General features: G+C 48.3%; 5 protein-coding genes across 7 annotated transcripts; 3 read left to right on the forward strand and 2 right to left on the reverse strand.

Moving 5' to 3' along the window:
- Nucleotides 1-3,697: 3,697 nt before the first annotated feature.
- On the reverse strand, nucleotides 3,698-5,879 carry LOC123084912 (uncharacterized). The gene is made up of 5 exons (XM_044506446.1): nucleotides 5,626-5,879; nucleotides 5,241-5,341; nucleotides 4,396-4,506; nucleotides 4,217-4,318; nucleotides 3,698-4,075 (listed from the first exon to the last, which is right to left on the reverse strand). The coding sequence occupies exons 1-5, from the start codon at nucleotides 5,837-5,839 to the stop codon at nucleotides 3,905-3,907; spliced, it is 699 nt and encodes a 232-aa protein (XP_044362381.1). The 5' UTR covers nucleotides 5,840-5,879; the 3' UTR covers nucleotides 3,698-3,904.
- A 2,426-nt stretch (nucleotides 5,880-8,305) lies between these two features.
- Nucleotides 8,306-12,495, forward strand: LOC123084911 (putative ribosomal large subunit pseudouridine synthase SVR1, chloroplastic). Of its 3 annotated transcripts, XM_044506445.1 has the most exons (10): nucleotides 8,306-8,896; nucleotides 9,001-9,080; nucleotides 9,311-9,411; nucleotides 9,562-9,628; nucleotides 9,749-9,842; nucleotides 9,927-9,975; nucleotides 10,292-10,442; nucleotides 10,755-10,811; nucleotides 11,437-11,492; nucleotides 11,933-12,495. In XM_044506445.1, exons 1-10 carry the CDS (start codon nucleotides 8,386-8,388, stop codon nucleotides 11,991-11,993), a joined length of 1,227 nt encoding a protein of 408 aa, XP_044362380.1. In that variant the 5' UTR covers nucleotides 8,306-8,385; the 3' UTR covers nucleotides 11,994-12,495. The 3 variants fall into 3 exon arrangements, with proteins under 3 accessions (XP_044362380.1, XP_044362378.1, XP_044362379.1); XM_044506443.1 differs by having other exon boundaries at nucleotides 9,749-9,975; XM_044506444.1 differs by lacking the exon at nucleotides 11,933-12,495 and having other exon boundaries at nucleotides 9,749-9,975; nucleotides 11,437-11,496.
- Nucleotides 12,496-14,862: 2,367 nt separating this feature from the next.
- On the forward strand, nucleotides 14,863-20,256 carry LOC123084913 (uncharacterized). Its single transcript, XM_044506447.1, has 10 exons — nucleotides 14,863-15,346; nucleotides 15,469-15,546; nucleotides 15,620-16,185; nucleotides 17,102-17,698; nucleotides 17,784-17,938; nucleotides 18,364-18,569; nucleotides 18,655-18,788; nucleotides 18,864-19,165; nucleotides 19,259-19,362; nucleotides 19,737-20,256. Exons 1-10 carry the CDS (start codon nucleotides 15,073-15,075, stop codon nucleotides 19,805-19,807), a joined length of 2,487 nt encoding a protein of 828 aa, XP_044362382.1. The 5' UTR covers nucleotides 14,863-15,072; the 3' UTR covers nucleotides 19,808-20,256.
- Nucleotides 20,257-21,832: 1,576 nt separating this feature from the next.
- On the forward strand, nucleotides 21,833-22,538 carry LOC123081661 (uncharacterized protein At5g01610-like). Its single transcript, XM_044504211.1, has one exon. It carries the CDS (start codon nucleotides 21,940-21,942, stop codon nucleotides 22,396-22,398), a length of 459 nt encoding a protein of 152 aa, XP_044360146.1. The 5' UTR covers nucleotides 21,833-21,939; the 3' UTR covers nucleotides 22,399-22,538.
- A 796-nt stretch (nucleotides 22,539-23,334) lies between these two features.
- Nucleotides 23,335-25,120, reverse strand: LOC123083710 (flavin-containing monooxygenase FMO GS-OX-like 9). Its single transcript, XM_044505664.1, has 4 exons — nucleotides 24,658-25,120; nucleotides 24,357-24,592; nucleotides 23,861-24,262; nucleotides 23,335-23,766 (listed from the first exon to the last, which is right to left on the reverse strand). The coding sequence occupies exons 1-4, from the start codon at nucleotides 25,118-25,120 to the stop codon at nucleotides 23,335-23,337; spliced, it is 1,533 nt and encodes a 510-aa protein (XP_044361599.1).
- Nucleotides 25,121-69,844: the final 44,724 nt, after the last annotated feature.

Here is a 69,844-nt window from a genome sequence, read left to right on the forward strand (position 1 = left end):
CGGGGAAGAGGGGGTTGGTGGGTCGTTCGCCGCCCCTGTCGGCCGGCCGGGGCTTCGCTCGGTAGCTTCCTCCAGCATTGACGGAGGGGAGGACATGGTGGAGATGACCCAAGAGCGCGGTTGAGGATCTCCTCCCGGAGCCGCCCTAGCAGGGGGCGACGCGGGGGACGCGAGTGAGATCAGCATAGCCACCCTTGCATTGTCGGTATGCCTAGGGAACAGCGCAGCTTCCTTCATTGCCCTTTCGGCATGGACAATCTGAAAAGCACCGCAATGCGTGTGTTTTTGAGAACACCCATCCATCTCACTCTAGCATCTCTGATCAGATCAAGGAAGACGCGTGCCTGGACCAAGGCGGGCGTCAAAGGGCTAGGCATGATTATACTACATCCTAACCTCATGTAAGTATGTAACTAAGGGTTGAGCAACCCATCTCTCTGATCATAGCCGTGCATTCTCCCTGGGTACACAGTTTAAGAATTGCACCTTTATACTTTCTAACCCATTATTAATGAAACGATACGCAACATGCGTATTCGTGAAGAAAATAAAATAAGCTTCTAATTTTTTGGAATGATGTAACTACTACTATTTTAAATTATAATAAAACTAACTATGATGGATTTTCTCAAAATGACTAAAGTTACAAAAAAAATGTAGGAAAATCTTTCAATCTATTCATCAAACATCATAGCGGTATAAAGAATACGAGAAGTGACAAAAACTACATCCATGTGCGTAGACCACCTAGCGAAATTAAAAGTACATAGATGAACAATTACTTGTAGGAAAAAATCTGGAGGCTAAAATATGTGTATTTTAGGAACGAGAACCATTTGGTATTTGCATATTAGCATGCGGGCTCTATATCTATCACTATCACTCACTATCGCTAAAAACATGTGAGAGTTTGTAGCCAAATAATAACAACAACAACGACGACGACGACGACGACAACAACAACATGTGGCGTTCAATCAGTACGATTTTTTTAGTAGGATCATGTGGATCCATGCACGTGGCTGGCCTGGGGGCGCGTCGATCGCTGGCGTGTCGCTGCGTCGACGGGCAAAAGGCAACATGCAATAGGATGTGTACGTACCTAGCTGAATGCAACCGCTTTGTCCTGGTTTTCCGACGGCGAGGAACGCATGGGGAAGTCGTCTGATGATCGATATTCGAGAGAGACGAATCGTCTATCTGTCTGTCCACGGAGACGTGTGGCGGTTACGCGGGGACGACGATCACATCCTCTCCTCGTGTGGAACTCTGGATCACGTCAGAGACGCCTACGCTTTGACTTTGAGCGCACACACCGCCCTCCGCGCTCCGCTCCGTTCACAACCTCCCACGTTGGCTGACTTTTTGTGTCTATAATCCCCCCCGCTCAGCCTAGATCGTGCTTCGTGTTCATGCATCTTGGATCGACCGAATTCTCGATCGGCATCTTCTCTCAGAGATGTTAAGTCAGCTCTAGTCTTTCCCTCAAAATGCTACAAGTCCCTGAAATTTTTGGTATGGAGAGTTTAATACTACTCACTCTGTTATGAATCATAAGATGTTGTTCTAACTTATTCTGAATAGAATGTATGTACAGTTCATATATGGTTTGTATTAAAATATTCAAAGCGCATTATAACAAGTACTCCTCCGTTACTAAGGCGCTTGTTGAAATCTCTAGTGGTATTAAAATGGATACCACTGTCCATTCCTAAGGGATACACCGTCCGAAAATACTTGTTATCAAAATGGATAAAAAAAATATACTACTCCCTCTGTAAACTAATATAAGAGCGTTTAGAATACTAACATAGTGATCTAAATGCTCTTATATTAGTTTACAGAGGAAGTATTTCCAAACAAAGGAAGTGTGTAGGTTGAAAAACTACAACAGGTATGACTCCACCGGTCGACTCTTAAAATGTTTACAACCTCAACACCGACTTTTTTCGACCAGACCACTGATATGATCATTGCTCTGAGAACCACTTCACCACCGTGAGCATGAACGACGAGGAAGCTTCCCTTGGCAGTCTAGGGATGCAAGCGGCGTCCTGTATACCCCGCAAAACCATCAAATTAGTTCACTTCTGGCCGAAAAATTAACACTGAATTAGTTCTACGCTCTAGCCCGCAAACCCGCCCGCTCTGCATCCAACGCTTTACGTACTTATCATCTCGCTGTTAGTATTTGCCATTGCTTCATATGCGTATATGCCTTTTTTATTTATTTTTTGGCACAAGATTGCATATATAGAGTTTTTTTGCGAGAGCATATATATAGTTCTTCTCCTACACGTTGAGTTTTACTGGCACACTTGTCATGGTGTTAATTTTTTTTAGAGGGGTGTCATGGTGTTGAACTGTTGATGAACTTTTTTTCTTGATAGGGGTGAACTGTTCCATCGCAAAAAGAAAAGAAAGGGTGAACTGCTGATGAACTCAATTAAACTCTCCTTGACCGACGATGACACCGCGCTTATCCATGAGTAACGTGCATCGTGGCCGCCGGGCGCTGCTCCACGCCTTCACGTCGTAGCGATCGAGAGAGAGTCGAGTCAAACAAATGATTTTGACGTGCATTGTTTTTAATGAATCCGTGTCTCTAAAATGTCTTCTTCCGCGAAAGTCATATTCTACTCCCGAGCTCAAATGCTATCTTAATTATGAATAGTAAAATAAAAAAATGTAGGAAAAAAATTCTGATTTTTTTGAACTTTGACAAATGTTTTGCATGCATACCAAAATTCAGCACGAAATGACATTCGTGAAAGTCATGGCGAAAAAAAAATCAGCAGTCCAAAATGTTTTCAAAACTAGCATTTTTTGGTTTTTCTACATGACTTCCACAAATGTCATTTCATGTTGAAAGTTTGTAAGCATACAAAACATTTGTCAAATATTACCACAAAAAAATCAGTACTTTTTTACTGTTCATGAGGGAGCAGATACTCCACGTCCCTTCTTTCGAAGTTTCTTTGACAACCGATTAGTTTTTAGAGCTCCTCAAATATCATACATTCAAATTATACACACTCCTAGCACACTCGAGCATCCTTTTTTTTCAAATTTATTGCTCATGGCAGGTGTAGATGAGTTTGGGTGCCAAAACGCCATCCTCTTGCCAGTTTTACTTCCACTTTATGTTTGATTGTCGCAGCCGCCACATCAAACGTTACCACTTCTTCCGTTCCAAATTACTTGCAGTTCTTATTCTATGAAGTTAAATTTCCTTATATTTGAGATTTGACCAAGTTTGTGAAAAAATGTGCTAATGTTCATGCAATCTCAAATATGTGTAAAAACATGTATTTTGATGACTCTAATGGAACTAGGTCAGATGCCCACTAAAAAAATGCCCATTTTAATCATCTGCTTGTCAGGCTGGCAAAAGAACCGCCGAACAGTTTATACAAAGATAAGAATGAGTAGTGCCTAGTTTCCCAATCATGAAAACTTCTACATGATGCCATCTGCACGACATAATACTGCATCTGAGTTGTCACCATAGTCTTCAAGACCAACTGACCAAGCACTTCCACAAGCTATGTGCTCATGGTTACCTCAAATCTCCAGGTCAACAGATATAAAACTCAAAGCACCTACCATTGGGTGCAAGTGCTTTCCTCCAACACAACTCCAGATGCCAATGCATCAGCAATGCTATCGAAAACAGGAATAGATTGAACATGAGCTGTGAATCCGGAACCCTTTTTATTTATTTATATGCACCAGAGGAATCAGGTCTGTACAGGTATACACCAAGTTTGTTGCTGGTTGCGCACAAGGACACGAACACAGTTGCAAGCTGACACAATGCGTGCAGCCAGGCCAGTTAAGGATCATATATACAGTGTGGGTGGGGTGGATTATTTGTCAACCAATGTCTGCAGGCTCTGGGCTCTTAGAACAGGTCCCACTGCCAGTAGATCTTGTCCACGATGCCTCCGCCGCTCCGCACGGCCACATGGAGGGTCTCCGATGCCGGAGGGACACCCCACAGCAACGGAACAGCCACCGACATGGTCAGCTTCTCCTGAAGGCCGTCACTGCTCGCCTTCTCTGCAGTGACAATCTGAGCAAAAATGGCACCCTTTTAAGTTTGAAAGGATGTTCAATTGGAGATAAAGCTTTGATTTTGCAGTTTGAGGAATTCAATGACTGCACTTTGTTAAGATTATAGCGGCACATATAGTTCCAGGGGTAACATAAGTACCTCGCCACCATGCTCCAAGACGGTATCTTCCACCACATCGCTTAGCATTTCAATAGACCGACAAAAGCCAAAGATGCATAATCTTCTACCCATGTCCAGGCCCTGATAGATAATACCGCATGGTATTACTATATGAAAACATAAACATCAAACACACATAAGTGATAAGAAACATTTACATTTGTAGCTGCTATGTTAAACAGTGCTCCAAGGCAAAGACTTTGATTTGGATCCATGTAAGAGCTCTCCTGAAACCGGCGGGGTTTGCCTTTTCCCTTTTGTTGCCTCTTCTGTCCAAATTTAACACACATGAGGATGGCATGCAAAATATTGATGACGCCAGGATAAAGCAACTTCAGCAAATATACATGAATAAACTTGAATCCGCAACAAAACAAAAAAGAAATGGTTGGGTCGATATTCCCAGGATACAAAAAATAATTGTAAGCTTTCAGGCAACTAGCTTTTGGTGAGTACAGTGGTACAAATGAGTATGGTGCTCAAATATACTCCTATACGGTGCTGCTTTTCAAGGTTTTATAGTCTAGATTCCCATTAAATATGTTTTATTATTACATGATAACGTAAGTAAAATGTGAAAAGAGCTGAATCTTTTTAACGTACACAATAAAATTGTTATTGCCCTGAATGCAGTAACCAACAGTGTAAGCATGACTGTTTAATATACATTTCTCGGTGTTATATAATTTCCAGTTACATATATTTCCCGGTGTTATACACATTCCAGCTACCCATTCATGTCTGATCAAACTAAATAAAACCTGGCTTTGTGGTACAGTGAACAAATAGGAATAGCACAAAGTTATTTCCATGGAAACTAGAAGGACGGCATATATCATTAACATCTTCATGCGCACTGAATAACAGTGTTCACAATATGCATAACAACATCTCAGTCCCGAAATGAAGCTCCATTTCAGTTTTATTAACAAGGACCAACATGTTGCTGTTTAGTATGACGCGCGAGGGAGCTTAGTAGTTCCAGCTCAACAAGATTCAGTACCTCGGAGGCGGTGACTCGACGAGGCACCATGTTACCGCCTATCTGAACCAGCCCATCGGAAGTGAAGAGCGTGATTTTATCCTCTTGCACCCACTCGATATCTGCCAGGAGAAGCACACGCAGATCGAACCCGTCAGCGCGCACGGCATGGTACACACACAGATCAGTACAGGGACAGACAACCCCCATACGAAACAAATCGACATTCTGCCCAACGATGAGCACAGCAGCCTACCCCATTACCAACTACCATCTCACGGAGCACGAAACAGCAACCGCGGCATCAATATCACTCATCTCTCAACATTTAATAATAATAAAAAAGGCATCGCTGGTCAAAGCGCTCGGGCAACATCAGGGCAGCGATCCGGGGGCGGGAGTTTACCGAACCCGGTGGAGAGATCCAGGGGCTGCTCCCACGGGTAGGGCCCGTAGAGGTCCTCGGGCTCGCCCTTCCTCGCCCGGGCGCGCAGCCGCGACCCGGGGCGGCAGCGGCGCGAGGACCGGGGCCTCCCGCCGCCGCGGAGCGGGGAGGAGAGGGGCCTCCTGGACGCCAGCGAGCGCGGGAGGGAGGAGGAGAGGGCGGCGGAGTCGGCCATCGCTCGGAATGCGGCAGGGGGGGGGGGGGGGGGGAGCGATCGCGGGCGGAGGGGGGAAGGGAGGATCGGCGGGGGCGAGGTGTGGTGGGCGTGGATTCTCCCGGCGGTGGACTTGGCTCGGCCGTGGTGCCTTTCTTGCGGGCTCTTTTCCGTGGCCACAGGAGGGGGAGGACGGATCGTGGCCGTCGGCTGTGCCGGTTCTGTGGCGATGGACGGTCCGGATTGGCCGGGAGCCGGTGGGCGTGGTTTATCCGCTGCTGATGTGCTACAGACAAAACAAGGTTCGGCTGTCGAGACCAAGATGGGCCGGGGATCTCGAGGGGTGGATATTCAGTGCTGCTCGCAAAATGGATAAGGGATTGCTTGCACAACGAGAGAGAGTGGATTCTGCGCTCGTTTGCACTGCACCCTTTATTTGTTTATTTACTTATTTATTTCCCAAAATAAGCACTTCAAAAGTTTTATGAAAATGTTGACCATTGTCATATAAGTCATGGACGAATTTGGAGAGGACCGAAACCTGAAAGACCAGTTCAAATGAAGTGGCGCCATCTACCTGAACACCGCCTCTCTCTGCGAGAACTGAAAAAAAAAACATACCGAAACTAACTGGAGGCAAGGCACCGGGATTCCCCTCCATGCCACCAACTGTCGGAGCGGCAGACAGAGGGGTAGCAAATCCTTGGGAGGAGCGGTGGAGCTTGGAGGGGAGGATAACTTCACCCTAGCCGCATATGCATGAGCCGACTCAACTAGAAGAAATAACTGGGATAAGTTTCATAAAAACTTTTTTGAAAAATGTGGGTATCTAAAACATGCTAGTTTTTGTTCTTCACAAAAATAACATTTTCTCACTGATTACATAGTTTCTCGAGAAGGCATAATAACGTGAGTTGTTGCATGAACAGAAACAAGTGCAACTGAGCGAGAGGTAGGGCTCCACTCAATTTTTGAAAATTCAATAAAATATGCTCATAGTTTTAAATAGAAAAAAAAAACAAGTCCTATCAATTTGTACGATAAGTGCCTCCGGTCACATAATTTGCCTCCACTCAGAAGAAAATCTGGCTCTACCTTTAGCACCAATTTTTTGCAAAAGACTACATTAATGTAATATTCCTGAAAACACAAACACAATAACACATATTTGTATTTCTTTCAAAAAAATTACATTCAATCGCAAAACCACCCCTTCTGGTTGAAGAGTCACCAAGAAAACATTTGATTTTTATTTTAGATAATAAAATCGGAGGATCACCTCTTTGTGATGTGGTGGCGGGGATGACTTCATCTACATGAGCTCTAAATCATGATAATCATGTTTACACATGAAAAAACTGGACACAAAGTAATTTTCTTACAAGTTCCAAGGCTTATACTACTTTGGTTTTCTTAAAATGCAATAGCGTGATAATAGTTGTCTCGGACATCATCTCCTGATACATTGCCCGCGGGGTTTCCGGACAATTACATAACGCAACACACTGCGGTTGCTAAATTTGTTTTTTAGTTCCCCGAAATGAATGAGTTGTAGCTTGAATATTTGCAGTTTTCCGATACATCATCCTCCAAACATGCAACTGTATTTTGCATGTCCTTAGAATCCACCGTCAAAATATATAGTGTGTCGTGAACTGAGCATAGCTCAAATGATTAGGTTTGTTATGGTGAAACCAGCCCACTGGCGTTGAAGTCCTAGACTTGGCACCAGCGTTCGCATTTTTCTAAATTTATTTCATCATTTCCGAGATGTTCGTTCAGTAGGAGAAGACGTTTTCGTTGACTACAAAATTATCCGTGGTGATTTCGTCAATCTCAAGACATTATGCCAGCTTAGTATCTCGAAGGTGCTTATAAAGATCAGGTCTGCATTATGTGCATATATTTAAGCATTTGCGTTTGTACGCTGTGTAAAAAAACAACATACAGTTTGCCTTTTGACAAAATTTTGAAAATAAGAGCATAATTGGTTTGCTACCAATATTTGTCTTGCCAAATGTTGGCACTGCCAACTATTGGCAATACCGAAACTTGCCAACTATTGGCAACTTTATATGAGAGAGGCAAAACAACCCGTAGCCAATCAAGTACTCCCTCTGGTCCTTTTTACTCTGCATATTAGGTTTGTCCGAAGTCAATCTCATCCAACTTTGACCAAGTTTATATAAAAAATTATAGACATTCACATAACAACACTAATATCATTAGATTCATCTTGAAATATATTTTCATATTATATTTATTAGATATTATAGATACTAATAATTTTTAATATAAATTTGGTCAAACTTAGCAAAGTTTGACTTTCCGCAAAGCCAATGTGCAGAGTAAAAAGGACCGGAGGAAGTAGTTGCCAATATTTAACACAATGCCAAAAATTGGCAATTTTTGGCAGCAGACCAATTATGCTCTAAAAACGCAGCACCGTCTCGCGGCTACACGATAATAAAATGCAGCACCGTCTCGCCGTCCCGCTTTCCCGGCCCAGCAGCGCGAGCGCGGGGGATATCCGATAACCCCTCTCCCCTTCCCCACGCTCGCTCCCCATGGCCCTCGCCACCGCCGCGGCCGCCGCGGCCATCTCCATCCACCCATTCCTCAGCCGCCCGGCCAGCGTGCTCCGGTGCGGCCGCCGCGTCCCGCCGCTCCTCCTCCTCCGCGCTACCTCCTCGGCCTCCTCCGCCTCGGACTTCAACATCACCTTCGCGGAGCCCGCGCCCGCCCCGTCCAAGCGCTCGCCCGGCGGCCCGTCCGCGCAGCCGCTGGTTCCGTGGATCGCGCGCGGGGCCGACGGCAAGCCATCCCTCCACACCTCGCCGCCGCCGGACGTCCTCCAGGCCGTCGCCGCCGCGGAGGCGGAGGCCAAGAGGGCCGCCAAGAGGGGCCAGAGGCAGGGCCCCGCCGCCGACGCCCCCGTCGCCAGCGTCAGGGTCAAGGAGAAGAAGGCCTCCCCGACCGCGCCGCCCAAGTTCTCCAAGGCGGCCAGAAGGTTCTACAACGAGAATATCAAGGAGCACGAGCCGCAGCGCCTCGCCAAGGTCCTCGCCGCCGCAGGAGGTAGTTGTCCTATCCTGCAGGGTTTTAGATAAGCTCGCTTGACTGAATTGAAATCGGAGCAGCATTATATGTCTGTCTTGATGCTGACTCGTGGCTCTTCCTAGTGGCCTCAAGAAGGACCAGCGAGGAGCTCATCTTCCAAGGGAAGGTGACTGTCAATGGTTCTGTCTGCACTGCTCCCCAGGTATGAAATTTCAGCCTGAAGCTCTAAGAGTGAGGAGGAGCAGTTCATGTCGCAAATATTTTAGCTCATGTCCACATTTACGTAATGTCAATCTCACTTCAGTTGTCTAGTTGCGGCGAAAAAATAGCTGGTTTAGTTTAGCTAGATAGATTCCGGCATTGTACCACTATGAAATTTGAAATGTTTTCATTTTGGCTGCATCTTGTTCATAATCAGTTTTTCTTTTGTAGACCAAAGTAGACATCTCAAAGGATTCTATCTACGTTAACGGGAATCGCATTTCCAAGAAGCTGCCTCCAAAGCTCTATTTTGCTGTGAACAAGCCAAAAGGGTCTGTATCTTTTCTTCCATATTGTTGGAGTCTGCACGTCTGTAAAAAGTTTCCTTTTGTATTCTAGCAGTGTATTTTTTAATACAATAGAAAAGCTGCCATTCGTCCAGCTGTGTGATATCCCTAAATGTTATTTCTGATGTCCCATAGGTATATTTGCTCGTCTGGTGAAGAGAAGTCTGTTATCTCCTTATTGGATGACTATTTGAAAGGATGGGTATGTTCTATAATAGGGCTTTTCATAAAATAGACATTACACTGTTCCTAATGAAATTTCATCATATTCTTGGCGTGCTTCACCTTCTGTCTAAATATAACAATCTATCAACATGTGCAGAACAAACTTCAGCCAGGAGTACCAAAACCCCGCTTGTTTACTGTGGGTCGTCTTGATGTTGCCACAACTGGTTTGATAATAGTTACAAATGATGGTAATTTTGTCATACTTGCTAGACAATACTTAGGAATCAGCAGTTTAGCCATCCAAGGCCTAAAGTTAGCTGCTCTCCTTTCAGGTGAATTTGCCCAGAAAGTCTCACACCCTTCTTCAAACATAACAAAGGAGTAAGTTTGGCCTCCTCTGTATCGTTTGTAGACTGTAGTACTGCAATGCAGACTAAATTGTAATCTATACTTGAAATACTGTAGATGCCATTCAAAATTTCCTAGCAGAAAATTAGGATGTTGTTTTGGTACTACCCTCAGGTCGCCATCATTATTCATGTGCAGTAAATGTGGAGAAGTTCCAAATGACACTAGTTTTAAACTAAAAATATTCTTCTCTAGGAAACTGCTCGTATAAATGTGCTCAAACATGGTAAATGGATAATGAAAAATACACGAAAAACAAAATATAATTTGCATTTGTTCAATATTGCAGATATGTAGTAACTATAGATGGAGCAGTGCACAAGAAACACCTTGTAGCTATCAGCGGAGGAACAGTAATTGATGGTGTTAAGGTTGTTCCTGATTTAGTAGAGCCACTGGATGCCCAAGCTGACACAAAAAGGACGCGACTTAAAATAGTGGTAATTGTCCTTTATACATGGTCCATTCTATTGTATTTGATGCCTGTTTTCTAACTTCTGCATATGGTACAAAACTATGTAGTATAATATAGGCATTCTGATTTGTTCAGTACAGCAAAGGATATATCCTAGCAATATTGTTCAGTCCTTGTATGTTTGTGCCAGCTTGATTGTGCAAATCCAGTGCATTCTATCAATTAGCTTGTCACTTGCACATATGCTTGACTAAAGTAATTTTACATAAATTCAAAGGCATCATATTTAGTTAATCTACTCACTGGCATTGATATTGTCAAGTTCTATTTCTGGCAGGTTCATGAAGGAAGAAACCACGAAGTTCGTGAACTTGTGCAGAATGCAGGACTAAAGGTTGTTTTGCGTGATGAATATATCCTTATCAAAGTTTTCTTTGTATTTTGTTGGTACATATCTTAGTATTTCTTGTTCTACAATAAATGCGACCTCCGGGAGAGTAACATCTCTCAGCTTGCGCTAGGATGGCAAGGCCTTGAGGTTGAACAGCTTCAGTGAAGGAGGGCACATACTGTGCCAGGAATAAATCTAGAATAGCTAGTCAAAGGAACGAGTTGTTGTCCACAGCAGGACTTTAGGGTCTAGGAGACTTTTCTTAATTCGTCCTTGCTTCATTCGACTCAAATCCAATAGGCCGTGTTCCCTTTATGGGTATTATGCAAGCATAGAAGTATGGGATCTATCACATAGCAACAAAAGATAACAGACGGCTGTGTTATAGTAGCACAGACGGCTGTGTTATAGTAGCACACACCTTGACAGCCAGATCTTGTTTTATCATTTCTATTTTGATGCACTGCTATAGAAGACAGTTGACCCTGTTTGTAATGGAAAACAGGCCGGAAAACCATACAGAAGTCAGTTAATTAGAGGAAAAGCGTGTAGAAGCCCCGCAGTTATGCTTATTTGTGGTATATAACTGTTGTGAAAGCAGCTGATTTTTTATCCCTGTATTTGACAGGTCTACGCTTTGAAACGTGTTCGGATAGGCAGGTTCCGCCTCCCATCAGACCTGGGGTAATGTTATTTAGCACATCAGTACATGTTCAGCATTACTTCCTTTTTGCAGAGTTTCATAAGGTTTTTTCAAGTCTTCCTTTTTTTTGTACCTTTCAAAACATCTGAAACAGCATGGCAGCTGGTGCAAATGGTAAAATCAAATACTCCAGGAAATACATATTTTAGAAAGATCAACTTGGAAAGGCTCGTGTATCAAAAGGGATCATATGTGTCAAATCTGGCATGCCAGCAGTACATACCACCAAAATCAGTTCAGTGGAGTTAATTGGTTCAACTGATAAATCATCGTCTAGGGGCATCAGTTTTTATTGTGCCCAACAAGTAAAACTAATTTGACAGTCAACTCTTTTTTTGTGTTTGATAAACTCTTCATGTTCACAATGAGGCTGGCGATATAACACCGTATATTAACCCATTGTTGGATGTTACATGTACAGAATTGGGAAGATGGTTGAACTTAAAGAAGCTGACATCAAGGCACTAGATGGCAACAGCTAGTAGAGTGCGCGCCTGAGTTCATGGGCTTCGTTTCCGAAAGCGGTGTGGACGGGTGGATAACATATATGCCGTACCTCCCTCCTGTGGCGTAAGGCACGACTACTCTGCGCCTGAGAGGCCTGCGATTCTGCTATCATAGATGTCAAATAGGAAACTGATGGTCAGGTTCGATAGGCATGCCTTTGTTTTCAAGAACACATGAACTGCTTCGCTGAAGAATCTCCAAGATCCTACGTGCCAGCAGTGTTCGCTGGAGTTTTGGGATATGTTCAGCTAGGCTTGCTAGTACTGTAGTAGAGTTGTTGATAGCGTCTACTCTTATGCAGACCTACTGATTTATTATCTGTGGAAATGTAAATGCTGCCAGTCGAGTCATGAACTTTTCTTTAACTTAGTCGAGTCATGAACTGGCATTACCTCCAACAGTTTTTGCAACTTGTAACTTCTATGCCTGCCCTGCAGAAGAAAAAAGATCTGTATACCTGATTTTGTTGTTGAGAAATTCCTGATAATTCTTTTTTTTCCTAGTTGTAAAAAACACATTGCATTCTCAGAAGGTTAGGTTCCTGGTGATGGAACTTAGCCCATCAGGTTTAAATCCTAGACTTGGCATTTGTGCTCGTATTTTTCTGAATTTATTTCAGACATTTCAACTTTTTATTGACTACGAGGCGCATGTGGTGACTTTGTCAACATCAAGATGTGCAGCTCAGTATTTTAAAGGTGCTCATGGGGGGCAAATTGTGCAGGCTCAATACCTCAAAGGTGCTCATAGAGACAGAGTGTATGTGCGTGCGTTCATAAGAGTGATAGTGTGTGTGTGCGTGCATGTATGTGAGCATTTTGCGTTAGTACTGTGTTAAAAGAATGTACTTCAGGAAAAATGAGCCATTTTTAATTTTATTTTATTTTGAGGGGTAACTTTTTTTTAGGAAAAACCAAGTTTTTATTCATCATAACTCATAAGCCACAACGTATGGGATACAGTTTAGGTCGTGGGAATCACCAAACCTAGCAACAAAGCAAACATGGCTAAACTATGTGCCTCAAAATTGACGCATGATCTTTGAAAGTAAAATTACACCGAAACAACGACGCTCTAACATTAATCTCGCTAGTAATGTCCCCGTAGGTGCCACGGCTAAATCTTTTGTTATCTTCCACCACTTTGTTTCGAATCTGAAACAACAATGAATTGACGAATATGGAGATCCTCCGCCAAAGATATTGCTTCTCTGCATGTGATAGCCACTAATGTGGCAGGGTCGTCAACTCCTTGAATGACTACAGCTAAACTTTAGTGGAAATTGCCATCTCTACATATACACACCGCAGCTGCTGAGCTTCCTCTTCCTTGTCGGACACCAGCATCCACGTGGATCTTTGCAAAGCCATGAGGGGGAGCTCGTGATCGCTGGTTGGCGGTTCCTAGAACCATGGGTCCCCCACCATCCGATGATGGTTGTTTATCTTTGAGTATATTAAGCTCCGCAATAAACCTCGTGATGAAGGAATGAGTTCCTTGAGGGCTCTAGAAGATACCTTCGTGAATCGCCCTGCGTCTAGCCGACCAAATCGCCCAAAGGGTGACTAATAGTTTCACAAACAGTTTATTTGATAATGAATCCCCGAGCGTAAACAGCTAATGCTTTGCGTTCAGTTCAGTGGTCGTTGCCAACGTTTCAACCAACTCGTCGTCTATCAATGCCCACGTACATTTTGAGACCGTGCATTCGCCCGGTGAATGTTTCAAGAGTCCTCCATCCCGCAGAAACCGCATGCACTCGTATCAGTCATGTTTCCGTGTGCTCTAATGTCATTTTTCGGGATTGATTGCCGGGCAAGTCTGCATAGGAACATCCAGATCTTTGCCGGTACTTGTGTCTTCCACATACCCTTCGAGATACCCTCCTCCTTCGCTGAGCTAGAGGAGTCGGCCGAACCTTTGAGCCATGCCTCTCGCCTCTCTCTAATGGTAATGCGCATCTTGTATGCTAACTTCATAGAGAAATTATCATGTCGCTCAAATTTCCAGCTCCAGAAATCATCCATATTTCTTGTACATAACGATATGCCAAGAATGACACGCACGTCCATAGGCATAAAAACCTCTGCCACTTTCTGTCTGTTTCAAGATGCCGAGGTAGCATCAATCAATTCTGACACTGTATCTGATGGGTTTGGTATTATGCAACCATAGGGTCGCATCATCTCCTCTCAGGGGTGCCAATTGTCAGCCCATATATCTTTTGTAGCTCTATTGCATGTACGTCTGATCAGACCCCGCTTCAAAGTGTCTCTTCCCTCCACAATAGCTCTCCGTATCTGGCTAGGGTGGCCTCCTAACTCCGCATTCAAAATAGTTGAATTTGGGTAGCATATTCTCTTGAGAAGCCGAGCACACAGATTCTCTAGATTTTGCAGGAGCCGCCAAGCTTGTCGAGTCAGCATTGACAAGTTAAATAGCTCAAAATCTTTAAAGCCTAAATCACCATACCTTTAGGTTGCGTCATTGCCTTCCATGATATCTCGTGTGGCTTCCATCTACCTTCCTTGTTTCCTCACTAAAACTTTGGAATTAACATGTTCGAATGTTCACACAAGCCTTTAGGAAGTTTGAATAGAGTAACCATTTCTTTTCTTGATCGAGCATAAAAGAATCCGCCGTACGCAGACAGAGGTGGCTGGGCCCGGCCGTTTGGGCCGCGAGTTGGGCTGGGCCCTGTGCTAGTTGGCAACGAGGTGGGGAGCAAGATTAGTTTAAGCCATGGATCATCGTCGTCTCCGGCTCAGTCAGATCTGCCTGCCCCGCTCGACGCCGAGGGACCACCCACCACCACCACCACCACCCACGACTCCACCAGCAGGACACGGCAGCTCTTCCTCTCCCTCCCCTCCCCTCCCCTCCCAGCACCTCCGGCGATCCCACCCCGAGATCCCCCCACCCCGACCCGCGCCGCCGCGCGGGGGCCCGGCGGGCTCGGACCGCCCTCGCTCTGCCGCGCGGAGTCGACCCAGGAGGACGACCGCCAGGGCCATTCCGCGCCCCCCCTGCTCGCGCGGCTGACGGCGAGCGGCCATGAATTTCCTCTACCGGGCCGCGCAGCCCGAGCTGCCGCGGATCCCCGAGCAGCAGGGGGTCCTCAAGACCCTGGAGGGCCTCATCGCCGACGATCCGCTCCGCATCTCCGCCGTGGCGGAAGACGACGAAGCTGCCAGCAACGGAGCCGGGGAGATCGGCGGCGACACCGCTGCTACCTCTCCCTCCGCTTCTTCAGATTCGAAAAGTACAGCTCCGGCCGGGAAGCACAGCGACGTTTCCCAGGACGAAGGGTGGATCACGATTCCCAACAGTTGGTGCCCCTTTCCCCTTGCTTGGCCTTTCTCCTCGTCGCGTCGCAGATTCACCACTGCCACATTTCTCCTTGGAAATGCCGGCCCGGTAGCTTACTGATTCGCAATTTTACTTCCGCAGAGGAGCTTCCTGGGGATTGGAGTGAGGTTTCGGACATGCTGCAGCTGCGGCCTTTGGATCGCCCCTTCCTTTTTCCTGGTAAAGTTACTCGACTGCAACTTGCTGCCTGTACCTGTTTTTGTTTTGGTATCTGAATTAGTTCGGTTATCAGGCGAGCAGGTCCATATACTGGCGTGCCTATCAGCCTCTAAGCAAGATATGACCTGCATATCTCCGTTTAGAATTGCTGCCGTGATGTCTAAGAGCGGAAATTCGCCGCGGCACCCCACAAATAAATCTAGCTCTGTCAGTGAGAATGGGGATGCCAATGGAACAGCCGGAGAAAATAGTCCTCACGGTGTCGAGGATAACATGGAGAGTGTTGAACTCAATGACAAAGTATCTTCTCCTTCAAAACAAGATATCCTGGAGACTGAATCCCTCCTTCGGATGGAAGATCACAAAGAGCAAATAGAAACCGTGCTGCAAAAATTCAAAAGATCTAACTTTTTTGTCCGAATCGCGGAGTCAGATGAACCTCTCTGGTCCAAGAAAAGAGTAGCTGCAACTAAGACGGCAGATGAACAATTATATTCGGATAGCCAGGGAAATAACACAGTTTCAAGGAGTACTGCTTACAATACCATTTCTGATAAAGGAGTTTTTGATGGTAGCACATCCGGAGGAGTCGCTCGGGATACTGTAAGGTGCTATGCTCTGCAGAATGGAGACATCGTGGTATGTTTTGAACGATCCGTCTGTTTACTTGCTGGGTGACATTATACACTAGATTCTTTTTTGCAATGATTAACTTTGGGAAGTTTATGGACTATGCATAAATAGTTGACCAATCATATATGAGATGTGTGTTAAAAAAGTATACCATCGAATTTGTATTTGAAAGGGGTTTCCAATGGTATAATTTTTATAGCATGTCTCTCGCAGATATTATTGATTTTATCGGTAGTCAAAGTAAATCTCGAAATACGTATTAGACCCTATATATCCAGATGGAGGGAGCACTATAATTTTAGTTCCACAGCCATCTACTTGATGCCTGGAGACTGGTCTGAAATCTACTACCTTACTGCATCACTTTTGGCAAATTGACAACTGCCTTGAATACATTGCTTCTCTTGATTTAATGCACCTTTATATCCGTCATGGTGGTAAGTAGGGTCCTGCAAAGTTTAGAGTTATGTCTCACCATCTTCGGTGAAATCAGCTAATACGCTTTAAGCAAATTTATGTAAAAATCCTTTGCACAACTACTGCAGTTGTCTATATACTAATCATGTTTGTTACTCCCTCCGCTCCAAAATAAGTGTCTCAAGCTTAGTACTCCCTCCGTAAACAAAAATAAGAGCGTTTAGAACACTATTTTAGTGTTGTAAACGCTCTTATATTTCTTTACGGAGGGAGTGCAATTTTGTACTAAAATTAATACAAAGTTAAGACACTTATTTTGGGACGGAGGGAGTATTAGTTTATTAGACGCACATGCTTATTTTGTTTTATTTTAAAGAAAGCAACTTCACAAAGAAGTTGATGGTGCTACCATGCAGTTAGGTTTCATTCATGTACTTTTGTGTGATTCTGGGTTGCTTATGTTTGTGCTGATTAATCACTCATATTCTCTGTTGGAAGGATGCAGGTTGTTTTGCAAGTGAATGTTGGTGTTAGCAATATGGTAGATCCAGTGCTTGAAGTTCTTCAATTTGAGAAGTGTACATCAAGCAATTATATGCGTGAGAATCTTGTAAACGGGCTTCCTAATGGTTATGAGGATCCTTGTCAGGAGCTGCTTAGCTGGTTGCTCCCTTTAGATCGCACACTACCTCCTCCTCGTTCTTTATCACCTCCTACTCTCAATCCCAGTATATCACACAAGCAATCTTTTTCTGCTTCTGGGTCTCAAATATTTTCGTTAAGTCATTTCAGAAGCTATTCAATGCCTTCATCCTCCTTTGCCCTTGCCCAGCTTCCCAACATAAGATCACCCCCAATATCTGAAAATCAAGAATTTGTGCCTGAAAAGCCTGCAAAAACACCTGATGTTATAAATGATGGGCAGCTTTCCTTTAGAGGAGTTCCTTTGGAGCCTGAACGGTATTCTGTACGCTGTGGTCTAGAAGGTGTATATCTACCAGGGAAAAGATGGTCAAGAGAAGTTGAAATAATTCAACCAATTGAAGTTCATTCTTTTTCTGCCAAATGTACTGCAGAAAATCTTCTTTGTGTCTTAATAAAGGTTACTATGAACATCCAAATCCTTCATTTTTCTCATAGTTTCTGAAGAAACTTTCAAAACTAATGCTTATATCTTCAATTCTCAGAACATTGCTCCACGGCATGTGCAAGACATAGTTGTATTCATAGATGCAATTACTGTTGTCTTTGAGGAGGCATCCAAAGGAGGTTCTCCTTTATCTCTACCAATTGCCAGTATTGAGGTCGGACATGGTCACAGTTTACCAAATCTGTCACTCAGGTACATGCAAAGTTTCTCATGGATGCTTCCAAAGACCCACAATTGCAGCTTAAAGTTTAAGTATGACGTGGTTTCTGCCATAAATTGATTCCCCTTTGGATTTGCAGACTGCAGTACTTTGACCTTGCCTTTTTCTTAGCAAAGAAATTCTTGCAACATGTTGCAATGTTATCGCTGTTATCCATCTTTCTCTTAGTTTTTAGTTTTGGTTTGAACAAGTTGGTTTTGTATAACATGCAGTACTGTCTGGTCACCTTAATGCTGGATTGGGCCAAACCTTAGTTTCACATGATTCTTTCTAGTTATTTATGCAAGCAATAAACACGGGAAGATGTATCGCATTACATACACTATACCTTGGTTTGAAGTTTCTGCCAAAGACCAACAGTTTCCATATATCTTAAGTATTACTTGTTTCCTTCCAGGCGGGGTGAAGAACACTCGTTTATTTTGAAGCCAGCAATTATGTCCTCCAGGGATCGGAGGATCAACAGTGATGTACCTCTGACTTTGTCACTCCCAAAGATGAGTGGAGCTGCCACAAATACTTCCACGCCTAGGGTTAGCGAGCTCAGCGCTGGTCTTACCGATCAGTATGCTGTACTTATATCATATCGCTGCAATTATACAGGTGAACTGTTGGAAAAATAGAACATGTGCTTGAGAACGAGTGTAGGTTGATAATTCTGACTTCCAGCCCTTTTTATCCTCTGTAGAATCAAAACTTTTCTTCAAGCAAGCCACAAGCTGGCAACCCTGTGCAGCTAGTGATCTTATGATCTCTGTGTCTTCTGAACTGTCATTACGAAATCCTAGCCCGAGTGCTCGAGTTCCTCAACTCCCCGTGCAGGTTATTTCGGTGCTTCTTTAGGTCTTGTTGCATTTTCCATGCCTCGCACTGATAGTGTTAATTGTTGGTTTTCAGGTCTTAACCCTTGAAGCTACTAATATGACTTCAGAAAACCTCACATTAACTGTTCTTGCTCCAGAAGCATCTGGTTCTTCTTCAGTTGTATCATTGAACTCAGCTCCAACCACACCAGATGGTTCTTATTATAATCTTAATGAGCCTATGAGAAGGTCTGGCTTGGGAAAACATGGAACTGGTTTTCGGAGACTGAATTCAGTTGTTGTCGGATCTCCAAAAGAAAGTGACAATGGAGGAAATAGAATGAGCACTTCAGCAGGCTGTACTCATTTGTGGTTGCAGAGTGCAGTTCCCCTAGGGTATGGCTATCCATTCTCACCTTTTTCCATCTGTTGAGAGTTACAGCACGGCATGTCAGTATGCTGAAGAATTACATTTGTTGTGGTTAACAGGTGTGTTCCTGCACGGTCAAGCACCACTGTCAAGCTCGAGCTACTCCCGTTAACAGACGGGATCATTACACTAGATACATTGCAAATAACCATAAAGGAGAAAGGTAAAATTACATGAAAAATGCAAAGTAGAGATCATTAACTTATCAGTTAGATATAGTGCCTACCCAGGGAGCAGAACTTGTTATTGCTACTGTTTACTACTCCCTCCGTTCCGAATTACTTGTCTTAGATTTGTCTAGATATGGATGTGTATCTAGATTCGTTTTACTGTTAGATACATCCGTATCTAGACAAATCTAAGACAAGTAATTTGGGATGGAGGTAATACCTGTCATAGTCTGAATCCACCAGATTCATCAGATTAAAATCTTGCCTATGCAGATTTTTTTTAAGATAGTGTTTCTATGGTGCGACCAAACCTCAAGTGTGCCCTGTCTTTGGCTGCTGATTCACGACATGTATCTTTGCACCACAGGTCTTACGTACATACCGGAGCACTCCTTGGAGATACACGCATCGTCTGCCATCTCAGCAGGAAGGTCATAGTAGGAATTAGCAGAGTATTAATTACTCTATGTCTTCTGTGGTTGAACCCCTCTGCGTGGAGTGCAAGTCCAACTGTGCAGCTGCTCATCTGAATTGGAATGTTGGACATGGCAGCTCATACAACAGGATCCAGGAGCCGAGGCAGCCAGATACTGCTGTTTCTGCTGAAGGCGGTGATCTCCACATCAACTGGATAAGCTGAGACCAGCGAATTGTGTTATCCCTGTTTGCATATATGCATTTATACGTGGAGCTCTGAGTGATTGGGCAGGCTTGGAAAAAACTGTAATGTTGTGTTTCATAGTTTTGATATCATTTTTGTGGTTTTCCATTCTTTTTGGTTACATGTAAACCTGGCGCTTGGCCTTGTCTTAGTTGGCGGGAGTATGTATCATGTGATGTACTGTCGGAAAAATGAGAAATTTACGCATCATCAGTTTCATCTTTTCCTTTTAGTGGTTATCATATATGCTTGTTATACAGTCCTGCTGAACTTCACATCATCCGACTAATATAAGTGTAGACCACATGAACATTGTTGGATACCTTTTGCTGATATTCTACATGGAGTCTTACAAGGTTAAAACAAACTACAGGTAACTCGGTGAAAACAACAAGCATGCAATCCACAACATCCTATGTGCACACAAGAAATATGGCAAAAATTGCCATGACACATGACACATTTATTTTTATCAGCACAAGAACTAAAAAGGGACCTAAACAAATACAAGCATTTCCAATTACTGTTGGTTAATAATATACTTCCTCGGTTCCATAATGTAGTGCATATAGATTTTCTAAAAAGTCGAACTTCATAAACTTTGACCAAGTTTACAGATAAAACTATTTATGTCTCATGAATCTCATTCACTAACCATGACTTGTCACTGTAATGCCTACCTGACAGAAGGTAAGATGTTTTCCAATATTTTGTAGGATTTTCTAGGTATAGCTTTTTTTTTCCCGATTATCGTGTTTATTAGTTTTAGTATGTATAATCGATGCACACTAGAAGTTGGTAATTGTCTTTTAGCATCGTGTTCCTAAGATTCCGCCTCCTAAAGAAATGTGCAAGTCGCCGTACCAAACGCTCCACTTGCAAGAGGTTAATTGTTTTTAATTGTTCAAATGTCGACATGTCATCATGTCACTGATCCACTCAAATCCGGATTAATATATTAATGCCACAGAAAAAAATAAATTTGCCTGCATCATTTGAATGGAATTCATAGCAAACAAGTCAGTAGATTCAGGAGTAGATGAACACATCATATTCAAAGCAACACTTTGTAGGAGTAGCCTTTTTATGCGAAAGACCCCAACTCAGCTCGAGCTCATATGAGGCATGAACAGTAAAATCTAAAAAAAATAAAAAATAAATAAATTCTGGTTTTTGTGTGGCAAAAATTGGCAGATGTTTTGAGTGCTTGCAGAATTTCATCTTGAAATGACATTCGTGGAAAAAAAAATAGCACTCAAAAATGCTTTTAAAAATAGCATTTTTTAGCATAGATTTGTTTTTTTTTGCCATGACTTACACGAATGTCATTCCACGGTAAAAACTTTGCAAACAATCAAAATATTTGTCTATGTTCCCACAAAAGAAATTAATCTTTTTTTTTTGAATTTTACTGATGAGCTCGAGCTGAGATTTTTATGTAGAAGTATCGTGGTACGCCACTTCACTTTCATGTTTGGCCATTCCCTACATGTATATAAGAGTAATAAATAAGCATAATCAAAAAAGAAGGCAGAGATGCGTGCATTTGTAATTGTGCGAAGAAGATACAGCTAAAATATGCACCACGCATTACAACTACTCATACAACTTCTTCAATGATTGGTCAAACATGCTAACCTAACCATTATTGAAACCCTCCCAACGAAAATATGCTTTTCTTGAGATGCTTCATCCGTCCGTGGATCAACATAAACTTAAGAATATCAAATTACTACTACTACATCATTGAAGAATATTCTTATGAAGGTAAAAAAATACAAGCGAGTGAGCATCCATCCAACGGTAAGCTACAAAAGCCAACACCTCCATTTGTCATTTGTCAAGTAAGCAAAGCCGCCAGCTTGGACCCAATCAAACCCAAAGAAAGCGAGAACTTCCCCGGCCGTCCATGGCCACCTACCCCCTACTCCTCCTCCTCCTCCTCGGCGCCGTCGCCGTAGCCGCGTCGTCGGCGTCCGCGGAGGACACCCCAACGGCGTACGAGATGCTGGAGCGGTACGACTTCCCGCGGGGCATCCTGCCGGAGGGGGTGGAGGGGTACGAGCTCGGCCCGGACGGCGGCTTCGAGGTCTACTTCCCGCGGGAGTGCGAGTTCCTGCTGGCGAAGCAGTGGCTGGTCAGGTACGACGCCCGCATCGCCGGCGCCGTCACCGCGGGCAGGCTGGCGGCGCTGGAGGGCGTCCACGTCAAGGTGCTCTTCCTGTGGCTCCCCGTCGCCGAGGTCGACCGCGCCGGCGACCGCCTCAGCTTCTACGTCGGCCCCGTCTCCACGTCCTTCCCGCTGAGCTCCTTCGCCAGCAGCCCGCACTGTCGCGGCTACGACGCCGTCGCCGCGGCCGTCTCGTGAATCATAAGCCGTTGTTTATTATGATTTGAACAAGACTCACATGGGCCATTGTTTCAGTTAACCTTCTGTACCGTCGTGGATATCACAATGAGCTCTATACGATTCCAGTTTAGCATGAGAGCCAATGCTGAATTTTTTCTCAGGAACCAGCGTTTATCTTGAATTTTCTTGAGATGCTATCTGTTTATTGGCCACAGATTAGCTTATGTTAAGCAATAGTTTAAGCACTTCTGCGATAAAAGAACTTGCTTGTCCGGAATGCCTGGCCTACCGTCGGAGTCGCAATCCTTAGGTCATCCGTCGTCGAAGCAACTTGATAGCTACCGACCATAATTATTAAGTGATCATTATTTTTAGAACGGTGGCTCGAGGTCGGCTTTGAATTATCGAAGTCATCCACTAGCTACAGACTAGTCATAATGGGAGTAACTATTTCAACCCTATTCGGCCTTTGTTTGGGCTTTCGGTTAAGGCCTCGAGCAGATAAGCTGAGCCCAAGCCTGGCCCAGATTTTGGGCTTTCGGGCCCAAGTCATCCTGTCGGGCTTTCCATGGGCTTGGAGAGAAACTAATTAAGGAGTACTCCTTCTGGAGCCCCCGCAAGGGTTATTTGGGGTGGGCTTGGAGCGGGTCACTTGGCGTGCTCTTAGCTGCCGCCACGTGTCGCGCTCTAGGTGTTTTCTTCGTATTTTTCTGTACGTGTTTTCGGATTTTAGATGATTATTTTTATGTATTTTGCCTTTTTGGTCTTCCCTTGATTTTTTTGGATTTGGACCCAAAAAAAGTTCAATTTTTTTTGCGTGAAAAAACCTGTTTTCCTTTTTATCCTTCCGTGGGAGGAACATATTTACTTCTTGTGGAATGCACGGATTTGCTTCCGTGAGAGGCACGGAAAGGAAAAAAAATGCCCCGATTCAGGTTTTTCCATCCATTTTTTTCATAAAAAAATCCATCGAAACCTATCAACACGAATCTTGTTTTGGAGATCTCGACGCGAATATCCAACGGTGAAAAATGTTCGATATTTGGACGTACAATTTGAGAGATAAAACGTTTTGAATAAAACACATCTCCGGAAAAAGGAAAAACTCCCTTCGCACATGCAGTGCGACACTTGTCCCATCCTGGATGTAGGAGTGGTCTTTACAAAGAATACTTCCTGAATAGTGATTTTGTAATTATTGTGCTTGTTGATGGAGACCAGTTGGGCAGGGACGGCCGTCTGTGTAGCTGCAGCAACTAGGCGGCGAGCTTTGCACACAAGAGAGATGCCACTCCTCCATAGCCCCGCGGACGACCCCAGCAGCTCGTACTTCCACCCCTCCACGCGAGGGAAGTCGCAGTACTTCTCCCCGAAATCGTCCATGTACTGCATGCACGCCGCCAATCAAAGCAACGATGATCAGCGAATCGATCCAGCACGGGCAGCTTGGTCCATGCACTCGTGGTTACGTGGTACGTACCGTGATCTCCCGCCTGCCGATCTCGTGGGTGTACTTGCGGGGCACGCCGGCGGCCTCCCTGGCGCGGTAGAACTCCTCCACGGACCGGAGCATCTCCTCCTCCGCCGGCAGCGCCCGCCTGCCGGACAGCACCTGCGCCACCCACCGGGCCTGGGCTTCGAAGATCTTCCTCGGCACGCCGACGAAGGAGAGCGACGGCGCCAGCGACGGCGGGAACACGTGCTCGAACAGCGGGCCCACGCGGTTGTCGTCCACGGCGACGGCTCCGCCCGTGTCCAGGAACGGGAACGAGTAGCTGTACCCCGTGCAGTAGATGACGGTGTCGGCGGCGACGCTGGAGCTGGAGCCGGCGCCGCCGCCGTCCGTGAACGCCACCCGCCCGTCCTCGCACAGACGCTCCACCTGCCGGCCGGCCGGGATGAACGGTGCATTATATTAGTTGATTGGCTCCCTTCGTTCTCTTCTATGGGTGGAGAGAGATCGCTTGTGTACGTACCTCAAGTCGGAGATGGAGGTCGGCGCTGTGCTTGGCCAGCACCTTGGACAGGCCTGGGGTGACCGCCTCCGTGGACCCGGCGACGAGGTACACCTCCTTGGCCACGCCGCGGATCTCCATGGCGATGTCTTTGCCGCTCTCCCCGCACCCGACCGCCACCACCACCTCGCCGCGGAACGGCTCCGGCACCCTGTACGAGTGGCTGTGCATCTGCCTCCCCCTCCACGTCTCCATGCCTGCACATCTTCTTCTTCATAAACGACTATGGGAGTACGGGTGGAGCTTGCATTGCTTTGCTTACCTTTGATGCATGGCAATCTTGGCTGCGAGTAGTGGCCGGTGGCGACGACGACGGCGTCGAACACCTCGTCCACGCACGCGTCCAACTCCTTCCCGTCGGGATCATCGCACTCCCCGACGCCGAGGTCCACGGACCTCACCGCCCACCGACGCGCCGGCGTCATGACGGCGCGCAGGACCCTGGTGTTGAGCCTCACGGCGTCCATGAGCCCGAACGCGGCGCAGAAGTCCTTGAGGTACAGGTGCACCTCGCGGTGGCCCGGGAAGCGGCGGTCGTCGCGGCCGCTCTTGGGGCAGAAGGGGAAGTCGGTGAAGCCCGTGGATCGGCAAGAAGTCACGGGGAGGCGTCTGATTTGTCCACGAGTTTTGTGTGACACATTCACATCCTTCTTTAACCATGTTCGAGTCCGGCCGGGGCGAGCAGTGCTCCACCCACCTCCACTGCGATGAATAATTGTATGCATCATTCAGATGGTGGTTGCAGGAGCTTCAGGAGCTGGAGAAAATGGAAGAAGAAAATGACCTGTGTGGGGAGGCCTATACTAGGAAGTTGAATATTCTAGTAGAGCTTAATAACATGTATACTGAGGAAGAGACCCATTGGCACCAGTTTTCGAGTGGGAGATGGCTTCTAAAAGGAGACAACAACACTGGCTTCTTTCACAGGGTAGCCAATGGGCGTCGTAGGAAAAATTTCATGGTTTCATTGGAGTGTGGCTCCGTGGTTATAGAAGGGACCAAAAACCTGCTTTCTCATGCTACCAATTACTACAGAGAGTTGTTTGGACCAGCCCCTGGCAACATTTGCCATATCGACGCCTCATTATGGTCCCAGGATGAAAACATCATGCCTGAGGATAATGAGTACCTAACCCGCCCTTTTTCTCTTGAAGAAATCAAGACGGCACTGTTTGCGATGAAACCTAATCGTGCCCCTGGACCGGATAATATTCCTGCGGAATTCTATCAACATTGCTGGGGCGTTGTGAGTCCAGAGTTGTTCAATCTCTTTGAGTGGTTCTATGAGGGAAAATTAGATGTTCAACGCTTGAACTATGGGGTTATCACGCTGCTCCCTAAATCTGCGGAGGCAAATAGGATACAGCAGTATCGACCTATTTGCTTGCTGCGATGCCCATACAAACTGATCACGAAAGCTATGGATCTTAGGGCTACGAAAGTTGCTAGCAAAATTTTTAGCATCCAGCAGAATGCCTTCATTAAGGGGAGACACATTGTGGATGGCATCCTAGCATCCTATCTTTGCATGAGGTGCTGCACTATACTCATGTGAAAAAAGATGTGGGAGTGATATTTAAGATTGACTTTGAGAAAGCCTATGACAAAGTCAACTGGGAATTCCTTCTAGATTGTCATGTTAAACGAGGCTTTAATTCAAAATGGTGCGGGCGGGTGTCTCAAATCCTTAAGAATGGCACGGTTAGTGTAAAGATCAATGACGAGATAGGGCCCTATATCCAGAGCGCTAAAGGGGTGAGACAAGGTGACCCACACTCTCCTTTTTTTTTAATCTTGCGGCAGAATGCCTGACTAAGATGGTCATTTCAGCCCAAAAAAATAATCTCATTAAGGGGCTTGCTTTTGTGTTGGTAGAAGGAGGGGTAGGCATCCTGCAGTATGCAGACGATACTGTCCTGTGCTTCGAACATGATGTTGACAAAGCTATCAACATCAAGCTGTTGTTGTATCTTTTCGAACTTATGTCTGGCTTAAAAATTAACTATGATAAGAGCGAAGTGTTTGTGGTGGGAGGAGATAATGACACGGACAGCATATATGCTGATCTGTTTGGCTGTCGTGTGGGATCTTTACCTATGAAATATTTAGGAGTTCCAGTTACTTATTCCACTCTTAAGAACATTGAGTTGGATTCCCTGGATGTTAAAATGGTCAAGAAACTGGATGCATGGGTGGCATATGCAGCCTCCTCTGGTGCTAGGCTCACCTTGCTTGATTCTAGTTTGGATGGTATCCCATCTTACTTGATGTCGATGTTCCTTTTCAACAAAACATTGATAGAAAAGATTAACAAACATCACAGACGTTTCTTTTGGAGGAGGAAGAATAAGAAGCGTGCTTATCATATGGTTAAATGGGCTAGAATTTGCCGATCGAGAAATATTGGTGGCTTGGGCATAAAAGACCTTCACAAACAAAATATCAGCCTACTTGTGAAGTGGTGGTGGAAACTGGAAACTGGTGATGGGTTATGGCAACGCATCATCCGGGCAAGATATTTCAGAAACAAAACGGTCGCGAACATTCGCAGCCGCTTCTCTGACTCTCCCTGTTGGAAATCTATCATGAAGGTCAAAGACGTTTATATGGCCGGGAGAAGAGTCAATATTAACAAGGGGGACCTGGCAAGGGTTTGGCATGACCCATGGGTGGAAAATGATATCCCGCGGGATCGTTTCCCTGTTTTGTATGATATCTGTCAAGATCAAGATTGTTCTATCGCCTCTTTTGTAGACAATGAATATAATCTTCCCTTCAGACGTAGACTCTTTGGAGAGCTGGAGGAACAATGGAAGTGGATGGTGTGTGAGGCTAAGAAGTTGCATCTGAATGAGAACCCTGATGCTATTTCCTGGTCTCTGAATAGGGGAGGTAGATTCACCACTAAATCTGTATATAAGTGGCTAGAGAGAGACTTATCTAGCCCTAATTATAAGTGGGTATGGAAAGCGACTATCCCATTGAAAATAAAAAATTTCCTATGGCAATTATTCCAAAATGCTGTTCTCACGCGCGATAACATGTGGCGGAGGAATTGGCCAGGGAACCCGGTGTGCTCTTTTTGTACTAATGTGGAAACTGCTAACCATCTTTTTTTTCACTTGCCCTCTCGCCCGCACAGTTTGGGGGGTGCTGGGGTGGACTGTTGGGGCCTCCTGTGCTCCCAGGTCAATATGGCAAAGTCTGGCTTGGATGTATAATTTGTTCCCTGGAGGCAAAAAATTCTATATGATGGTCATTGCGGCAGTATGCTGGGGAATTTGGTGCCTTCGCAACAAAACTACTTTTGATAAGTATAATGCTCGTTCTCCGCTGGAGGCTGTCTTCACCGCTTGCTCTTTTATGTTATACTGGGCAGGGTTGCTTAAGGAGGATGACAGGAGGAAATTCCAGGATGGCGTGAAGAGACTGGCTCATGTGGCAGCGGCGCTGGCGGACAGACCTTATGCGCGTGGCAGGCTTCTGCTGGGAGATGGTGATGGCATACAGATTGGTTAGATCATGATAGTCTCATCTTAGCTTAGCCTTATATCCACTGGGGTTTGATGCCCGCTGGATCGCTCCTTTTGGTGTTGATTATCCTATCCTCTCAAGGCTAGACTCTAGTCAGGTTAAATCTGTAGCGAGCTTTGGTTGATTGTGTCGTCAGGTTTTCGCCCCACGGCTGATAGTCCGCTTCAGGGCTATCATGCAGTGGGTTTCCTGGCGATGCACCAACCCGCTCTTCCCCTTTCAGTCTCCTTTGCTTGGTAGTTGGTCTTATTCGGCTCGATGCTCATTTTGCGTTGCTCTCCAAACAAACAGTAACAGACCGATGTATTTCCGTTGATTGCAAAATTAATGGAAAGAGGTGTGAGCCCGGTTGGAAAAAAGATGGTGGTTGCAGAAGATTATACATACAGTAGTGCATTATTGACAATTATATACTGTTCCTTTTGCATAAAGGGGCGTCTTTTGCCTACAGAGTGCTCCCTTTCCTGAAATAGAACAGGTCATCCCCCGTCCCACTGTCTAAAACGGGCAAAAGCTGGCCCCGCACAGGCCACCCTCCATCCGTGTCCACCCATTGTGACGCAGAAAAACATCACGCGGAGGGTTTCTCACAAACTAAAGTTGACGAACAAAATTGAATTTAAGTTGAGACACTTATTTTGGAACGAAAAGAGTATTATTAGAATGCACGGTACTCTTATTTTCTAAAGGATTTGTCTCCTCCTCGTGCTTTTCTTTTTTTGGAAACCGAGTCACCTTGCTGTTCTATTGCTTTATGATAAAGCTCAATCATGATTATCGTCCATGCCTACCAAGTGTTTCGCCTATTTATTGAGACAACAAAGAGGGCGTTTGATTTGAAGATTATGAGATCTTCATATATCCTTTGGATACAAGCTCCATCATGCATTTTGTGTCACAAGAAAAAGAAAATGAGGGGTACAAGAAAATGAGTACGACACATGCTCTTTTTATGCACAAATTATATTATTCACGTAAAAGGCATATCATCGTTAGTGCTTTTGCGAGGGTGCTGCTAGATGGTAGAACAATAGCTCATTCCACGTATCAGGCACTCCAGGAAGGCACCAGTGGCTGCAATCCTGGATGCTCGACTCAACTCCTCCCATCTTCTTCCTCTTCCTCCCGTATATAGACACGGATGGCCATCTACCCTAAGCCCAGAGAGAAACACGATGTCCATGATCGTCACGGGGGTCTTCATATGCTTCACCACTTGCTCCAAGATGGCATTTTCCTTGGGCACCGACGGTTGCCGCCTCGCATGAGCGATGCCATCTATGGGTATCGTGCTTTCTCTACAGTTCCCCCTGAATTCCACTCTCCGCCTCTAGAACCAACAACATATTGTGTTAGTTTTGCTCTGACACATGCCACGGTTGATAGATTGTGATCTGAGGTGGCAAGCTCGCTAACCTGTAATGTGTTGGGACCGATGTCCGGAAGAAAACTTGCGTTCGCAGTGGATCGATGTGGTGGCCAATCCACGACGCCCATGTGGTTAGGGCCCTATGATAAGCGGTGTTCGTTTCCAGGTACGGATGGACGACATCTCCTTCTTGGTAATAGTTCACCCTGCAAGCAAAGCAAATGCAATCGTTAATTAGTGGGCAGGGCCAAAGAAAATCTAACTAAAATGTGAGAGTTGGAACATCCGATCATTCCAACACTAAATCCCCCCGCGCAACATCCACACAACATTGTTGCAACACTTGCACATACGATCCGTAGAAAAGCATGCAATGATGTTGCAACATTTTGAACATGTCCATGAAGCAACAAAATCAAGACATGCAAAAGAAAGTCATCCATTGCAGCAACTAGTTAAAATGGGTTGTTGCGTAGTAAGCGAGGTTTAGACAAATCATACACAACAACACGAAAACACATTTGTAATATGAGAAAAGTATCCCCTTCAAATACACACAGGAAGCTAGGATCATCGCAAGATAATATCAATGTGTACACAATTTACGCATTTGCAGCGTGCTAAAACACCCTTCGCGACATGAAAAATAATCGAGTTCTCTAATCTTGGTAGTTATGAAACATATACTTGAAAGCTTAGTTTTTCTATTAAATCTTTTGTGTTCACGTGAACCCCAGGTGCATAAAGTTCATTCCCGCTGGTGTGTGTGTGTGTGAACTTGGCAATATCAAATATCTTATCGAACATTTGTTAAAAACATTATCTCACCCAGCTTTGGTTTTGCAATGAGACCACCAATGACCAGTGTTGAACACAAGCACATCGGCACCTATCCATTTCGTTGAGCTCCGAGCAATTGTATCAATCTGCAACGTCTCTGTGTTGCCTTCGCTCACCAGGAAATGAGCCATATGGTACTCGACACTACAGTTGTAGTCCTACATGCATGAATCAAATAAATTTTATTTTACATTGAAATGAATGACTAATATTGTTTTAAAAGGACTGACTTAAGGAGGCCCACGTAAAAACTAGACTATAATACCCTTTGCAACAAAAGAACATCTTAATCTCAACCACTAATCTGCATGTGAACTCCTAATGACTTTTGTAAAAGGGGATGTACTGAAGCACACCCCTTATAAGGGGATCTCACGAGGCGTACCTCCCCAACCCTCGTCCCTCGCGTCGCTCTCGCGGGCGGCGGCAGGGGAACCCTAGCCCCCACCCCGCGCCCGCACCCGCCTCCTACACCATCCCCTCCCCTCGCCGCCGCCAGAAGGCGCCGCCGGGCAAAGCCCGGTGCGCGTAGGCGGCGGCGGGGCCCTTCTTCTCCTTCTGGCGTGCGTCTGTAACGCGAGATGCGGCGGCGCGGCGGAGTCTTGACTGATGCGGCGAGGGCGCGTCGTGCGGCGCGGTGGCCAGACGGTGGCGCGAGCGGGTGCCAGGCCGTGGCGGCTGCGCGAGGGGTTGGCTTCGGGGCGACGGCGCGGTCACGAATCCATCATGGATCTGGTCCTGCGGGCGCGGTCTCGGCCTCCCCTGCTCGGCCGGCGGGTCTCGGTGGGGGGACTTTTCCTTGCTGAGATCTGGCAGTGGCGGCCTGGATCATCCAGATCCCAGCAAGGATGGCAGCGGCCCGTGCACAAGAGATGGAGGTCTTCGATCAAATCTGGGTGAAAACCTGCTATTGGCTATTGCCAAGGCCGACGATGGCGACGATGTCCGCGTCGTTTCCTTCCTGAAGGCATCGCCGAGGAGAAGTTCAAGGCCACTCTCCGCTACCTCCGGGGGAAACCCTAAATCAGTAGATCGGATGATTGCGGCTCTCTGGTGTCGTTTCCCCCTTGGGGGCGTCATTTTTGGAGGTGCACACGGGCTCGAGGGACCAGAGGACGGCGTCTTTGGCGGAGCGGTGCTTCATCTTACACATCGATGGTGGCGGATCTCGGCGGCGTGGCGCTGTGGAGATTCGGCGTCTGATGCGCGAAGATGGACTCGCGCAGGAGGAGGAAGCTGTCTGGCGTCATGGTAGCGTTGATGGCAGAGAGGCCTGGCAAGGTCGGTGCTTCAGTTCTGCTCTGAGGATGGACTGAGGGATAATGGAGGTGACGGCCCTTGCAGCGTGCGATGCTCACTAGGAGTGTGCCAGATCGGTGTGGGACCCAATCCAGGTAGTGGCTTGGATGGGACACCCGGCTTTAGATGTTAGGCTTTGGTGCGATGTCTGTTTGGTATTAGGCCCTGGAATGTCCAGGCCTGAGAGTAGCTTCCCCGCAGTAGTCAAGGTTACTAATGGGATTTTGACAGAGGCACAGATTGTGCGGCAGTTGAGGGATCTTGTACTAGGCGATTATCAGTGGGACCTTGTCAAGTTGGAGGATCAGACTTACAAGGTGGACTTCCCCACTAAGGAGGATCAATTGCATGTTCTCAAATATGGCTTGTGTAGAGTTTAGAGCATGAATATTGTCATTGCATTTGATGAGTGGACAGAGAAGGAGCCCGAGGGTACACCGTTAGAGAAGGTGTGGGTCCGTTTCTTTAGGGCACCGCGCAAATATATTAATCATTTTCTGGTTTCTTGGAGCTTGGGCTCACTCATTGGTAAGACGAAGCAGGTTGACATGCCGTTTACTCGAGCTCACGGAGCTGCGAGGCTTCTTGTGAGTGTGCTCAGTTTGCAGCACATGCCAGATGTGGTCAAGTGGACACATGGCGGGGCTACATATGTGCTCGAGCTTGACATTGAGGATACGTCGGTACCACAGGAGGGAGATGATCTTCAGGACATGGATACGACTGAGGTAGATGGAGCCTCGGGAATCAGGAATAAGGGTCCTGAGAGTAATCCACAAGAGTCGGCCAAGGGGCCAGAGTCGCAGACAGATAAGGCGGCTACGGCCAAGGGACCGTCTTCCACGACACCAATTAACACGCTTAGGTTTGGTTCTTTTGGTGCTTGGTCTGCACCTAGTCGGTTATGGAGCAACCGGGTGGAGGCAGACGACCCTGAGGAGCTCGAGTTACCACCGGTGTTGCTCCCTTCTGTTGGTTCTTCTAATGTGCTTTTGTCCCAGAGGGTTGATTCCGAGGTTCAGGACTTGCAGGGAACCGATATACCGATAGCGATTGGGGGATGATGGGCAGGAGGCTCGCATCCCCGGCCCAATTTCGACTATACCTGGCCAGTTGGGGGAGGGGCGCGGGTAGGAGGCCCGCCCTGCTCTCTCACCACGGGGCAGTCCTGGACAGCTTGGAGCGGGGTGCAGGCAGGAGACCCGCAACTCGTCGTTGTCGTCTCCGCGCCACGATGCCGGATTGGGGGGAGCGGGACGGTGGAGCAGGTGGCTCCACGGTCGCAGCTCCCACCATTGCGGCTGTGGTTGCTCGCTCGGCCGTGCCTATCCCTTCTTCACCAGCCTTTAGGGATGGGCGTCCGAGTGGGGAGCACTCACCTCCGGAGAGGACTATGGAGGAGCTCGTCACCTTCGGTGGGATCCCGGATCCGGTTACGTCTGGCAGGCGTGTCAGCAACCGGATCCAGGAACAACCTGATGCTGATGACCCGCAGTTAGCGCGCGCCAAGAGGGCGGCCATGCTTCGAGATGTCGAGGCAACTACAGGTATGTCTTTTGATAGAAGTTGTTCAATTATGCATTTTTTCGAACATGAAATTATGGATAAGGCAAACAACTTAGGAATTACTTTGGGTTCAATGAAAAAGAGGTAGCGAAATCTGTTAATGGTCTTTTGGATTTAGAAGCAGAACGGGCCTCTGAAATAATTAGGAACCTTGCATCAGTTAAACCACGAATGAGGATGACATGAATAATCTAGGAATTGTAGCCCTAGAAAACATTTGCAATAATCTTTTGCCAAGTGATGATGCCGAGGATGAGGAGGGGTCAGAGAGTATGGACACGGTAGAGCCTCTAGTTACGGAGGGCACTGTTTTGTGTTATGTTGAACATACGTGTACGGAGGGTGCTGGGGAGAAGCCTAAGCGACCCTGGAACGAAAGATTTATCCTACCTCCGCAGTTCGTAGAAGCGCTAGAGTTAAGCTTAAGAAAAAAATTCCATGATGACATATGAAAGGAATCTTTTGGAATAGCAGAGGTCTAGCTGACTGATGTCTACTACACAACCTTCTTCTTGTAGACGTTATTGGGCCTCCAAGTGCAGAGGTTTGTAGGACAGTAGCAAATTTCCCTCAAGTGGATGACCTAAGGTTTATCAATCCGTAGGAGGTGTAGGATGAAGATGGTCTCTCTCAAGCAACCCTGCAACCAAATAACAAAGAGTCTCTTGTGTCCCTAACACAACCAATACAATGGTAAATTGCATAGGTGCACTAGTTCGGCGAAGAGATGGTGATACAAGTGGTATATGGATGGTAGATAATAGTTTTTGTAATCTGAAATTATAAAAACAGCAAGGTAACTAATGATAAAAGTGAGCGTAAACGGTATTGCAATGTGTGGAAACAAGGCCTAGGGTTCATACTTTCGCTAGTGTAAGTTCCCTCAACAATACTAACATAATTGGATCACATAACTATCCCTCAACATGCAACAAAGAGTCACTCCAAAGTCACTAATAGCGGAGAACGAGCGAAGAGATTATGGTAGGGTACGAAACCACCTCAAAGTTATTCTTTCCAATCAATCCGTTGGGCTATTCCTATAAGTGTCACAAACAGCCCTAGAGTTCGTACTAGAATAACACCTTAAGACACAAATCAATCAAAACCCTAATGTCACCTAGATACTCCAATGTCACCTCAAGTATCCGTGGGTATGATTATACGATATGCGTCACACAATCTCAGATTCATTTATTCAACCAACACAAAGGACCTCAAAGAGTGCCCCAAAGTTCTACCGGAGAATCACGACGAAAACGTGTGCCAACCCCTATGCATAGGTTCATGGGCGGAACCCGCAAGTTGGTCACCAAAACATACATCAAGTGGCACGTGGTATCCCATTGTCACCACAGATATCCACGGCAAGACATACATCAAGTGTTCTCAAATCTTTAAAGACTCAATCCGATAAGATTACTTCAAAGGGGAAACTCAATTCATTACAAGAGAGAAGAGGAGGAGGAGAAACATAAGATCCAACTATAATAGAAAAGCTCGCGATACATCAAGATCGTGCCAAATCCAGAACACGAGAGAGAGAGAGAGATCAAACACATAGCTACTGGTACATACCCTCAGCCCCGAGGGAGAACTACTCCCTCCTCGTCATGGAGAGCGCCGGGATGATGAAGATGGCCATCGGTGAGGGTTCCCCCCTCCAGCAGGGTGCCGGAACAGGGTCCCGATTGACTTTTGGTGGCTACGGAGGCTTCTGGCAGTGGAACTCCCGATCTATGTTGCGTTCTAGAAGTTTTAGGTCACGTGGGTACATATGGGTGCAGGAGGTACGTCAGGGGAGCCACAAGGGTCCCACGAGACAGGGGGCACGCCCTAGGGGGGGCGCTCCCCACCCTCGTGAGCACCTCGTTCCTTCCTTGACGTAGGGTCCAAGTCCATCGGGTGTGTTTCCTTCCAAAAATAACTTCTCCAGTTGATTTCGTTCCGTTTCGACTCCGTCTGATATTCCTTTTCTTCAAAACACTAAAATAGGCATAAAACAACAAATCTGGGCTGGGCCTCTGGTTAATAGGTTAGTCCCGAAAATAATATAAAAGTGGAAAATAAAGCCCAATATTGCCCAAAACAGTAGATAATACATCATGGAGCAATCAAAAATTATAGATACGTTGGAGACGTATCACTGACTTGGCTAAACGAAGGTTCTTGGCAGAAACAACAGTGGAGCAACATTTAGATTTTATTGCACTTTTAGAAACACGACGTGATAATTTTACCTCACAATTCCTTGCAACTTTGGCCGGAGGAATTGATTTTGATAGGCACATCTTACCTCCTAGAGGAAGATCTGGTGGGATCTTACTAGGTGTTCAATGTGAAACTCTTGAGGTCCTTAACGTGGTTCGGGGTGATTTTGCGGTTAAGTTTCGGGTGAGATCAAAATTGGATGGGTTCCGATGGTCTCTCGTAGCGGTGCATGGTGCAGCACAACCTGAACGTAAACCAGATTTCTTAGCCGACTTGGTGCGGATTTGTGGAGATGAGACTCTACCGATCCTTGTCGGTGGTGAATTCAATATAATTCGGAGGAGAGATGAAAAAAACAATGACAATTTTGTTAGTCGGTGGGCTATGATGTTTAATATGATTATCGAGAGTCTGAATTTGATAGAAATTGAACTCACCGGTAGACAGTTTACTTGGGCCAACTCGTTGCCCATTCCAACGTATAGAAAAAAAGAAGTTGGATAGGGTACTTACTAGTGTGGAATGGGAACAAAAATATCCTTTGGTGTTGATTCATGCGATGCAAAGAGCGATCTCAGATCATACACCATTGCTTGTAGACTTGGGTGAGTCCACTCACGTGGCGAATAAGAATGCTTTCTCTTTCGAACTTAGTTGGTTCGAGAAAGAAAACTTCTTGGAGATCATCACACGTGAATGGGCCATTCCGGTTAGTGGAAACACTAGTATTGAGAGATGGCAAAATAAGATACATCATTTGAGACAATTTTTGCGAGGTTGGGCCAGAAACGAAAGTGGGATTTACAAACAAGAAAAAGAGAGACTTACTAGTTTAATTGAAGCTTTAGATTTAAAAGCAGAGAGTACCCTGCTTATGGTGAATGAGCAAAGTTCTAAGTCCGAAGCTGAGCTAAGCCTTCGAGCGCTTCTTAGAGAAGAGGAGCCCAAATTGCACTGCGCACCAAAGTGCTTAAGGTTGTCCAAGGGGATGACAATACACAATTTTTCCATATGATTGCGAATGGCAAACATAGGAAGAAGAAAATTATTCAGCCGGAACAGGACGAGGGGACAATTATAGGGCATGAGAACCTGAAGGCATATATCTCTAATTATTATAAACAACTCTTTGGACATTCGGAAGCAAGTACGGTGTCCCTAGACGAGTCTATAATTGGTGATATTCCGCAGCTACAGGTAGAAGAGAACAATATTTTGGCTGCACCGTTTATTGAGAAAGAGGTTCTAGATGAAATCTCACAAATGAAATCGAATAAAGCACCAGGACCAGATGGGTTTCCAGCTGATTTCTATAAGAAATGTTGGCATATTATTAAGGGTGATCTTATGCCTATGTTTCATGATTTCTTTAGTGGTCAATTAGAGCTGTTTCATCTTAATTTTGGCATGATTACGCTATTGCCAAAGAAATAAGAGGCAGTTCGAATTGAATAATTCAGGCCAATCTGTCTTCTCAATGTGAGTTTCAAAATCTTCACAAAAGTGGGTACTAATAGACCGACACAGATCGCCCATTCAGTGGTACAACCGAGCCAAACAACGTTCATGCCAGAACGACATATACTTGAGGGGATGGTCGTTTTGCATGAAACGCTACATGAAATTCATTCAAAGAAGCTAGATGGGGTTATCTTCAAAGTGGATTTTGAGAAGGCGTATTATAATGTTAAGTGGCCTTTCCTACAACAGGCAATGCGCATGAAAGGTTTTAGTGAGGTCTGTCGGAACCAAGTGGGTTCTCAAGTCCAGAAGGGTAGTGTCAGAATCAAGGTTAATGATGATATCGGTCATTATTTTCAGACACACAAGGGTGTGAGACATGGAGATTCCATGTCTCCTGTCTTGTTTAATATAGTGGCCGATATGTTAGCCATTCTTATTGGCAGGGCCAAGCAGCATGGCCAAGTAGAGGGGTTAGTCCCTCATCTGGTTGATGGAGGAGTATCCATCTTACAATATGCTGACGACACTATCCTATTCATGGAATATGACATCGCTATGGCACGTAATATGAAACTTATTCTATGTCTTTTCGAACAATTGTCTGGTTTAAAGATAAACTTTCACAAAAGTGAGTTGTTCTATTTTGGGAAGGCCAAAGACGAACAAGACACATATATACAATTGTTTGGGTGTGAATTGGGTTCTTTACCATTCACTTATTTGGGTATACCGATTCATCACCGTAAGTTATCCAATAAAGAACGGAAATGCATCGAAGATCGAATAGAAAAAAAAAGCTTAGTTGCTGGAAGGGTGAGCTAATGTCTTATGGAGGTCGGGTAGTGTTGATTAACTCAGTACTGACTAGTATGCCGATGTTCCTACTATCGTTCTTCAAAATTCCGAAAGGGGTACGGAAACGACTTAATTTCTTCAGATCTCGGTTCTTCTGGCAGTCATATGAGGCCAAGAGGAAATACCATCTCGCGCGTTGGGACATTCTTTGTCGACCAAAATACCAGGGCGGTCTCGGTATTGAGAACTTAGAAATCAAGAACAAGTGCCTCATGAGCAAATGGCTCTACAGGTTAGAGACAGTGTCGGAGGGCATGTGGGCATAAATTTTGCGTAATAAATACCCCCAGTCCAAAACACTCGCTCATGTTACCATGAGACCAACAGACTCGCCATTCTGGAAAGGTCTTATGCGGGTAAAGGACCTGTTCTTTCAGAAGGTCAAATTCCTGGTTGGCAATGGGATGTCAACAAGATTTTGGGAGGATACGTGGTTAGGAGAGACGCCCCTGGCCGTACAATATCCTACCCTGTATAACATTGTGCAATGGAAGGAGGATTACGTAGGCACAGTTTGACATACGATCCCCTTAAATATTCAATTCAGACGAGCACTAGTTGGTGAGTGATGGAATGCATGGATGCACCTGGTTCGGAGATTGATGGATGTTCAACTCTCTGATCAACCGGGCTCCATGCAATGGAAGCTAGCTAAGAATGGGATTTTTACGGTAAAAACTTTCTATATGGATTTGATTAATTCTGACCCAGTCCTGATATCATTGCATATTTGAAAGATTAAGGTTCCTTTGCGCATTAAAATCTTTATGTGGTTTGTCCACAAACAAGTCATTCTTACAAAGGACAACTTAATCAAGAGGTGATGAGTAGGTAGTCCACGATGTTGCTTTTGTGATCATGATGAAACAATACAACATTTATTTCTTGAATGCTCATTGGCCAAATTGCTTTGGAGAACGATTCATATAGCCTTCAACATTACTCCTCCAGTTGACATTGCATCGTTGTTTGGAATGTGGTTAACTGGGGTCGAACATACTACGGCGACACGTATTCGGATTGGAATTTGTGCGCTATTGTGGGCTATATGGAATTCCAGGAATGATTTGATTTTTAATAGACAACACAATTTAGCTTTCTTGCATGTTATCTTCAGAGCTACCGCTTGGATCCGTACGTGGTCCTTACTCACTCTGATGGAATCCAGGGAGCCTTTGGTTACTGGGTGCAACCAGTGGGAGATGGTCGCACGGGCTATATTCAACCGGTTCGGATGGCGGTCGCATAACAGGATAGGAGTCTAGGGAGCTTATCCTTCTTATTGCCATTCCGATTGAGATTGTTAGCACAAACTTTGCTTTACTTTTTATTTTTCGCTCCACTTGCGAGCTGTAAGATGACTTTGTGATACTTTGCGACTTCTAAATAATATGGTTGCATGCATCATTATGATGCAGAGGCTGGGGATACGCCTTCATTTCCAAAAAAATTAGGCCCGAACATTCGGCACGCCTTCATCAAGGGGATAGGAGTAGTAACGGTGTTGCCAAGATGGTGGCTTCAGCCTTATTAACGTATCACCTTGTATGGTCTTTGTGAATAGTTAATAATATAACTACATACATCGTCCAGATGCAGAGGCCAGGGTACATCCTCCTTTTCTAAAAAAACACCTCTTATAAGAAATAGAGGGATAGGTGATACGAACCAAAAACCTGAAATTGTAATGTCCTCTTTTCTTGGTAAACCTATGGCCACCTACTTGATGAATCCTCGTTGGATCCGAGACCGCCCCTCTCAGCAAGCGCATGATGGATTCCCACTAGTTCCTTCCAATAGAGTCCCCCTCCAAGTCTCCAATGTCAGGCGCTTCCCACGCAACATCTTCAGTGCTTTTCTATCATCGAACCTGAACAAGACTTTCAAGCCAGAGTTTGTTAATACAACCTTCTCTCTCTACCTCTCTCTCTCTCACACACACATACACACACACTTAAACTAAAGACCAATGGAGACAGATAGAAAACAATGTTTTTGCGCATTGCTCTTCTCCTTTTATTAACCGATGAAAGGGAAATCATGTCGTGGAGCTTGCCCGATGACCGATCGTGCCATCCTATGATCCGAGTGTGCACCACGCGAGGGTGTCTCACGGAGTGGCCCTACCATTGAGATAACCCCCCCCCTCCCCCGAGCGCTCCCCCTCCCTAGGGTTACGCCCGTGCCGCCGCCGGTAGCCCTTCCTCTCCCTAGGCCTTCCCCTCCCCCTTCCCCCTCCCTCGTACCCCCGCGTCGCCTCCTCGAGCGAGGCGACCAGGGGCCCCTTCCCGGCTCCTCCCAGCGTTCCCCCACCGCTCCTTCCTCCTCCCGCAGCTGCCAGCGCGCGCCGCCGGGCCTTGCCCGCGTGGTGCCGGCGGCGGCGGGTCTGCCTGTCCCCGCGTGTGGCCATCCCTGCTCGGGCGTCGGTGGCTGGCGGCGGTGCTCCTCGGCCTCCGATGGTGCGGCTTGGCGGCGTTCCCGCGGGTCGCGGGCGTTCCTGATGCGGCGGCGCGGACGTTGGCTGCGGGGCGCGTGGTGGTGCGGCTGGCCGTCGGCTTCTGCTCCGCCCATATCTGGGCCCCTCCGGGCCTCATCTAGGTTGGGGCGGGCCGGCGCTCCGGCACACGGCGGCGCGACTTCCTGGTGGAGATGGCGCGGCATCGGGGGTTGCGGGCGGTGGCGGCCTCGTTGGCCGATGTGCTGTAGCGTGGCGGCAGGGGTTGTCCAGATCCTTCGAGGTCCGGTCGGGCCTGTGTGGGCCTGGTAATCTCCTGTCGTCACGTCTGGTCGGCTTCGCGGCAAGGTGGTGGTAGTCCCCACCCGTCGGCTGAGTGGCGGATGCCCCCGAGCCCGTTGGCTCTTCGTCCCTTCCCCAGGTCTCGTGTCGGTGGCTCAGAGAGACGGCTTTGATGGTTCGGTGGTCGTGGTGGCACATGTTGGTGGGTAGCAATTCTGGTGGTGCACTTCTGATCGTCCGGGGTGGTGGTGGTCGTTTGGGTGGGAGAAATCCCTGGTGGCTCGTCCGTCATCGACGCGGTAACGCCTGCGGGCGCCGCCATATCTTCCTGAAGGGCATCAGATATACCCCTTCCCCACTGCCCTCTGTGTACCAGGGAAAATCCTTGGACTTGTCCGGGCAGCAGTGGCGTCATCATCGCATTCCTTCCTGAAGGTGTTGCCCGGCACGCGACGCCTCGGAGTGCTAGAAGCGCAGTGGTACTTCTCCGGAGGGTGTAGCGGTTGCCGGCCATCTTTGTTTTGTCGATCTGCCATTGTTGGCATTTATTTCTCTTTCTTTCTCTCTTTTTTTTCTTTTGGACTTGTTTGTGCTGCGACCCAGCAAGCTCGTTGTATCGGATGGTTGCTTTATAATCTAAAGCGAGGGGAAATCCTTTTTCTCAGGCTACCTACAATCTCTCCAGGGACCGCACATACCTCGTCCTCTCGCATAGCCCAGTGGTTGGGGGCGCATGATTGTAAACCCAACGACCAGAGTTCGATCCACGTCGGAGACGAATTTCTGGAATTCTCATGAGGGATGCTTCTTCTATATCAATAAACCGTGGGTGCTAGTGCCCATGGAGTTTCATTTTTTTTTTCTCGTCCTCTCGCTCTAGTCAAAGCACAAAAACAGCTAACGGAAAATAGACAGGAAGTGTTGCCATGGCAATCGTTTTCACCCCATTACTACTATGGTAGGAAAAAACACCCAATTACACTCTCGAAGTCTTCTCAAAATACTCCCCCAAGAAAGTTGTGTCCTTCAACTCGACCTCAACCATGTTGATGCAGTCGCATAGCTCCTAGAACTTGGTGCAGCCGAGAGGCTTGGTGAGGACGTTCATGGGCTGCTTGTCGATCTTAACATGCTTGACATCGATCTTGCCGGCGTCGATGCATTCGCGGATGAAGCAACACACCTCAATGTGCTTGCTCTGGTCATGGAAAATCGGGTTCTTGCAAAGTTAAACTGCAAACTTGTTGTCCACATGAATGGTGGCAATGTTATCTCTAGTCTCGAGAAGATCGAGTAGCAGGCGATTCAACCACACTCCCCAAAACGTCGCGGACATGGCAGTGATGTGTACCCTGCCTCCAACAATGACAAGGCCACCACCTATTGGTTCCGAGATTTCCAGGTGATCGGGTTGCCGTCGAGAGTGATAGTACGTAGGTGGTTCCTTTCCCACCGTCGATGTCGCTTGACATGTCTGATTTGCTATACCTGAGCAGGTGCAAATCTTCTCGCGCGGTGCGTCTACACCCAATGTTCCTTGTGCTGGCGATGCAGTGGAGGAGATGCTTGACAGAGGTGAGGTGCTCAGTCCTTGGCACCTCCATGAAGCGATTGACATACCTGGCGGTGTACGCTATGTTCGATTGGGTGTGGGCGAGCTAGCGGAGATTTCCGACGATGCAACAGTAGATTGTGGCGTCTGTCGGTGGGTTTGAGCTTGCCTTCCTCAATTTTATGGGAGGGTCCACCGAGACATGAACTATACTAATTACACCCCTCCATGCTGGCCTTGGCGAGAAGCCTGTTAGTGTACGAGCTCTGGGACAGGATGTGCCAAACTATATTTGCTTCACCTCGATGCCGAGGTAGTATCTGAGAAGGCCGCGGTCACTCATCTAGAACTTTTCATTCTTCTCCTACTTCAAGGGCTCGCTCCACCTTGTCGGCGTCTACACCTGTGAAGATAGTAGGAGTCGCTTGTCGCACCACGCATGTCTACAAAATGCTCTAACAGGTTGCAGGAGAAACCAAGTGACGCGAGCGTGGTGTCGAGCTTCAGGTTCCATGCACGGGAGCTTGACATAGCCTGTTCAACTCCTTCATGCGTAAGGCCTTGTGCTCCATACTCTTCACACGTGAACCCATGAGGCTATGCAACATACACCTCCTTTGTGAGCTCTCTATTGAGGAAAGTGAATTTCATGTAGAGTGGTGCACCTTTCACTCGAGTTTTGCAGCAACGGTGACGAGAAGACGCACCGATTCCAGCTTCGCCCTGGGAGCAAAGACCTCGTTGAAGTTGGTGCCCTTGCGTTGGGGTAGCCCTTTTGCGACGAGTCATGCTTATGCTTCATCACGATGCCAACATCGTCCTTTTTTACCTTGAACATCTAGTCGAGTCCTATCAAATAGTGCCCTGCGGGGATATCAGTCCATGTTTCTCCTCGATGCACACCATATCCTTGACCATGGCATGATGCCACTTTTTATGAGACCTCGCCTCAGTGGTTGAGCAGCCTAACGACCCGAGTTCAATTCCTAGAATTGACAGGTGATGCACAGGGGTTTCCCCCATTTATTGAGGATCAAATTTGGTGTGTGGTGAAACCACTCATCAAAAAATACCTTGATACTCATTAAAAAAATCTGAGGACCATGTTTATCTTGGTACTCATACTAAAATGGCCATATGCATCCCTAGTTGGTGCAGAGGCCGGGGAAGTGAAATTCTCCCCCATTTTTAAAAAGACTTTCGACTTTTCAGAGAAGATGCAACAAAGAGACTGATTGTAGTACGAGGGGAATGGCGACTTGGGGGGGGGGGGGGGGGGACTTGGGGGCGGCACTGGGGCCGTCCGCCACCCCTACCGGCGGGAGGAGGCGTGTGGGCAGCCGGTTCTGGGCCTTGGCCGATGAAGGCGCCGGCGACTCTGACGACGACGATGGCGACTCGGACGACAGGCCGGCGGGTGTGCCGTCTACCACCCCCTCCGACGCGATTTGCGAAGCCCTTAGGGTGGGGTATTCAGAGGATGAGGTGGCTCTTCTTGTGGATCAGGCGATTCCTTCCGACAATCCAGCGAGGCTAGGTCTGCGGGCGGAAGACAAGATCGAGATCGTCTGACGCATTGTTCATCTATGAACGGCGGCCACGACGATCCGGCCTTGGAAGGGGCCACTACCCAAGGTTAGTATACCGAAACCGATTTTGTCAGATTTCACTACGGAAGATACGTGGAAGGTTGTGACAAGGAAGAAGAAACGGCCGCCGCCTCCGGCGCAGGCGCTGCCTCCGGCGGTCAACCAAGCAGGCGTGATTCGGGCGGCGTGGATCACACGTTTGAATCGTCTGCTGGGCCCCGAGGGACTGGCCGCGGCTGAGCGCTGTGTGGGCGGGCATGCACATGGGCTGTCGGTCTAGTGTGAGCTATTCGAGGATGGGTCAGGACTAGCTGGGCTTGTGGCCCAGGCAAAACCGATGCCTATTCCTCGCGACGTATAACCTGCATGCACGAGCGAAACCCTGCGTCGTGTTCATCAGCCGCCGCCAAGGGCTCGTCGCTGCGCTGTCCCCGGCTTCCTCTCGTGCACGACAGGACGAGCGGCGCGCATCCCCCCTTGCGGTGTGCATGGCGGGTCGCGGTGGGGCTCAGCCACCGGGGCCTAAGCCGATGGTGCCCGGGGCAGTGGATGCAGCGCCTCGACTGCCGGCCCAGCAACAGCAGCAGCCCCTCCTCGTTCGGGGGCCTCAACCCAGCAGCTCCGAGCGGGAGGAGCTCCGCTGGCGCCTGATACGTCTCCAACGTATCTATAATATTTGATTGTTCCATGCTATTATATTGTCTGTTTTGGATGTTAATGGGCTTTATTTTACACTTTTATATTATTTTTGGGACTAACCTATTAACCGGAGGCCCAACCCAAATTACTGTTTTTTTTGCCTATTTTAGTGTTTCGTAGAAAAGGAATATCAAACGGAGTTCAAACGGAATGAAACCTTCGGGAGCATGATTTTTGGAACAAACGTGATCCAGAGGACTTGGAGTGGACGTCAAGAAACAATCGAGGAGGCCACGAGGCAGGGGGGGCGCGCCTATCCCCCTGGGCGCGCCCTCCACCCTCGTGGGCCCCTCGTTGCTCCACCGACCTACTTCTTCCTCCTATATATATTCATATACCCCGAAAACATCCAGGAGCACCACGAAACCCTATTTCCACCGCCGCAACCTTCTGTACCAAGAGATCCCATCTTGGGGCCTTTTTCGGAGCTCCGCCAGAGGGGGCATTGATCATGGAGGGCCTCTACATCAACTCCATGGCCCGTCCGGTGATGTGTGAGTAGTTTACCTCAGACCTTCGGGTCCATAGCTAGTAGCTAGATGACTTCTTCTCTCTCTTTGGATCTCAATACAAAGTTCTCCTTGATTCTCTTGGAGATCTATTCGATGTAATATTCTTTTGCGGTGTGTTTGTCGAGATCTGATGAATTGTGGGTTTATGATCAAGTCTATCTATGAACAATATTTGAATCTTCTCTGAATTCTTTTATGTATGATTGGTTATCTTTGCAAGTCTCTTCGAATTATCAGTTTGGTTTGGCCTACTAGATTGATCTTTCTTGCAATGGGAGAAGTGCTTAGCTTTGGGTTCAATCTTGCGGTGCTCGATTCCAGTGACAGAAAGGGAAACGACACGTATTGTATTGTTGCCATCGAGGATAAAAAGATAGGGTTTATATCATATTGCATGAGTTTATCCCTCTACATCATGTCATCTTGCTTAAAGTGTTACTCTGTTCTTATGAACTTAATACTCTAGATGCATGCTGGATAGCGGTCGATGTGTGGAGTAATAGTAGTAGATGCAGGCAGGAGTCGGTCTACTTGTCACGGACGTGATGCCTATATACATGATCATGCCTAGATATTCTCATAATTATTCATTTTTCTATCAATTGATCGACAGCAATTTGTTCACCCACCGTAATACTTATGCTATCTTGAGAGAAGCCACTAGTGAAACCTATGGCCCCCGGGTCTATTTTCCATCATACAAGTTTCCAATCTATTTTATTTTGCAATCTTTACTTTCAATCTATATCATAAAATTACCAAAAATAATTATCTTATTATCATTATCTCTATCAGATCTCACTCTTGCAAGTGACCGTGAAGGGATTAATAACCCCTTTGTCGCGTTGGTTGCAAGGTTTTTATTTGTTTGTGTAGGTACGAGGTGACTCGCGCGTGGTCTCCTACTAGATTGATACCTTGGTTCTCAAAAACTGAGGAAATACTTACGCTGCTTTGCTGCATCACCCTTTCCTCTTCAAGGGAAAACCAATGCATGCTCAAGAGGTAGCAGCATCGGCTCCTGCACGAGCACCGCCACCCCACGTGGTTGCGCAGCCGCAAGCAACTCGGATGGAGCCGGTGCACGGGGCTGCCGGGGGCACCAGCATGCCGCAGATCATCATGGACCGTCGACGCGCCATGGTGGCGGCGACGGTGGCTCGGGACATTGTTTTCCGGCTTTTCGTGGCAGAGCCTTCGATGATCGCGGACATCACCGAGGTTAATGGGGGACGACGGTGATGATGTGTACGGTGAAGGTCAACATCGCGGCTCGTCATCCTCGGGCGGAAAGGCATGGTTATGCCTGGCAGAGCGATGGGATGGCGGAGCGTCCGTTTCTCGGCCCTTTGGGAGGTTTTGTTGAGGGGGCATCCGGCCCGGACTACAGACAGAGAGGTGGGTTTAGAGGATCTCGGAATGGCCGCGGTGGCAAGAACCGTTACCCTCAGCCTCCACCGCCTGCCACTACATCACCGACGTCGCTGAGCCGACGGTGTCTTCAGAGGTGGTTGTTCAGCAGACGCCCACATTGTTTAGCCAGGTCCTAGCTGCGGTGTCAGATTTGGCTACTGCGGCGGAGCCCGCGAACGAGACGATAGTAGCAGGCTCTGTTGGAGCGCCTAACAGGGCGGGTGGTGAGAAAACTAGCAAATGGGCCCGCAAGAAAGAGAAAATGCTTTGCTATCGCTGTGGTGAACAGGGACACTTCATTGCTGAATGTACCGCTGAGCTTTGTGATACTTGTTCCAAACCAATGCATGCTTCAGGAGAGTGCCCGCTTTTGCGTGAGCCCATGCCGGGTGTTACGATCTATGGTGTGTGCTGCACTGAGTTGATGTTTTTCGGGTCTCCTAGTGCTACGGAGATACCTGATGTGCCTCAGAGTGCAACCACAGGGGTGGTGAAAGTTACCAAGGGTGACTTGACCGATGCACAGATCTTGCACAGGCTGAATGAGTTGGCACCAGGTAACCATCAGTGGGAACTTATCAGACTCGAGGATAATATGTACAAGGTGGACTTTCCCTCGACTGAGGATTTGGAGCGACAACTGAGTTTCGGGTTGTGCAAAGTTCCAGGCACTGAGTGCATCCTCGAGTTTCATGAGTGGAAAAAGGTTGAGCCCAAAGGTAAACCACTCACTCAAGTTTGGCTTCGTTTCTCAGGGGCACCGTCCAAGCCGCTGAATGATGTTCGAGTTGCGGCTAGCTTGGGGGCGTTGGTTGGAAAAACCGAGAGGGTGGATATGGCCTTTACCCATGCTCATGGGGTGGCCAGATTTCTTTGTTAGCATCCTCGATATTGAGTACGTGCCAGATGTCGTTAAGTGTACCCATAGAGGCATGATTTATAACCTCGAGATTGATTTCGAGGACACCGATCTTTTCTTTGAGGCTTTGGCAGCGAATGATGTTGACATGCTGGATAAGGATGATGGCTCGGGTAACAAGGAGGTGCGACAGGATGACCGTGGACATGACGCGTCTAACATCCAGGGATCTGACGCGATGGCATCCGGGAAAGGGACTTCACTAGTCCATGACTGCACCCATGAGCACCTTGAGATTTGGTTCGTTCAAGCCTGCATCCGCTCCTTCGAGATTGTGGAGTGATCGGGTGGAGCGTGATGACGTGTTTGAGCGATCGCTTCCTACCTTGGATTTTGTTTATGCTGATGCTCCTGTGGATGCTGAGTTTGTTGCTGTGTTACCCTTGGTGGAGATTGTACCGACAGCACCAGTAGCGTCTGACCTGGGTGGTGCTTCTCCGCGGGCGAGGAGCCCAGTTAGGACTGCTGCCGAGGAGGCCGTGCCGCGGGCCAGTGGGGCAGTCAGACTAGGTGGGGGCGAGGGCAAGAGGCCTCCGCCCCTAACTCTCCCTTGTCGACCAGACAGGGTGGGGGCGCGGGCAGGAGGCCTCCGCCCCTGCATCTCCTTCGTCGTGCTCGGCTTCGGCGGCTGTCGGGTTTCGGGTTCCGGCAGACCCTTGAGGTTCGAACACTGGGTGCGCGTAGAGATCTCTCCCCTACCGATCTATGTCCCATCCTCTCGTGCGAACTAAGATGAAAATGATGAACAACACAAGAGACACGATGTTTATACTGGTTCGGGCCACCGTTGTGGTGTAATACCCTACTCCAGTGTGTGGTGTGGTGGATTGCCTCTGGAGTTGATGATGGACAGTACAAGGGAAGAACAGCCTCGCGAGAGGTGTTCTTGAGTTGGTGCGATGAACTGCTAGGGTGATTTCAGTCGCCTCTCTCTCTCTGCTGGGGTTCTACCAGATCTCTCCAGGGGATCTCTCCCTACTCTGTGGTGGCTAGCTATATTTATAGAGGCCCTGGGCCTCTCCCCAAATAATGAGCGGGAAGGGCGCCAACAATTGGCCATTTCGAAGGGGAACATCTAGTACAAGTTATCCTGACCAAAGGTGGTCTTCGGCTGCCAAAAGCACTGGCGATGACGCCGTCTTGGGCTCCATGGTGACCTCCGTCCTGTCGTCCGGCTAGTCTTGGTCTCGTTGCACCGGAATGGTAACCTTTGCCTGATGCCTTGGCCTATGCTTGCCCCCTTTGCACCAAAGGGGAAACAAGGACACTACGCAGGCCGGCGCCCACCTGGTCTTGATCGTCATGGCTTGCGTCACGGGTTCCTCGCGAGGTACCCCTGCCTTGATCTCTCCACCTCCTCGCGAGCCTGCCTGATGAGGCTGCCTCTGAGGAAGCTTCCTGTCGTCCGCCCCGCGAGGCTTGGCCCCTCGCGAGGGTCTTTGAGCTTGAGCTGATGAAGATGGGCCGCGCTGGGCCCCCGCTTGAGCCACGCCGCAGGCCGCAGGCAGGCAAGTCTGGGGACCCCCGTTCCCAGAACGCCGACAGTAGCCCCAGGCCCAAGGCGCGCGTGGGCTTGGCTTAGCAGAGAAGCGAAGGGGAAAGCGCGAAGCGCCACAGGCCCTAACAGCCTGTGGCCTTGGGCGCCGCGTGGCGGTTGATTGGGCGTGGGCGTGTGCACTTCCCACGACGCCTTGCTGCGCGCCCGGCTAAGCGGACCCGTAGTTGCACACAGTTGTTCCTCCTTTGGCTGCCCGCTGGCCTCCTACCTTTCCTCTTCTCCGAGCTCCAACCTCCGCCGCCAATCCGGCCCGAGCTCTTCCCCTTCCCCAACGCCATGGCACCGACAAAGAAAGGAAGGGGGAAGAAGCCCGCGCCTTCGTCCTGTGCACCTCTAGCGGCGGCCCCCGCCGTCGATCGGTCAATCATACTCAACCCGGAAGCCTTGGACAAGGTCCACTCCGCCCTCGCTTCCATCTTCAATGAGTGCGGCCGGACCACAGTTTGGCCCGCATCCCGCGCCTTTCTGGCTATGACCGTCACGGAGGTCCGATTCTTCGCTGATGCCCTATGGCGGGTCTGGTTCCCCCCTTTTATGCTTTCTTCAATGTTGTGCTCTCCCATTATCAGATCCACATGATGCACCTCGGGCCGTTGTCCATTACCCTCTTGGCCGTCTTTGCTTTTGTGTGCGAGGCGATGATAGGCATCCCTCCTTCTGCTGCTCTGTTGCGACACTTCTTCTCTTTGCACCTGAGCGATCCCACTCAGTGCTCGGGGTGTGTAAACTTCTTCGCTGTGCCCGAGACGGCTGCTTCAGGGATTGACTTCGGCCTTCCGCCTTCTCAGGCCAGGTTCAGAGAGCGGTGGATGTACGTGGACGTCGGGGTGCCTAGCCCCTTGCTCTCGCACTCGACCTTGCCTGCTGTTCCCAACCCATGCTGGGGTCATGAACCGCTCGCGAGCCCCCGGCTTGCTTTCGTCTGGCGCCGCTTCGAAAGTTTGAGGGTGCACAATATGACAGCACCCAAGGTGGTGAGGGAGTTCCTTCTGTGTCGCATTGCTCCTCTCCAGCGCCACTCTCACCGGATGTGGGACTTTGCGGGGCGTGGAGACCGCATGCGGCTTCAGGAGGAGGATTTGGCACCCGAAGTGCTGTGGTCGATGCTTTGGGTCTTGACTGGTGATCCTTCCCCAGGCAGCCTATGGAGCGGTGGCGTCCTTCTGTACCTTTGTTCCGGCAGGGCCGATTTTGTGAAGCAGATGCCCAGCTTCGACAAGTGGAGGCTGCGCCCGGCTGGCCTCACGGGGCCACGCGAGAACCCAGTTGTCGTGGTTGCTGCCCCCGCCGCCCACAGCGGTCCCTCCCCAGGTGGCAGAGCGGGAAGAGAGCCGGCAGGGGCCGAGGTGGCTGATGTTGAGATGGTGGCGCCGCGCGAAGCCTCAAAGGTGGCATCCCCCGAGGCCCGCCCTGGTGCGGTGGTTGATGCAGGGTTTTGGCCTTCGGCTCCTGAGGCCGGGGCTCCCGAGCCCCCAGCCGTTCTTCGCGAGGCGACGCCCGATGGTGCCCCCAAAGTTGACTCCTTCGGCGCCGACAATCCTGAGGCTTCTTCTGCGCCCCAGGCCGACCCCCGCCCCAGGCGCTTGGGTCGGTTTCGTGTAGACTTCGAGGCCCTTCGCAAGAGGAAGGAGGCCTCAGGCGGCAGCAACCGCCCTTGCCACTTGTTGAAGCGCATGAAGTACTTTGCCATGGACAAGTAAGCCTTCTTTTTTCCCTGCTCACTTGCTATGTTATCCTTGTGGCTGATCGTGGCCCTTCAGGTCCCGCCTTGCTGAGTCCGTCGAGTCGACCCAGGAGCCAGCCCCAGCAGCTTCGCCCCCTTTGCTGGCTCTGGGTCCGCCGAGCTCAGGTGGCGCCCTCGCCGCTGGACCGGTTGGTGGAGTGATCTGTTCCATAGGGCACCTCGAGCTTGCTCGCCCGATGCCCTTTCTTCATGAGTCTTCTTGGGGCGCGTCAGGCTTGCCCCGTGCCCCTTCTCTAGTCATAGAAGGCGAATGGCTTAGGTCCGTCCTTGGCTCTCCTCCGTGGGCGGATCGACGCCGGGCCGGACTCTCAGGGCGGTACATCCGGTGACGGCTGGGGCGGCAGCCCCCTGCCCCACGCCTGGAGGGGGCTTACCATCCCGGGGCCCTCTGCATGCTCCAGCGGAGGAGGGTGATGTGGAAGAGGTGCTCAGGCATGCTCGGGAGCGTCGTGCCCTTCGTGAAGAGTTCCTCCAGGGGGCGACGGATGCGGTGAGCCGAATCAGGGCAGAGCTTGCTGACGAGGATGCACGCCTTGAGGCCGAAGGTTTGTGCCTTCTTGAGGAGAAGTGCAAACTAAAGGTTGCCGTAGCCCTCGCGCGTCATCAACGTGATCTTGACAACGCGAAGGCTGAGGCGTCGCTGGCAGCTTTGCGGGAGGCCTGCTCCCTGGCCGTTGAGGAGGCTCGGGAGGCAGACCGGCGGTGCAAGGATGCGGAGGAGCGCCCACGGGAGCTCCAAGCCTGGAGCAACTCCCTGGAGCAGCAAGTGGAATTGTGCCAGGCGGCCCTTGAGTCGATGGGGGCGGCCTTTGTCGACCGGGTGGAGCTTATGAAGCACGAGGAGGTGCTGACGCTGGAGGCCGTCGAGCGCAACCTTGACCTTGAGCGGTTGGAGACGAGGGAGCGCCTGGTGGCCCAGACGGAGGATGACGTTGCCGCGCGCGAAGCCCGAGCCCAGGAAGAAGTCGATCGCCGCATAGCGGAAGCTCGCTCGGTCCTCGAGCGCGAACATGGGACGAGGTTGGGGCTGATCAAGGCTGAGGCCGAGGGCTGGACCGCAGCCCTCAGGGCCAAACTGACCGAAGCAACGCGGCGTGCGGACTCCTCCGTAGCCGCCCTCGGCGCGACGCAGGCAGAGCTATCCTCTTCCCGGGCCGAGCAACTTCTTCTTCAACAGAGGGTCGATGACGCCGAGGCCGTCGCCCAGCGAAGTGAGGACGAGCTCCGTTGGCGGCGGGTTCTGGAGCATGTGCATGCCCCCATGCTTCAAACGCTCCGAGAGAGGGCCAACACAGCTTTGGGCTATGTCTGCGAGGCTGCTGCTAGGGAGCCGCACAAGGTCAACTACGCTGGCAACCTCCAATTTTTCACTGATGTGGTGACACTTCTGGAGAACCGGTCTGAGAGGTCCTGCTGGCTTGTCGAAGAGAGGATCCGACCCTTGCTCGGGCGTGGCTTCTCCCGTGTCTTCAGCTATCTGCAGGACAGGGACCCCCACTTTGACTTCGATGCTGCCATCGCACCCGTGCCCATTGCCGTCCGAGGTGACCTGGCGCGGTGGGTGGAGGACAACGTGGACGCCCTCGTCAGGGCCTTCGCGTCTGATGACGACGGCGTGGTCGTGGGCGCCAATGAACGCGATGTTGTGGACGATCCTAGCGATGATGGGGATGCTGGCGGCGGTGGTGACAATGTCAACGATGCCAGTGACGCTTCCGAGGGCGCCCCAGAAGACGTGGTGAGTGATATGTCCGACTGACCGCATGTCTCCGCAGTTTATCCTGCATGAACAAGACTCGGGCTTGGCCCTGAAGAATATAAGAGCATTTTTGGGAGAGGAGGCCCCTCATGTAAAGATTGTAATCCGTACTCTGGTGAGCACAGCGTTATGCGTGAGTTTAGTCGCTAGCCCGGTGATTGTTCGGTTGACTCGTTTACCTTCCGGCCCTGGCGTTCCCTGAGCGGGCCTACGGGGGGATGCTACGCCTCCGGCGTCCCTCGATTAACCTGCTGATCCTGTGACGAGGACCTCCGGAGAGGGCGTGGAGACAGTGGTCCTGGCTGTAGGCGTGCCTGGCCTGACCCGGCTCATGAGGGGATCGTGAGGGGGGGTAGCTGACGCTAGCTTGGGGCGTAAATCCGAAACCAGAACACGAGAGATTGCTCGAACGAGACTAAACACCCCCTCCCCGAATGCACGCAAGCTTCGAACTCAAATCCAACTTAAATCCAAACCAAAGAAACTTACTGACAAGGAAGAAGAAAAAAAAGCAAAAAGGCGGAAGAAAAACAAAAAAGCCGCGTCCGGCGCCTAGTCTAGTTTTCGACGTCTTCTCACCAGCGTGGAGCTAAGTGCTGCCACTAGGCGTGGGCGGGAGCCCCAGGGCCTGAGGCCGGCGCTCCTAAGACTCCGGGGCGTGTACAGCCCCAGTCATTATTACGTGAGAGTGTCACGGGGCGGCGAGCTTCACAGGCACTGGGCCTTCTTCACAGGTACTGGCCTTGCTTCATATCGCCAGACGAGGGCCCCGCCTTGCGCCTCACTCTGCCGCCATTGACGGCGACCGAAAACCAAGGACGACGCCAATGGGGTAGAGCGGTCGCCAGCGGTTCTGCCGACGACCATGGGTCCTCCACCGGGGGCAGGCCATGGGGCACCTCCCCGGCAGAGGGCCTACCTCCGGAGAACATCTTGACCCGACCACCGCGAGGGGGAGCCCGGATCTCGGCCCCTTTCCTGCAGCCCCCTGCACCCTCCTCCCGAGGGATAAGAAGCTGCAGCGTTGGGGCAGCCATCCGCTGCGGCGACCTGTACCTCCTGCGACCCATGGTTAGCGTAAGCTTGCTCCTGAGGGATGAGTGGTACCCGATAGTTGCCGCTGTCGGCGCGATTGTCGATGCTCTCTTGGGGTTTCTGGAAGAGCTCGGCTTCCGGCGCCTCTTCATCCCAGCCGGGCCCGAGGAACAAGTCGTGACCTTCTTCCAGCTCACGCCCTTAATCCACCATGCGGGGTACGTAGGCCTCCAGGGCGACCACCTCGTGGACCTCGCTGTAGCGCCCCGCATGCCACGCAGTCTGGCTTGGGGCGTCGCCTTGTATGTGATGACGCGGTGGTCCGTCGAGGCCAAAGGCCGCGCGCGCATCCCTTCATTGGCCTGGGGAAGGGCCGACGCGATCTGCCGCCCGGTGCCGGCGGAGGTGTTGGCGCTGGACCGGCCCTGGGGCCCGCCTGAAATTGCGTGGGGCGCGCATAATGCCGTCGTGCGACCTGTCCTGGATCTAGGGCAGCAGCTGGATGCAGAACGGGGGCACTCCCGAGACGGCGGCGTCCAGGAGCTCGGCCACTCGCTCCAACAACATGTCGCGGCCGCCTTCCAGCAAGCGGCACCGTAGTAGCTCTCGGGCCACCGTGAGCGCGGCCCTGGAGTTCGCCTGCTCCCGTCGGGTGTATGGCGCCATGGCAGCGGCGTGGTTCAAGGCCCTTGCTGCGGCCCGCACCTGCCGTGGCGTGAGGGCAGGCGGCGTCTGGCCGCGTCGCCCGCGCCCCACAGCGCCCTGCAGAGCACGAGCTGCCTGAGGCGCAAGGTTGAGGTCGCCCTGATACGGCGACACGGCGTGGGCGGGCCACGCTGCCCAGCGGTTGGCAGCCGGGTTGCTTGACATCTGGGTGGAGAAGCGGCGGAACGCGACGCGGAGGGAGGAGGACTCCGGCGCACCCCTACCTGGCGCGCCAAATGTCGGGTTTCGGGTTCCGGCAGACCCTTGAGGTTCGAACACTGGGGTGCGCGCAGAGATCTCTCCCCTACCGATCTACGTCCGATCCTCTCGTGCGAACTAAGATGAAAATGATGAACAACACAAGAGACACGATGTTTATACCGGTTCAGGCCACCGTTGTGGTGTAATACCCTACTCCAGTGTGTGGTGTGGTGGATTGCCTCTGGGGCTGATGATGGACAGTACAAGGGAAGAACAGCCTCGCGAGAGGTGTTCTTGAGCTGGTGCGATGAACTGCTAGGGTGAGTTCAGTCGCCTCCCTCTCTCTCTCTGCTGGGGTTCTACCAGATCTCTCCGGGGGGTCTCTCCCTACTCTGTGGTGGCTAGCTCTATTTATAGAGGCCGTGGGCCTCTCCCCAAATAATGAGCGGGAAGGGCGCCAACAATTGGCCATTTCAAAGGGGAACATCTAGTACAAGTTATCCTGACCAAAGGTGGTCTTCAGCTGCCAAAAGCACTGGCGATGACGCCGTCTTGGGCTCCACGGTGACCTCCGTCCTGCCGTCCGGCTGGTCTTGGTCTCGTTGCACCGGAATGGTAACCTTTGCCTGATGCATTGGCCTGTGCTTGCCTCCTTTGCACCAAAGGGGAAACAAGGACACTGCGCAGGCCGGCGCCCGCCTGGCGCCCGCCTGGTCTCGATCGTCATGGCTTGCATCACGGATTCCTCGTGAGGTACCCCTGCCTTGATCTCTCCGCCTCCTCGCGAGCCTGCCTGATGAGGCTGCCTCTGAGGAAGCTTCCTGTCGTCCGCCCCATGAGGCTTGGTCCCTCGCGAGGGTCTTTGAGCTTGAGCTGATGAAGATGGGCCGCGCTGGGCCCCCACTTGAGCCACGCCGCAGGCCGCAGGCAGGCAAGTCTGGGGACCCCCATTCCCAGAACGCCGACAGCGGCAGGACCGGAAGGGGGACGTGGGCAGGAGTTCTTCGTCCCCACTTCTCCCCTGGCGGCATCTGCTTCGCCCCGAGTGGCGTGTCCGGTGGTGACATCGCCTCACTCAGCCTATGGGACCAGGCCGGGAGGGGGCGTGGGCAGGCGGCCTTCACCCCTTCCTCTCCCTTGGCGCCAGCGGTTGGTGTGGTTCCGATGGCGTCTCTGGGGTCCGGCCACCGATCGATACCGCGGGAGGCTTCCACGGCTCTAGGAGGTTGTTCGGCTGTTCCAGTTCAATCGAGCTCTATTGGGGGTTGGGCAGGAGGCCCCACCTCAAACGGGCCCACGCGGGAGGAGATCATTGCGTTTGGAGGGATCTCGGATCCTGTTTCTGAAGGACGATGGATGAGCAGTCGTCTTCAGGAGCAGCCGGATGTTGATGACATGCAGCTGAGGTCCGCTATGCGGGCGGCCAAGCTTCGTGACGTTGAGGTCACTACTGGTATGTCAGTCAATATGTCTAATTCGATTTTACATTTTTCCAATGATGAGATTGTTCACAATGAAAATCAATTAGGGGTCTCACTAGGTAGTAATGGTAATGAAATCACTAGATCAGTTAATGATATCCTCGATCTAGAAGCGGAGCGCGCTTTGGAAATGATTCGTAATCTAGCTGCTGTTAAACCCATGAACGATTCTGACATAGACGCGTTGGGAGTCAGGGTTCTTGATAGTTTTTTGTGCGGATCTTGCTCCTACACTTCCTGAGACAGAGGAAGATGAGGATTTTAGTTCCCCTAGGGACTCGATCCATGTTGATGTTCTAGAGGTTAGGTCCACGGAGGCCGGTTGTGAGGATCGGCTGACATACCAAAATAAGCCTAAGCGGAAGTGGAAACAGAAGGTTTATCCAGTTTCGGCTGTACGTAGAAGTTCTAGGATCCGTACCTCTAAAAAATTTCATGATGAAATATAAGAGGATTTTTTTTTTGAAATAATAGAGGTCTTAAAGACTTGGCTAAAAGGAGGTTTCTAGCCGATGCGTCTACTGAACACAAGCTGAACTTTATCGCCCTTTCCAAAACTGGAAGGGACAACTTCACCCCCCATTCCTTAGCACTCTTTCTGGGGGTGTCGACTTCGACTGGCATTGTCTACCTCCAAGAGGAAGGTCCAATGGGATCTTATTTGGAGTTAAGTGTGATTCGTTGGAAGTTCGGAGTGTGGTCATGGGGGACTTTGCGGTAAAATTTCGGGTGAGATCAAAGGCCGATGGGTTTAATTGGGCATTGGTGGCGGTGTATGGTGTCGCGCAGCCAGAACTCAAACCTGATTTCTTGGTTGATCTCGTCCGTATTTGTGGTAGTGAGCAGCTCCCAATTCTCGTTGGGGGCGATTTTAACATTATTCGAAGAAGGGAGGAAAATAATAATGAGAATTTTGACGGCAGATGGTCGTTTATGTTCAATACCATAGTCGAAAGCTTGGATCTTAGAGAGATTGAGCTTTCTAATAGGAAATTCACTTGGGCTAATTCGTTACCAAACCCGACTTTTGAGAAGTTGGACCGTGTCCTCGCCAGTGTCGAATGGGAGTAGAAGTTTCCCCTGGTAACAGTCCAAGCGTTATCGTGCGCAGTCTCGGATCACACTCCGTTGCTAATTGATTCTGGTGAGGCCACCCATGTGGGAATAAAAATTACTTTTCTTTCGAATTATCGTGGTTTGAAAGAGAAGGGTTCCTAGATCTGATAGCAAGGGAATGGGCTAAAGATTTAGGAGGGACGTCGCCTGTTGAAAGATGACAGAATAAGATTAGGCATCTACGAAGATTCCTTCGTGGATGGGCAAAGCATACGCATGGAATATAAAGGCTGAGAAGGAAAGGCTCCTTCTACTTATTCAATCCCTCGATATAAAAGCTGAATCCACTATTTTAGATACCAGAGAGCTAGAAACTAAAATGGAGGCGAAGGTGAGACTGAAAGAACTCCTTCGAGAGGAGGAATTGAAGTGGGCATTCCGAGCTAAAGTTCGCAAAATCACCCAAGGGGATGACAGCACTCAATTCTTTCATATGATTGCAAATGGCAAGCACCGAAAGAAGAGGATATTTCAGCTTGAGCAAGACGAGGGGACGATTCTAGGACAAGAGAACCTTAAAATTTATATAACTAATTACTATAAGCAGTTGTTTGGACCTCCGGAGGATAATTTTGTATCCTTAGATGACTCCAGGGTTGAGGATGTCCCTCAACTTGCGGTGGATGAGAATGATATTTTGACCGCCCCATTTACGGAGAAAGAGGTGTTTGAGGCCATTGCACAAATAAAAACAATAAGGCTCCAGGGCCGGTGAAGGAAATATGCCCTAGAGGCAATAATAAAGTTATTATTTATTTCCTTATTTCATGATAAATGTTTATTATTCATGCTAGAATTGTATTAACCGGAAACATAATACATGTGTGAATACATAGACAAACAGAGTGTCACTAGTATGCCTCTACTTGACTAGCTCGTTAATCAAAGATGGTTATGTTTCCTAACCATGAACAATGAGTTGTTATTTGATTAACAAGGTCACATCATTAGTAGAATGATCTGATTGACATGACCCATTCCATTAGCTTAGCACCCGATTGTTTAGTATGTTGCTATTGCTTTCTTCATAACTTATACATGTTCCTATGACTATGAGATTATGCAACTCCCGTTTACCGGAGGAACACTTTGGGTACTACCAAACGTCACAACGTAACTGGGTGATTATAAAGGAGTACTACAGGTGTCTCCAATGGTCGATGTTGGGTTGGCGTATTTCGAGATTAGGATTTGTCACTCCGATTGTCGGAGAGGTATCTCTGGGCCCTCTCGATAATACACATCACATAAGCCTTGCAAGCATCACAACTAATATGTTAGTTGTGAGATGATGTATTACGGAACGAGTAAAGAGACTTGCCGGTAACGAGATTGAACTAGGTATTGGATACCGACGATCGAATCTCGGGCAAGTAACATACCGATGACAAAGGGAACAACGTATGTTGTTATGCGGTCTGACCGATAAAGATCTTCGTAGAATATGTAGGAGTCAATATGGGCATCTAGGTCCCGCTATTGGTTATTGACCGCAGACGTGTCTCGGTCATGTCTACATTGTTCTCGAACCCGTAGGGTCCGCACGCTTAAGGTTTCGATGACAGTTATATTATGAGTTTATGAGTTTTGATGGACCGAAGGAGTTCGGAGTCCCGGATGAGATCGGGGACATGACGAGGAGTCTCGAAATGGTCGAGACGTAAAGATCGATATATTGGACGACTATATTCGGAGTTCGGAAAGGTTCCGAGTCATTCGGGTATTTATCGGAGTACCGGAGAGTTACGGGAATTCGCCGGGGAGAAGTATTGGGCCTTATTGGGCCCTGCGGGAAAGAGAGAGGGGCTGCCTAGGGCAGGCCGCGCGCCCCCCCAAGGCCTAGTCCGAATTGGACTAGGGGGAGGGGCCGCACCCCCTCCTTCCTTCCCTTCTCTCTTCCCCTTCCTAGTCTCCTACTCCTACTACATGGAAGGATCCCTAGTTAGACTAGGAAAGGGGGAATCCTACTCCCGGTGGGAGTAGGACTCCCCTATGGCGCGCCTCCTCCCTAGGCCGGCCTCCTCCTCCCTCCCTCCTTTATATACGGGGGCGGGGGGGGCACCTCTAGACACAAGTTGATCCACGTGATCTGTTCCTTAGCCGTGTGTGGTGCCCCCTGCCACCATATTCCTCGATAATACTGTAGCGGAGTTTAGGCGAAGCCCTGCTGCTGTAGTTCATCAAGATCGTCACCACGCCGTCGTGCTGACGGAACTCTTCCCCGACACTTTGCTGGATCGGAGTCCGGGGATCGTCATCGAGCTGAACGTGTGCTCGAACTCGGAGGTGCCGTAGTTTCGGTGCTTGATCGGTTGAATCGTGAAGACGTACGACTACTTCCTCTACATCGTGTCATCGCTTCCGCAGTCGGTCTGCGTTGGGTACGTAGACAATACTCTCCCCCTCGTTGCTATGCATCACATGATCTTGCGTGTGCGTAGGAATTTTTTTGAAATTACTACGAAACCCAACAGTGGCATCCGAGCCTAGGTTATTTATGTTGATGTTATATGCACGAGTAGAACACAAGTGAGTTGTGGACGATACAAGTCATACTGCCTACCAGCATGTCATACTTTGGTTCGGCGGTATTGTTGGACGAGACGACCCGGACCAACCTTACGCGTACGCTTACGCGAGACCGGTTCCCTCGACGTGCTTTGCACAGAGATGGCTTGCGGGCGACTGCCTCTCCAACTTTAGTTGAACCAAGTATGGCTACGCCCGGTCCTTGCGAAGGTTAAAATGGAGTCTATTTGACAAACTATCGTTGTGGTTTTGATGCGTAGGTGAGATTGGTTCTTACTTAAGCCCGTAGCAGCCACGTAAAACATGCAACAACAAAGTAGAGGACGTCTAACTTGTTTTTGCAGGGCATGTTGTGATGTGATATGGTCAAGGCATGATGCTGAATTTTATTGTATGAGATGATCATGTTTTGTAACCGAGTTATCAGCAACTGGCAGGAGCCATATGGTTGTCGCTTTATTGTATGCAATGCAATCGCGATGTAATGCTTTACTTTATTACTAAACGGTAGTGATAGTCGTGGAAGCATAAGATTGGCGAGACGACAACGATGCTACGATGGAGATCAAGGTGTCGCGCCGGTGACGATGGTGATCATGACGGTGCTTCGGAGATGGAGATCACAGGCACAAGATGATGATGGCCATATCATATCACTTATATTGATTGCATGTGATGTTTATCTTTTTATGCATCTTATCTTGCTTTGATTGACGGTAGCATTATAAGATGATCTCTCACTAAATTATCAAGAAGTGTTCTCCCTGAGTATGCACCGTTGCCAAAGTTCGTCGTGCCCAGACACCACGTGATGATCGGGTGTGATAAGCTCTACGTCCATCTACAACGGGTGCAAGCCAGTTTTTGCACACACAGAATACTCAGGTTAAACTTGACGAGCCTAGCATATGCAGATATGGCCTCGGAACACGGAGACCGAAAGGTCGAGCGTGAATCATATAGTAGATATGATCAACATAACGATGTTCACCACTGAAAACTACTCCATCTCACGTGATGATCGGTCATGGTTTAGTTGATTTGGATCACGTGATCACTTAGAGGATTAGAGGGATGTCTATCTAAGTGGGAGTTCTTAAGTAATATGATTAATTGAACTTTAATTTATCATGAACTTAGTCCTGGTAGTATTAGCATATCTATGTTGTAGATCAATAGCTCGCGTTGTTGCTTTCATATGCTTATTTTGATATGTTCCTAGAGAAAATTGTGTTGAAAGATGTTAGTAGCAATGATGCGGATTGGATCCGTGATCTGAGGTTTATCCTCATTGCTGCACATAAGAATTATGTCCTTGATGTACCGCTAGGTGACGGACCTATTGCAGGAGCAGATGCAGATGTTATAAACGTTTGGCTAGCTCAATATGATGACTACTTGATAGTTTAAGTGCACCATGCTTAACGGCTTAGAATCGGGACTTCAAAGACGTTTTTGAATGTCATGGAGCATATGAGATGTTCCAGGAGTTGAAGTTAATATTTCAAGCAAATACCCGAGTTGATAGATATGAAGTCTCCAACAAGTTTTATAGCTAAAAGATGGAGGAGAATCGCTCAACTAGTGAGCATGTGCCCAGATTGTCTGAGTACTACAATCGCTTGAATCAAGTGGGAGTTAATCTTCCAGATAAGATAGTGATTGACAGAATTCTCTAGTCACCATCACCAAGTTAGTAGAACTTCGTGATGAACTATAATATGCAAAGGGATAATGAAAACAACTCCCAAGCTCTTCGTGATGCTGAAATCAACGAAGGTAGAAATCAAGAAAAACATCAAGTGTTGATGGTTGACAAGATCACTAGTTTCAAGAAAAGGGCAGAGGGAAGAAGGGGAACTTCAAGAAGAACAGCAAGCAAGTTGCTGCTCAAGTGAAGAAGCCCAAGTCTGGTCCTAAGCCTGAGACTAAGTGCTTCTACTGCAAAGGGACTGGTCACTGGAAGCGGATCTACCCCAAGTGATTGGCGGAAAAGAAGGATGGCAAAGTGAACATAAGTATATTTGATATACATGTTATTGATGTGTACTTTACTAGTGTTTATAGCAACCCCTCAGTATTTGATACTAGTTCAGTTGCTAAGATTAGTAACTCGAAACGGGAGTTGCAGAATAAACAGAGACTAGTTAAGGGTGAAGTGACGATGTATGTTGGAAGTGGTTCCAAGATTGATATGATCATCGTCGCACACTCCCTATACTTTCGGGATTAGTGTTGAACCTGAATAAGTGTTATTTGGTGTTGGCGTTGAGCATGGATATGATTTGATCATGTTTATTGTAATACGGTTATTCATTTAAGTAAGAGAATAAATTGTTGTTCTGTTTACATGAATGAAACCTTATATGGTTACACACCCAATGAAAATAGTTCGTTGGATCTCGATCATAGTGATACACATAATCATAATATTGAAACCAAAAGATGCAAAGTTAATAATGATAAGTGCAACTTGTTTGTAGCACTGCCGTTTAGGTCATATTGGTGTAAAGCGCATGAAGAAACTCCATACTGATGGGTTTTTGGAATCACTTGATTATGAATCAATTGATGCTTGCGAACCATGCCTCATGGGCAAGATGACTAAAACTCTGTTCTTCGGAACAATGAAGCGAGCAATAGATTTGTTGAAAATCATACATACTGATGTATGTGGTCCGATGAATATTGAGGCTCGCGACAGGTATCATTATTTTCTGATCTTCACAGATGATTTGAGCAGATATGAGTATATCTACTTGATGAAACATAAGTCTGAAACATTTGAAAAGTTCAAAGAATTTCAGAGTGAAGTGAAAAATCATCGTAACAAGAAAATAAAGTTTCTACGATCTGATCGTAGAGAAGAATATTTGAGTTACGAGTTTCGCCTTCAGTTAAAAACAATGTGAAATAGTTTCACTACTCATGCCACCTAGAACACCACAATGTAATGGTGTGTCCGAACGTCATAACCGTACTTTATTAGATATGGTGCGATCTATGATGTGTCTTACCGATCTACCACTATCGTTTTGGGGTTATGCATTAGAGACAGCTGCATTCACGTTAAATAGGGCACCATCTAAATCCGTTGAGACGACACCGTGTGAACTATGGTTTGGCAAGAAACCTAAGCTGTCGTTTCTTAAATTTGGGGTTGCGATGCTTATATGAAAAAGTTTCATCCTGATAAGCTCAAACTCAAATCGGAGAAGTGCGTCTTCATAGGATATCCAAAGGAAACTATTGGATACACCTTCTATCACAGATCCGAAGGCAAGACTTTTGTTGCTAAATTCGGAAACTTTCTGGAGAAGGAGTTTCTCTCGAAAGAAGTGAGTGGGAGGAAAGTAGAACTTGACGAGGTAACTGTACCTGCTCCCTTATTGGAAAGTAGTACATCACAGAAAATTGTTTCTGTGACACCTACACCAGTTAGTGAGGAAGCTAATGATGATGATCATGAAACTTCAGAACAAGATACTACTGAACCTCGTAGGTCAACCAGAGTAAGATCCGCGCCAGAGTGGTACGATAATCCTTTTCTGGAAGTCATGCTACTAGATCATGATGAACCTACGAACTATGAAGAAGCGATGGTGAGCCCAGATTCCGCAAAGTGGCTTGAAGCCATGAAATCTGAGATGGGATCCATGTATGAGAACAAAGTTTGGACTTTGGTTGACTTGCCCGATGATCGGCAAGCAATTGAGAATAAATGGATCTTCAAGAGGAAGACGGACGCTGATAGTGGTGTTACTATCTACAAAGCTAGAATTGTCGCAAAAGGTTTTTCGACAAGTTCAAGGTGTTGACTACGATGAGAGCTTCTCACTCGTATCTATGCTTGAGTCTGTCTAAATCATGTTAGTAATTGCCGCATTTTATGAAATCTGGCAAATGGATAAACAAAACTGCATTCCTTAATGGATTTATTAAAGAAAGAGTTGTATATGATGCAACAGAAGGTTTTGTCAATCCGAAAGGTACTAACAAAATGTGCAAACTCCAGCGATCCATCTATGGACTGGTGCAAGAATCTCGGAGTTGGAATATACGCTTTGATGAGTTGATCAAAGCATATAGTTTTATACAGACTTGCGGTGAAGCCTGTATTTACAAGAAAGTGAGTGGGAGCACTACAGCATTTCTGATAAGTATATGTGAATGACATATTGTTGATCGGAAATAATGTAGAATTATTCTGTAAAGCATAAAGGAGTGATTGAAAGGAGTTTTTCAAAGAAAGACTTCGGTAAAGCTGCTTACATATTGAGCTTTAAGATCTATAGAGATAGATCAAGACGCTTGATAAGTTTTTTCCAATGAGTACATACCTTGACAAGATTTTGAAGTAGTTCAAAATGGAGCAATCAAAGAAAGAGTTCTTGCCTGTATTACAAGGTGTGAAGTTGAGTAAGACTCAAAGCCCGACCACGGCAGAAGATAGAAAAAGAATGAAACTCATTCCCTATGCCTTGGCCATAGGTTCTATAAAGTATGTCATGCTGTATACCAGATCTATTGTATACCCTGCACTGATTTGGCAAGGGAGTACAATAGTGATCTAGGAGTAGATCACTGGACAACGGTCAGAATTATCCTTAGTGAAATAAGGATATGTTTCTCGATTATGGACGTGACAAAAAGGTTCGTCATAAAAGGTTACGTCGATGCAAGTTTTGACACTGATCTGGATGACTCTAAGTCTCAATCTAGATACATATTGAAAGTGAGAGCAATTAGCTAGAGTAGCTCCGTGCAGAGCATTGTAGACATAGAAAATTGCAAAATACATAACGGATCTGAATATGACAGACCCGTTGACTAAGATTCTCTCACAAGCAAAACATGATCACACCTTAGTACTCCTTGGGTGTTAATCACATAGCGATGTGAACTAGATTACTGAATCTAGTAAACCCTTTGGGTGTTGGTCACATGGCGATGTGAACTATGGGTGTTAATCACATGATGATGTGAACTATCGATGTTAATCACATGGTGATGTGATCTAGATTATTGACTCTAGTGCAAGTGGGAGACTGAAGGAAATATGCCCTAGAGGCAATAATAAAGTTATTATTTATTTCCTTATTTCATGATAAATGTTTATTATTCATGCTAGAATTGTATTAACCGGAAACATAATACATGTGTGAATACATAGACAAACAGAGTGTCACTAGTATGCCTCTACTTGACTAGCTCGTTAATCAAAGATGGTTATGTTTCCTAACCATGAACAATGAGTTGTTATTTGATTAACAAGGTCACATCATTAGTAGAATGATCTGATTGACATGACCCATTCCATTAGCTTAGCACCCGATCGTTTAGTATGTTGCTATTGCTTTCTTCATAACTTATACATGTTCCTATGACTATGAGATTATGCAACTCCCGTTTACCGGAGGAACACTTTGGGTACTACCAAACGTCACAACGTAACTGGGTGATTATAAAGGAGTACTACATGTGTCTCCAATGGTCGATGTTGGGTTGGCGTATTTCGAGATTAGGATTTGTCACTCCGATTGTCGGAGAGGTATCTCTGGGCCCTCTCGGTAATACACATAACATAAGCCTTGCAAGCATCACAACTAATGTGTTAGTTGTGAGATGATGTATTACGGAACGAGTAAAGAGACTTGCCGGTAACGAGATTGAACTAGGTATTGGATACCGACGATCGAATCTCGGGCAAGTAACATACCGATGACAAAGGGAACAACGTATGTTCTTATGCGGTCTGACCGATAAAGATCTTCGTAGAATATGTAGGAGTCAATATGGGCATCCAGGTCCCGCTATTGGTTATTGACCGGAGACGTGTCTCGGTCATGTCTACATTGTTCTCGAACCCGTAGGGTCCGCACGCTTAAGGTTTCGATGATAGTTATATTATGAGTTTATGAGTTTTGATGGACCGAAGGAGTTCGGAGTCCCGGATGATATCGGGGACATGACGAGGAGTCTCGAAATGGTCGAGACGTAAAGATCGATATATTGGACGACTATATTCGGTGTTTGGAAAGGTTCCGAGTCATTCGGGTATTTATCGGAGTACCGGAGAGTTACGGGAATTCGCCGGGGAGAAGTATTGGGCCTTATTGGGCCCTGCGGGAAAGAGAGAGGGGCTGCCTAGGGCAGGCCGCGCGCCCCCCCAAGGCCTAGTCCGAATTGGACTAGGGGGAGGGGCCGCACCCCCTCCTTCCTTCCCTTCTCTCTTCCCCTTCCTAGTCTCATCTAGGGGGAGGGGCCGCGGTCACTCATCTAGAACTTTTCATTCTTCTCCTACTTGAAGGGCTCGCTCCACCTTGTCGGCGTCTACACCTGTGAAGATAGTAGGAGTCGCTTGTCGCACCACGCATGTCTACAAAATGCTCTAACAGGTTGCAGGAGAAACCAAGTGACGCGAGCGTGGTGTCGAGCTTCAGGTTCCATGCACGGGAGCTTGACATAGCCTGTTCAACTCCTTCATGCGTAAGGCCTTGTGCTCCATACTCTTCACACGTGAACCCATGAGGCTATGCAACATACACCTCCTTTGTGAGCTCTCTATTGAGAAAAGTGAATTTCATGTAGAGTGGTGCACCTTTCACTCGAGTTTTGCAGCAACGGTGACGAGAAGACGCACCGATTCCAGCTTCGCCCTGGGAGCAAAGACCTCGTTGAAGTTGGTGCCCTTGCGTTGGGGTAGCCCTTTTGCGACGAGTCATGCTTATGCTTCATCACGATGCCAACATCGTCCTTTTTTACCTTGAACATCTAGTCGAGTCCTATCAAATAGTGCCCTGCGGCGATATCAGTCCATGTTTCTCCTCGATGCACACCATATCCTTGACCATGGCATGATGCCACTTTTTATGAGACCTCGCCTCAGTGGTTGAGCAGCCTAACGACCCGAGTTCAATTCCTAGAATTGACAGGTGATGCACAGGGGTTTCCCCCATTTATTGAGGATCAAATTTGGTGTGTGGTGAAACCACTCATCAAAAAATACCTTGATACTCATTAAAAAAATCTGAGGACCATGTTTATCTTGGTACTCATACTAAAATGGCCATATGCATCCCTAGTTGGTGCAGAGGCCGGGGAAGTGAAATTCTCCCCCATTTTTAAAAAGACTTTCGACTTTTCAGAGAAGATGCAACAAAGAGACTGATTGTAGTACGAGGGGAATGGCGACTTGGGGGGGGACTTGGGGGGCGGCACTGGGGCCGTCCGCCACCCCTACCGGCGGGAGGAGGCGTGTGGGCAGCCGGTTCTGGGCCTTGGCCGATGAAGGCGCCGGCGACTCTGACGACGACGATGGCGACTCGGACGACAGGCCGGCGGGTGTGCCGTCTACCACCCCCTCCGACGCGATTTGCGAAGCCCTTAGGGTGGGGTATTCTGAGGATGAGGTGGCTCTTCTTGTGGATCAGGCGATTCCTTCCGACAATCCAGCGAGGCTAGGTCTGCGGGCGGAAGACAAGATCGAGATCGTCTGACGCATTGTTCATCTATGAACGGCGGCCACGACGATCCGGCCTTGGAAGGGGCCACTACCCAAGGTTAGTATACCGAAACCGATTTTGTCAGATTTCACTACGGAAGATACGTGGAAGGTTGTGACAAGGAAGAAGAAACGGCCGCCGCCTCCGGCGCAGGCGCTGCCTCCGGCGGTCAACCAAGCAGGCGTGATTCGGGCGGCGTGGATCACGCGTTTGAATCGTCTGCTGGGCCCCGAGGGACTGGCCGCGGCTGAGCGCTGTGTGGGCGGGCATGCGCATGGGCTGTCGGTCTAGTGTGAGCTATTCGAGGATGGGTCAGGACTAGCTGGGCTTGTGGCCCAGGCAAAACCGATGCCTATTCCTCGCGACGTATAACCTGCATGCACGAGCGAAACCCTGCGTCGTGTTCATCAGCCGCCGCCAAGGGCTCGTCGCTGCGCTGTCCCCGGCTTCCTCTCGTGCACGACAGGACGAGCGGCGCGCATCCCCCCTTGCGGTGTGCATGGCGGGTCGCGGTGGGGCTCAGCCACCGGGGCCTAAGCCGATGGTGCCCGGGGCGGTGGATGCAGCGCCTCGACTGCCGGCCCAGCAACAGCAGCAGCCCCTCCTCGTTCGGGGGCCTCAACCCAGCAGCTCCGAGCGGGAGGAGCTCCGCTGGCGCCTGATACGTCTCCAACGTATCTATAATATTTGATTGTTCCATGCTATTATATTGTCTGTTTTGGATGTTAATGGGCTTTATTTTACACTTTTATATTATTTTTGGGACTAACCTATTAACCGGAGGCCCAACCCAAATTACTGTTTTTTTTTTGCCTATTTTAGTGTTTCGTAGAAAAGGAATATCAAACGGAGTTCAAACGGAATGAAACCTTCGGGAGCATGATTTTTGGAACAAACGTGATCCAGAGGACTTGGAGTGGACGTCAAGAAACAATCGAGGAGGCCACGAGGCAGGGGGGGCGCGCCTATCCCCCTGGGCGCGCCCTCCACCCTCGTGGGCCCTCGTTGCTCCACCGACCTACTTCTTCCTCCTATATATATTCATATACCCCGAAAACATCCAGGAGCACCACGAAACCCTATTTCCACCGCCGCAACCTTCTGTACCAAGAGATCCCATCTTGGGGCCTTTTTCGGAGCTCCGCCAGAGGGGGCATTGATCATGGAGGGCCTCTACATCAACTCCATGGCCCGTCCGGTGATGTGTGAGTAGTTTACCTCAGACCTTCGGGTCCATAGCTAGTAGCTAGATGACTTCTTCTCTCTCTTTGGATCTCAATACAAAGTTCTCCTTGATTCTCTTGGAGATCTATTCGATGTAATATTCTTTTGCGGTGTGTTTGTCGAGATCTGATGAATTGTGGGTTTATGATCAAGTCTATCTATGAACAATATTTGAATCTTCTCTGAATTCTTTTATGTATGATTGGTTATCTTTGCAAGTCTCTTCGAATTATCAGTTTGGTTTGGCCTACTAGATTGATCTTTCTTGCAATGGGAGAAGTGCTTAGCTTTGGGTTCAATCTTGCGGTGCTCGATTCCAGTGACAGAAAGGGAAACGACACGTATTGTATTGTTGCCATCGAGGATAAAAAGATAGGGTTTATATCATATTGCATGAGTTTATCCCTCTACATCATGTCATCTTGCTTAAAGTGTTACTCTGTTCTTATGAACTTAATACTCTAGATGCATGCTGGATAGCGGTCGATGTGTGGAGTAATAGTAGTAGATGCAGGCAGGAGTCGGTCTACTTGTCACGGACGTGATGCCTATATACATGATCATGCCTAGATATTCTCATAATTATTCATTTTTCTATCAATTGATCGACAGCAATTTGTTCACCCACCGTAATACTTATGCTATCTTGAGAGAAGCCACTAGTGAAACCTATGGCCCCCGGGTCTATTTTCCATCATACAAGTTTCCAATCTATTTTATTTTGCAATCTTTACTTTCAATCTATATCATAAAATTACCAAAAATAATTATCTTATTATCATTATCTCTATCAGATCTCACTCTTGCAAGTGACCGTGAAGGGATTAATAACCCCTTTGTCGCGTTGGTTGCAAGGTTTTTATTTGTTTGTGTAGGTACGAGGTGACTCGCGCGTGGTCTCCTACTAGATTGATACCTTGGTTCTCAAAAACTGAGGAAATACTTACGCTGCTTTGCTGCATCACCCTTTCCTCTTCAAGGGAAAACCAATGCATGCTCAAGAGGTAGCAGCATCGGCTCCTGCACGAGCACCGCCACCCCACGTGGTTGCGCAGCCGCAAGCAACTCGGATGGAGCCGGTGCACGGGGCTGCCGGGGGCACCAGCATGCCGCAGATCATCATGGACCGTCGACGCGCCATGGTGGCGGCGACGGTGGCTCGGGACATTGTTTTCCGGCTTTTCGTGGCAGAGCCTTCGATGATCGCGGACATCACCGAGGTTAATGGGGGACGACGGTGATGATGTGTACGGTGAAGGTCAACATCGCGGCTCGTCATCCTCGGGCGGAAAGGCATGGTTATGCCTGGCAGAGCGATGGGATGGCGGAGCGTCCGTTTCTCGGCCCTTTGGGAGGTTTTGTTGAGGGGGCATCCGGCCCGGACTACAGACAGAGAGGTGGGTTTAGAGGATCTCGGAATGGCCGCGGTGGCAAGAACCGTTACCCTCAGCCTCCACCGCCTGCCACTACATCACCGACGTCGCTGAGCCGACGGTGTCTTCAGAGGTGGTTGTTCAGCAGACGCCCACATTGTTTAGCCAGGTCCTAGCTGCGGTGTCAGATTTGGCTACTGCGGCGGAGCCCGCGAACGAGACGATAGTAGCAGGCTCTGTTGGAGCGCCTAACAGGGCGGGTGGTGAGAAAACTAGCAAATGGGCCCGCAAGAAAGAGAAAATGCTTTGCTATCGCTGTGGTGAACAGGGACACTTCATTGCTGAATGTACCGCTGAGCTTTGTGATACTTGTTCCAAACCAATGCATGCTTCAGGAGAGTGCCCGCTTTTGCGTGAGCCCATGCCGGGTGTTACGATCTATGGTGTGTGCTGCACTGAGTTGATGTTTTTCGGGTCTCCTAGTGCTACGGAGATACCTGATGTGCCTCAGAGTGCAACCACAGGGGTGGTGAAAGTTACCAAGGGTGACTTGACCGATGCACAGATCTTGCACAGGCTGAATGAGTTGGCACCAGGTAACCATCAGTGGGAACTTATCAGACTCGAGGATAATATGTACAAGGTGGACTTTCCCTCGAC

The sequence above is a fragment of the Triticum aestivum genome, chromosome 4A (assembly GCF_018294505.1).
Source record: "Triticum aestivum cultivar Chinese Spring chromosome 4A, IWGSC CS RefSeq v2.1, whole genome shotgun sequence".
NCBI classification, from domain to species: Eukaryota; Viridiplantae; Streptophyta; class Magnoliopsida; order Poales; family Poaceae; genus Triticum; species Triticum aestivum.

Bases quoted from the DNA above. Each gene is read 5' to 3' on its own strand.
- LOC123084912 (XM_044506446.1), bottom strand. From the start codon at position 5,839: ATGGCCGACTCCGCCGCCCTCTCCTCCTCCCTCCCGCGCTCGCTGGCG. The intron at 4,507-5,240 runs GTACTGAATCTT...AAATTTGGACAG, and splicing joins GTCGAGTCACCGCCTCCGAG to AAGAGGCAACAAAAGGGAAA. The intron at 4,319-4,395 runs GTAAATGTTTCT...ATTATCTATCAG, and splicing joins TTAACATAGCAGCTACAAAT to GGCCTGGACATGGGTAGAAG.
- LOC123081661 (XM_044504211.1), top strand. From the start codon at position 21,940: ATGGCCACCTACCCCCTACTCCTCCTCCTCCTCCTCGGCGCCGTCGCC.
- LOC123084911 (XM_044506443.1), top strand. From the start codon at position 8,386: ATGGCCCTCGCCACCGCCGCGGCCGCCGCGGCCATCTCCATCCACCCA. The intron at 8,897-9,000 runs GTAGTTGTCCTA...GGCTCTTCCTAG, and splicing joins GGTCCTCGCCGCCGCAGGAG to TGGCCTCAAGAAGGACCAGC. The intron at 9,629-9,748 runs GTATGTTCTATA...CAACATGTGCAG, and splicing joins ATGACTATTTGAAAGGATGG to AACAAACTTCAGCCAGGAGT.
- LOC123084913 (XM_044506447.1), top strand. From the start codon at position 15,073: ATGAATTTCCTCTACCGGGCCGCGCAGCCCGAGCTGCCGCGGATCCCC. The intron at 17,939-18,363 runs GTACATGCAAAG...GTTTCCTTCCAG, and splicing joins TTACCAAATCTGTCACTCAG to GCGGGGTGAAGAACACTCGT. The intron at 19,166-19,258 runs GTATGGCTATCC...TGTGGTTAACAG, and splicing joins CAGAGTGCAGTTCCCCTAGG to GTGTGTTCCTGCACGGTCAA.
- LOC123083710 (XM_044505664.1), bottom strand. From the start codon at position 25,120: ATGCATACAATTATTCATCGCAGTGGAGGTGGGTGGAGCACTGCTCGC. The intron at 24,263-24,356 runs GTACGTACACAA...GCCGGCCGGCAG, and splicing joins ACCTCCATCTCCGACTTGAG to GTGGAGCGTCTGTGCGAGGA. The intron at 23,767-23,860 runs GTACGTACCACG...GCGTGCATGCAG, and splicing joins TCGGCAGGCGGGAGATCACG to TACATGGACGATTTCGGGGA.